This window comes from Rhineura floridana, chromosome 3 (genome assembly GCF_030035675.1).
Source record: "Rhineura floridana isolate rRhiFlo1 chromosome 3, rRhiFlo1.hap2, whole genome shotgun sequence".
Taxonomy (NCBI): domain Eukaryota; kingdom Metazoa; phylum Chordata; class Lepidosauria; order Squamata; family Rhineuridae; genus Rhineura; species Rhineura floridana.
Genome location: NC_084482.1, coordinates 46,191,663 through 46,263,751, shown reverse-complemented (window position 1 = coordinate 46,263,751; position 72,089 = coordinate 46,191,663). Strand labels below are relative to the sequence as shown.

The 72,089-nt window shown below is 41.2% G+C and overlaps 1 protein-coding gene across 2 annotated transcripts; it reads right to left on the bottom strand.

The window, feature by feature from the left end:
• Window positions 1–32,111: 32,111 nt before the first annotated feature.
• KCNJ16 (potassium inwardly rectifying channel subfamily J member 16) lies at window positions 32,112–69,425 on the bottom strand. Of its 2 annotated transcripts, none has more exons than XM_061621777.1 (2): window positions 69,342–69,425; window positions 32,112–33,890 (listed from the first exon to the last, which is right to left on the bottom strand). In XM_061621777.1, exon 2 carries the CDS (start codon window positions 33,794–33,796, stop codon window positions 32,525–32,527), a length of 1,272 nt encoding a protein of 423 aa, XP_061477761.1. In that variant the 5' UTR covers window positions 33,797–33,890; window positions 69,342–69,425; the 3' UTR covers window positions 32,112–32,524. The 2 variants fall into 2 exon arrangements, with proteins under 2 accessions (XP_061477761.1, XP_061477762.1); XM_061621778.1 differs by lacking the exon at window positions 69,342–69,425 and adding an exon at window positions 68,655–68,735.
• Window positions 69,426–72,089: the final 2,664 nt, after the last annotated feature.

Genomic DNA, 72,089 nt, shown 5'->3' with positions numbered 1-72,089 from the left:
GTAAGACACCAGAATTTAAGACAGAGAGATGACATATAGGTAGGACTGCAGGGGCAGTTGCCCTCCCTCACCCCCATCACAGACCAGATGTGATCACCCTTAACAAACACCTAGGTGGTATTCAATTACCATGTCCTGTCACTGCAAGGATTTCTGTTTGTGCAGTGGGACTTCTCCACTCCTAACCCTGCGTGTGCCTGGCACCCTCCTCAAATCTGCTCCAGAGGGTTGGGGGAAACCCTAGAACAGATTTAGGGGGTGCAGTGGGGGGGAGAAGAATGGGAGAATGTTCTGTTGTGCTAGTGGTAATCCTTCTGCTGAAAGAATGAGATTTAGCACTATCTTGAGTTCTGTCCTATATCTCTGACTACTTTGAAACTTTGTGCCCTGGTAGCATAACATATGGCAGTGTACCATCTTTAATCCAGCACTGCTTTTGAGTGCATATATCGGGAAATTACCTGCTCCAGATAACAACCACAGGATGATTATGGCCCACTCCCTTATTTGAAGCTCTTTCCTACATCTTTATGGAAACATCTGTGATGCACACACATCCATCAAAAGAGTTGGGAATGCTAGAAACGTCTGTCTTCTCAGGATTCAGAGGCTTTTGAAGGGCACCGGATTTTCCAGCCTGTTGCAGCTAAGCCAGTCACTCTTTGCAGCCCAACTGTGCCTGAGACTTCTTTACTCAGGGTAGAAGGGTGGAGGAATAGACAAAAATGGAGCCAACGAGAGACTGAAGAAAACAGCGAGGAATTGAGAGATGGAATGGGAAGAGAGCAAGGGTGCAGAGGAAAACAGAGCTGAGAAAATGAGATGCAGACAGACCTGCAAATGGGAAACAAACGGAAGTAAAGGAAATGGTGGCTGCGGAGAGGTCTATGGTGGTGCCAGGAGTATCCTGTGGAGTGCATCAGAAAAGGACATAACAGAGAAGAGGCTCCAGAGAGAACTGTGGAAGGGGAAACAAGGGGAATAATTTGGGTGCAGATCTTTAGGGAGAAAACAGAGCATGCACTGTGGGATGAGAGAGAGCACTGTGGATTGGAGACACAGCTGGAAGGATCAACAGAGAAGGACCGTGGGAAACCTGAAGTGATGCAAAGAGAGGAACTTTCTATGGTGGACAGACAAAAGGGAAGTTAACTGTTTAAGAAAAAAAAGTTTTTCCACATTTAATGTAGCAATCCAGCCCTTTTTAACATGGTCCTCCATGTTGTGAGCCCGAATCTATGAAAATCTGCAGCCCTTGGCATCAGAAAAATCTTTATTGCTGTACAAAACTTACACTAAACTTTTGCTGACATAACACTGCCCAAGATTGGACATGGGGTTCTGAAGGTCACCAGGCCTGCATGCACATTACTGTAATAATAGTAACCAGCTTTCATTTATTTACAGTTTATAGATTGTTCACACCAGATTTAATAAGTGCAATTGTGATTTTAAAGTGTATAAATATTCAATATGCTGCCCTTTTTTTTAAAAAAAACTGCCTGATCTAAAACATCTGATAAAACAATGATGCAGTGTTCTGCTAGAGGCTCTGAAGGAGCTGAAGCAAACTTGAAGGCATGTCTCTGGCTGCCATATTCATACTGTGGCCATGATGGTAATAGATAGGGGATATTATAGTTAGATACAGGGATAGACAGTCACATTTTAAGTACAATGCACAGTTGCTGCTCTTTGAAAACTGCAACATTCTTGGTGCTGGCAGGTGGGATGCTGGATCCTAGGCCACCTATTTTGTGGTGGAAAATCTAGGAAAAGATGGCTTGTGGTGGAAAAGGTCACAAATCAGAATGCCATGGATTTGGGAGATTATAATTACCAACACCATCAGTTGCTGCATTCACCCCGAACTGAAATGCTAGCCGTTCTCTCATATGGAGACCAGGTGTGAAGAGAAGATCTGCTTAATGTTTTGAAAATGTGATAAGACATGTGGGAATTAGTTCCCCATTTTTGCCCAAATAAATCAAAATGAAAAAAATAAGTTGGCTGACTCAAAATTTGTTGATCAAGGAAGGCAATCAAGTTATGAAAAAGGTAATTTTAATTTGTAAACTCTGGGAAAATTACAAACTATTAACGGGTTGATGATGTGCAAAAACATGCCATATGCATTTTACATGCCATTGTTTATATTTTCTGTAAAAATAAAATACATTCAGATATTGATCACTTTTTCAAACAAGTGAGTATATGTTTGGTTAAATCTTAATTTTTAAAGTTGGTAGGAGCATTGATTTTAGAATTAAAAATGTTTGTCTAATTAATGAAGTTGTGTGCAAGTGGCTTTGCCACAGTGGTAGCAAATTATTTAACCCATGGGCCTGTATTTTGGCAGGAGAGTATGATGTAGAGCAAGGGTTCCAAAACTGTGGTCCATGGACCACTGGTGGTTTGTGAGCTTCATTCATCTAGTCTACAGCATATAAAATAAAATTAAAATAATTGTAAAAATACAATTGAAAGTATAGCATCTAGCACAGTGCATTACAATTACAACAAGAGGCAGAAAAATAATTAAGCAGTCCACCAAAGTGGTCTATGGGGAAAAAAGTTTGGGAACCACTGATGTGGAGCTTCAGCCATACTCACATAATCAAGGCAAATATTATAATACAGTTTTGTCCAATAGATCTCATACAAATAAATGCTGAAGATCAAGTGTCTTGCAGTAACTCCTTTATGGATCTTTATGGATCGTGCGTTCAGTGATAGTTTATTCTCTGTCTTAATGGCTCCTAGTGATCTTATATTTCTAATCTTTTGCATTATTGTTTTTAAAAAGCTATTAGGATCGTAGGAAGCTGCCTTATACTGAATCAGACCACTGGTCCATCTAGCTCAGTATTGTCTACACTGACTGGTAGCAGCTCTCCAGAGTTTCAGGCAGGGGATGTTTCCAGCCCTACCTAGAGATGTTGGGGATTGAACCTGGGGTCATCTGCATGCAAAGCAGATGCTCTACCACTGAGGCATAGCCTTGCTTTGGGTCTTTCTTGATTCAATGTGTAGTACCATTCTTTTATTTTATTCCACTGGTGTTCTATTGTTTAGTTATATTTTGCATTATCTAGTATATATTATATTGGAGACTACTCTGTGGTTGCTATGTAATGAAATGCAGTCTATAAATCTAATAAATCATACATAAAGTTTTGGTCACAGGACAGGAGAGCAGGCAGGAGAGGGTTAAGGAAATAGATCTCAGAGCAAGTCCAATTTTCCGTTTGAGCCCAATAAAACATACTTGAGAGAATCCCTTATGATCTCTACCACACAGGTATCCACAGTTGGAGGGTCAGGGAGAAACCACAACTCGGTGTAACAGCACATACTTTGAATGCAGAACATCCCTTCAAGTTCAATCCCTGCCATCCTCAGTTAAAAGGATCAGGTATTTATTTATTTACACCAAGTTGGGGAACCTGTGGCTCTCCAAATGTTGTTGAGCTACACCTTCTATCATCCCTGATCATTGGCCATGCTTGCTGGGGCTGATGGGAGTTCAGTAGCATCTGGAAGGTTAAAGGTTCCCCAACACCCCTGATTTATAGCATTCATACCCCGTCCTTCAATCAAAAAAGTTCTCAGAGTGGCTTACATAAATTATTTCTGAGATGGCCCCTGCTCTCCAGCTCACAATCTAAAAAGGCATGACACAAGAAAAAAGGAATGGAAGAGGGAAAAACAAGCTCAAGCACTAATGACAGCCAATGTCAGTAATAGTTCTGACTGCCTTGCCCTGAACAGTGTCTCCCTTGAAATACTCTCCCCCCCCCTTCCCTGATCAGATCCAGGAACAGAGGTGGTGATGATGTCCAGGTGAGGACAGAGCAGCTCATGCCACACAGTTTTTCTTACACAGCTGACTTGATAGCTGCTAATCCTCACTGCAGGGGGCTTGATACCATTATCACTTGCTGGTCAGTGACAGTTCTGACTTTTTTGCCCTTCCCAGAAGCACTCTCTCCCCACCCTGATCAGATTTAAGACCAGAGCTGGTAGCAATGTTCAGACCAGGCAGCAGGTGATGGAGAAGACTTCTGTCTCAGACCCCTGACAGCCACCACCAGTTATGAGTATACAATACTGGGCTAAACAGGCTAATTCTATGCCCAACCTGGTATAAGGCAGGTTCCTATGTGTAATTGACAAAGGCCAGTTGACAAAATCCCATCAAGTTCTAGCAAGACCAAAAGTAGATAATGCAGAGAGAAGTGATCCTTAATAGGCAAGAAATCTGTTTAATACCCACCCCAATAGTGTCCTTGGTTGCACGCCTTTTGAAGCAAAGGATCACCATTCATTCAAAGAAGGAAAGGAAAGCGTTGCATGAGCGTTGCAATCCCCACCCTCCGCAGTGGCTATATTTGCATCTGTCATCATGGAGAGATTTATATCCTTCCTTTCCTGAAGGCCACTTTGAAGTTGCAGTGGCAGAAGGAGACAGGTGCAGACCCACACAGCACAAATTTGTATAAAATGTGCATATGCTCATTTCTGTGTATAAGTGCAAATTTAGGACAATTTACAAAATTGCTCTTGACTGTCAGGGCTTACTCTGAGATGTGGACTGCTAATGGGATTTTTCTGTGGCCTGTATGTGCTTTGGGCCCTCTGTCCCCCTCCTCACAGCAATCTGTTGGCAAGAACTGTAGCTTATGTACCTATTAAAAATGAAAACAAGGTTTGTCCAGCACACACAGTCACTCACTCACACACACTCCTCCTTCCCTATCCAATTCAGACATTGCATGGTCCCCTGTAAACAGTCAATATCATTCATACATGCTATCCAGCAATCAGAGACAAATATAGTCTGTGCTACAACTGGAAAGCAGGAAATTTCTCTCTGTGCAGAGCAGATATGAACATAAGCTTCACCACACATGTATGTGTATTCTATCATCATGAAGTTAAGCATGATAAAGACTTTCCAGAAAATATCTGCCCATTTGAGAGATGGCAACACAACACTTGAGCATAAGAGATGAGACATGGAATTACATCCTACAAGATTATAACACAGATAGCCGTCTCTCTTTCCAGGTGTTGGGGACACACCACAAGGGGATGCTATTGTCATTATGCTCCACTTGTAAACTTCCCAGAAACATTTTATTTATTACATTATATCCTGTCTGTTTCTCAAAGAGTTCAGGGCAGTGTTCCCAGTTTTCCCCCTGTGCTGATTTCATCACCTGCACAACCATCCTATGGAGTGGGTTTGGCTTCAAGGGAGGAACAGGCCCACAATTACCCAATAAACTTCATCACCATCACCCCCACTGCACTGCCCTCCCCGTTCCCACAGACATCCCTCCCTCCCCCCCCCACCATCCCCATCCTTTCCCAATTTTTCTTGTAGCTTTGTACTTCGTTTGCAAAGTGCAGCACTGGTGAGATGCGAGCCACCCACCATCTAAATTTGCCCAGAGTGCCTCTGGAAAAATTAAGGTCTCACTGGCACTGTGTTTTGCAGCACGCCCAGCCACCCTGCAAGCATTTTTTTTTAAAAAGGAAAGTAGTACAGAAAAGGAAAGTAGTACAATCAAGTTCTATAAATAGTTTACATTAAAAAAAAAAACCCTCATTCATTAATACAGGGTTAGGGAACCTGTGGCCTTTCATGTTGGTTTGACTCCCAACTCCCAGCCAGCACGGCCAATGGTCAGGGATAGTAGGAGTTGTAGTCCAAAAATATCTGGAGGGCCACATGTTTCCCATGCTGGAGCTTGGAGGTGGGAAATCCAGGTTGAAATCCTTGCTCAGCACATTGAAACTGACTATGTAACCTTGAGCAAGTCACTATGTCAGCAGCCTGTCTTATTGGCTTGCTGCTAGGCTTCAGGTGTTACTCTGAGCTCCTTGAAGGAAGAAGAGGATACAAAGGTAACAAGTAAGTAAAGGCTCTTGCCAATACTTTCTGTTCGTCTTCTCACAAATGCTGTGTGCGTCTTATTGCACAAGATTTACAAGCCCAAGAGGCTTCAGGACTGCAGCTTCAGATGCTAACTGTTGTTAAATGCGTAGCAAAGCCATCTGTTTGAAGACAAATGTTTCCTTAATGACCAACACACAAGGAAGTTGATGTTACATGAAAAGTTTTTTTTTGTTTTGCTTTTCTTTAAAAAAAAAAACCCTTTTCCTGTTGCATTTACTTGACTGAGAAAGCAGGGGTGAGATACAGTTGAAAAGTTAACTCTTACTGAAAGGTGAAGGTTTGTTTTCCTCCAGTTACTGGCTCCCTATCTTGTCATCCATCCATTCATGTTCTAGAAAATAGGGAGAGTGCACCCAATGTATTTTTAAAATGCCTTCTGTTTTCCTGCTGCTTTTGCTTTAAAACTCATTGTTCAATTGATCATACAGTGACAATTGCCAATTCTTGCTTTGTTCTTATCCTTTCATTTTCTATCCCAATTAATATTAGAATGTGGGGTTTACAACAAAATGTTGCAGCATGGGGCACTCCTATTTAAAGTTTTGGCTATACTCTTTTACTGGATATTCTAGACCACCACAAGCGCACGCACGCACACACGCACACACACACACACAGAGTTTTCCATGTTCTGTCCCTGGCAGTCAACATTTTGTGCTTTCTAAGTATGCTCAGTCCTCATTCAGCTTTTTTGGAGGTCCCCTCCCCCCCCCCCGACTAGTGCTATTTGTCTAATTTTTTTTTGTTTTTTTACTTCTGAAAACCTTTGAGTTTCCCCAAGCCTGCTTGATGCCTTTTTCTTGAGCATGAATGTTTCTTTAAGTACCAGCACTTGGAATTTGCTATTAGTAAATATGATGCCTTGAGAGGAAAAACACACTAAAAAATTACAGTTCTCATGAGGCAATCCTAAAGGCAGCCACAGGCCAGCTGCTGAACTGCTGGAAGCCACATAAGCGCTGCTCCACCAGTGGAGAGGGGTGCACTGGCGGTACAGGACTCATGCCACCAGAGGCTCCCCGGTGCACCTGTGGAATGCTCTGTGGTCATGGATGTTCTGCTGGTGGTGAGGCACAAAATGGGGCATCCTGGGAGGGTGATGCCAGAAGTGGACCAGAATCTGCAGGATCATAAGCTATCTCATTTTCCAGACAATGGGCCCCAAACTGTGCCAGCCCTAGAGTTGGCTTAATTAATTCCTTTCCATTGGCTGGAATGGGTTAGGAAAAGGAAACAGCAAAAAAAAGAGAGAGCAAGAAAGCCAACCCCACATCCATCTTGACTTAAGAAGTGGTGGCAGCTCTGCCATGGTGTCTCTCTCTCTCTCTCTCTCTCTCTCTCGCGCTCTCTCTCTCGCTCTCTCTCTCGCTCTCGCTCTCTCTCTCGCTCTCTCTCTCGCTCTCTCTCTGTAACTGGTTTAGATTTGTGTAATTAATTTGAATCCTAATTATGTTTTGAAATAATTTCCCAGGCTGAAGTCTTGGCTATGGGCCTTACACTCTGCATTGTGGAAGATGGCCATGATGCAACATACTTGGGTTCTAAAATGGTAGTTTTAAAAAATCAGCTCAAAGACTTGGCTATTTCTAAGTGCGGTATTTGTTGTTTCTTTAAGTGATTTCACATTTACTGAATAATATCCTCACCCACTTTTTAACGACTCGCCAAACCCATGGGTAGATTTATCTGAAGAATTCTGACTGCTCCACCTGTTCCCCTATCTGTTATTTCAGGGGTTCCCAAAATGTGGTCCATGGAGCTTCATTCAGGGGGCCGCAATGTGTCTGTAGTAAACACTCATATTGATTTTTAATTCTATTTGTGTTACTACTTTTACTTCTTATATTTCTGTGCTCCTGGGAGAAATCTTGCAAGTAGAAAAGAAAGGTAGATTTCTGGAACTCCAGGCCAATGGAAGCTTAATCTACTGGGTTTCTGCCTGCAAGATGCCCTGCTACATAAAGTCGTATAACAAACCACCACAAAGTCATTTAATTTCACAATCCAGAACCTTCACCTTGTACTACTTGAATTTCCTTGCAACATAACAGAAAACCAGACCTCTGTCAAACTGGCATATTTTCCAGAAGACCAAGTTCCAGAAAAATAAGTGGGGTAGCATCCAATGTTGCACAAGCCAGTTTCCTCCTTCCTTGTCTCTGCCCTGCAGCCCCCCAAATCTGCTCCAGAGGGCCCTTGGTAGGCATAAAGAGGGTTGTGGGGGAGGGAAATCCTATTGTGCAAGTAGAAGTCTGTTTCCATGGTCTTGCCTGTTCCCATTCCTATGTGCATGCCTTGATACCACAGACTAGATAAAGAATATTTGTTGTTGTTATGTACCTTCAAGTCGATTACAACTTATGGTGACCCTATGAATCAGTGACCCCCAAGAGCATCTGTGATGAACCACCCTGTTCAGATCTTGTAAGTTCAAGTCTGTGGCTTCCTTTATGGAATCAATCCATCTCTTGCTTGGCCTTCCTCTTTTTCTGCTCCCTTCTGTTTTTCCCAGCATTATTGTCTTTTCTAGTGAATATAAATAATATCAGTAATGTGAGAGCATGTTGATTAGTAATTTAATTAACTTGATTCTACCTACAAACCTAAGCAAACTGGGAATGTGATCAAGGTCATTGACCTTGAAGTAAACATATTTAAGCCACATGGTCAGCTTGGGCACCTCAAATAATTCCTAGTCATGCATTTCAGTCCTTTCCCTCCACCACCACCCACATTCATTGCATGTTAGCTCAATTCAGGTTAATGGTTTGATTTGTGACAGCTGATTGTGATAGTTTAGATAATTTGTTTTTTAAATTGGGGCCTTACTAGGGGTTAGTGCAGCCTTCCCTAGCCAGATGTTAATGCTTGACCTTTGGCAATGCTGGCCTGGGCTAATGGGAGATGTGGGCCAAGATATCTGAAGAGCACCAGGTTTGCAAAGGCTGGGTTAGTGATGGTAGAGTTTACCATTTTTCTATTGCTATGCCTCTGTACCTTTAACAGGGGCCTGATGCACAGAAGTGGGTATGGCTTTTCCTTGCATGGATATAGTGAAAAACTTCAGCTGCTTAATTTTTGGCTGTCAAACTGTCAATAGAAGCAAGGCCAGTAAAAAGATGGCAACCTTAAGTGAGAGGTGCTGTCTACTTTTAAATAAAAGTGTTTGCTGAGGCAGTTTGGATGGACAGTATGTCCTAATGGGTGCTAAACGCATTTTGTTCAAATGATGCTGAAAAAAAAATGATGGTGTGACTGCTTATCGATCCAGACGTACCGAAAGTCAGTGGGATGAATGCTTTTTATAACAGGAAATGATTGATTTTGTTTTGTGTGTAGTAGCAAGGGAAACCAAGTTAATGGTTAATAAAAGTTGCTGGAGTAGTGGGAACGTACCCTTCCCCCTCCCCTGGGCTGACATAAGTGAGCTGACAATTCCTGGAAGGAATAGGGTTAAGTGCCAGCAATTTACACATGACACAGTGTGTGAATGGGCTTTCATCCTCTTCCTAAAAACCCCCAGATGCTAGTTCTACTGTTCTAAGAGGTTTCTGAAAAAACGAAGATGTAGAGTGGAGGTGAACACAACTGTACTTCTCTTTTCCTAGTTTGCAAGCTTTTTGTTTGTGTAAGTTTTGAATTTGAATGCAAGAAGAGCTCTCTGCCTAAGATAAATCCACAAACTGATTGTTGAGGTTCTCAAAAGGTTGTTGAACAAAGCCACAGTTTAACAAAGAATCAGGAACTCAATTATGAGCCGCATGGAGTATGAGGAACCGTTATAACAGGAGCTGATGCTCTCCTACCAGGAAGGAACCTTGCCTGTTTGATAATAAGGTGCTGGATTTTGGCTTAAATAGCGTGAAAGCTTAAAAACAATAGGGTCTTGCCTGTTATTTAAATAAGTGCCTTTTCCTCTTCACATTCCTACCTGAAATATTCTGCACTGTCTCTCATGTAATCCTTAACATATTGAGAAAAGCACAATTTTGTTGTAGTTGTTCCCCAGCACATCTAAGAGTGATGCATAGCTTTTTCTTGACTGGTATGTTCACTGCAGGAAGCTATGATTGGCTTTGGATCCCTGTTGTGTACACTGCAGTCAAAACACCACAAGTTAAAACATTGCACATAACACTATTCTGTACTTGTTATTGCTAATCTTGTAATACATGAAGAGGTCTGACCTGCTCTACTTGCAAATGACTCTGTAGTCCTTTCCATTTGGTCTCTCAAAATCACCCTGCATTTCACCAACAATGGCACAAGGCCATATCTACATATGAGCACAAGGAAAGAGGATTTAGAAATACAGGAACATAGGAAGCTTCCGAGTCAGACCTTTGGTCCATCTAATGCAGTATTGTCTCCGCACAGACTGGTACAACAGGGGTCTCTCCGAGCCCTGCTGGAGATGCTGGGGCTAGAACCTGGGACCTTTTGAATACAGAGCATATGCTCTGCCACCAAGCCACTGCCCAGCTACCCCTCCCACCCCACGGGTTTCTTTGCTTAGAGGCAGAGGCTGGAGGGGGTAGGAAAGGTGCATTGCCTCTGAAAAGTTGAAGCAAACAAGTTAAAAAATGTGGTAGCATTCAAGCAACTAATGCTTAAATATGTCTATCTGTCTATTGGTTCATTTAGCATAGCACATTTAAAATGCCCTAACTAGTATTAGTTGACCAAAAAAAAGTCAAGGTAGACCCCCCAATTAAAAATCAGGGGTGAGGAATCAGGCCCAGGGACCAAAGGTGTCTCTTCAGGCCTCCCTATTCAGCTCTGAGGACTCTCTACATGCCACACCCTCTCAGTGGCCCCACCCTTGAGTCCCTGTGCTTGGCTAGAATGTGTTCTTGAGCTGTGATAATGCCTCTTGGTTTCCTGTGTGTGTGTGTGTGTAGAAACCTCTTGGGTTTTGCGTGGCTGGGATGTAGCCTACTGCACTAAGATAAAAGTTATATCCATTGCTCCACCCACTTTTGTCTCTGGCCACACCCACTGGCACATGGCCCCCAGAATGTGGCCCTTGGGCTGAAAAATGTTCCCCATTCCTGTCCTATACAGAGCTTAAAGCTTCATTGGGCTATATTCTCCCCTCAGCCTTGCTGTTTCAATAAGTTGGCATGAGCATTTGTGTTTCCTCATGCCATTTCACAGTTCCTGAAACATGGCCTTGAAGCCAGATGCAAGTCTTATTTTAAGAACAATGTTGTTCCTTGGAAATGAATGGCAGCCCTCCACATGCATCAGTGTTCTTCTGACAGGGCCGTTAGAACTAGAGAGCTGTTGTGACAGAAGGAACATTTATATTGCTGTAACTGCAACGAGATCTAAGAAGCCACTGCCAAGAGTCCTATTGTTCTTCAGCAGTTCCAGAATAATAGAAGGAACAGGAGAAATTGCTTCTCCTTACCTCTTGGGTTGGCACCACATTCTGGGGCATATTTGGCATAAAGGTTCAGACCTCACTCCTGTGGATGTGTACACTGTGGGGAGCAAGTTGTGTTTCTTATTGTGATTCAGTAGCAGACTCTCTTACATACTATAGAATCCATTCCAGGGATTAACTTTTCCTATGTCACTGATCATTCTTCCATCTACTGCCTCCAGCAGGCAAGAGCCAGGCATAATTTTTATAATCATTTCAATAGTTTAAAAGTCAGCTTTGATTTTCTTAATAAGTATGTTAATGCCCAAATCCTATTAGCTACTATGTGTTACAAATGTTGAAAGGGAAAAGTAATACAGGCATACCTGTACGCTTTAACGTACCGCAATGGGACCGGAGAGCGTACTTAAAGTGAAAATGTACTTAAAGTGAAGCAATTATCTTCGCTTGTACTGCATGCAATCACCACTAGATGGCAGCGGCCATCCGTTATTGCAAAGTGCGTGTACTTTAAGCGGGGTATGGTGGAGTATGGAGCATGTACTTTATAGCGAGGCTACTTTAAGTGAAGCTACTTTAAGCGGGGTATGCCTGTATGTCATCTTCAAAACAGAAATGACCAAGAACAGTCTTAGAATGGCTTGCTGTGAAAGATACTAACCCTGTCTTAACCTGTAGGCTCTGCAGCTGTAGTCATAAAGATAAAGTGTTAACGTTTCTACATCTTCTGTTGCTGCTGGCCATGGCAACTTTGAAATTAGTAACTGTGAGGTAGGGACTGAAGGAACTGTCCATTTTGGTTTTCTCAATTTCTCATTTTCCAATCTTAAATTCAGTTCTCCACATTTTGACAGCAATTTGATTTTTTTAAAAAGAATCCACATGAAAATTCATCACCATTGTAGTGTGAATGTCTCCTGAAAACACATTTTTATACAGTTTAATGTACACATTTCTGCAAGCAATTTCTTCTAATAAAATGCATTTTTGTATGTTATTTTCAGTAATATCTTCATTTGTATACATATGTTCTCCCAATATAGGCATTTTTGTAAACATTGGAGAACTGTATCACAAAATTCAGATACGTGCAAGGATGGCTGTGCCTTGGTTCTCATATTGTTTCAGAAAGTGCATATTTGATAGATTTGCCTTCAAATGAGAAATGAATGAAATTTCTCCCCCATCCCTTCTGCGAAGATACATGATTTCTTTTAAATATTTTTAGATGTTCTAAATGTTTTCAAATGTTTTTATATGGTTTTTAATTGTTTTTAAATGTTTTCAATATGATTTTATTTTATTTCAAATTGTATTATTTTAGTATTTTGATGTTTCCTTCCCTGGATCCTTTAGCAGGAAGAGCAGGATACAAAATTGTTGTTGTTGTTATTGTGGTTAGCAGATTCAGACACCAGGTTAGGCTGCAATCCGATACACACTTACCTGGGAGTAAGACCCATTAAACCAACAGAATTTGCTTCTGAATAGACATGTATTGGATTACATGCAGCCTTAATAATAGAAAGAAAATGATTCACTTTAACATTAAAAAAGCAATTTTTATTAATTCACTTTTCATGTGAAGGCAATGTAGCCAAATTGAAGCTATTGCCATTCACCTTTCACATTCAGAATTTTGAAGGGGCCCTTTTAGATCCACATAATTATTCATTAGTAGTTTGTAGTCAAGATGAATGGAAATGTGATAGGTGCCAAATAAAATTCAAGTGGCTATGAGCTGATTGATTCTCTGCAATTCTATTCCTAAGCATTATTAGTAGGGATTACTATTACTAGCTTTCCTATTGACAAAAAAACACCTCTGCTGTTCAATGTTTTAGCCTACATTTAGTCCACCAATTGCACACACTGATTCAGAACCTTTACTGCCTCCCTAGACTTGGACAGAAAGGAGTAGAACTTAATGTCATCCACATATCAATGACAACTCTGGCCCGTCATCCAAGTGACCTCCCCTGTGGCTTCATGTAAATGTTAAATACCATGGGAGAAAAGATGAACCCTGAGAGGCCCCATGGGTCAGTGAACACCAATCCCTCAGCACCACCTTTGGGATCTGCTCCCTAACACAGCTTTTTTTCAGAGTGGATTTTTCAGTACAGAAGACTCAGAGGAGAGTGTGGAATACCCTTTTATGGGTATGGCCCAGGACCAGCGTGGATTGTGTAGAGGTTTCCTGAATGAGAAGACTAAAGTAGAAAGGGTCATTCTACTGACATCAAATGGCTTTTGTTATTTCTTATATTCTATTTTATCTTGTTCTATGTGATCTACCTTTAACATCTGCTAAATAGTAGCTGAGTTTATGCAAATGCCATATCCGAATGCTGTGCTCTGCACCTTTGGTTGTGATTTCAGTGGTCTTGAGAAAGCTTAAGTCTGTGTTTGGCTATGGCCAGTATCTATAGTGTACATAAACATGAAAAATGGCAGTATAGTTCACAGTTGTGTATCAAGCATGCTCAGCACAATTATTTTTTTTTTGTGACTGATTGGGCATAGGAGTTCAGCATGCATGCTACTGAGCTGGAAATCATTGTAAAAATATTTGCTTGGCTTTGTTAAAAGGGTTGCTTAAAAGTGCTGCAACATCATTTCCCTTTTATCACAATGTGCAAATGTAAGTGGATTGGCAGCATTTAGTTTCTTGTAATAAATACTCCCTTGGTGTAACTGTGTTGTGCCACAAATAGACTGTTGCTGTCTTTGAGATGGTCCTTGAAAAATGCAACCAGTATTAACTTGCTTGTGCATTTAGCCTAGCCAAACAAACAACCCTTGACAAGCTTCTCTCTCTCTGTATGTATGTGGATGGTAACCATATCATATCAATCAAGGAATTCAAGACTTGGTATTCATAGCATCACCTACTTAGCTAAGTTTAATGTGCTATGTGTTGACACAGAGCAATGTAAAAGACGTTCAACCACACTGATTATTAAACTTTTCATCAAATTCTCTTTAGAAGTTTTCATCAAGTTGTGCTTCTCATTGCACAATTGTTATTGGTTTAATATCAATGAATGCACTTATACCAAAAATATTATAGTATTATAGTAAATATTAGACAGGCGCCATCTCTGATATCTTTCCAGTGCCTATTGAAGACCTTCCCCTTTCAACAAGCCTTTTACATAGAGACCTTATCCCAGTCTGCATCTGTTTGAATTGCTTAAGATGTTTTTAAAGATTTTTTTAAAAATATGTTTTTAAGATTTTTTTTTAGATGTTTTAAGATGTTTTTTATTGTTTTGTCCTTTGTCCACTGCTCTGGGCTCCTTCAGGAAGGAAGGGTAGAATAGAAGTTTAATGAATAAATTTGCTACATATAAAAAAGATAGGAACCATTTGCCACATATAGTCATGATTAATATTAATATTTAAATAAAATAACTACTATTCATAGTGATTGCTATTTATGGTGTGCCTTTTATAGAAGATATTTGCACCACCAGTTTGATGTACAGCAAAGATAGTGAAGCTACAGGCCTCCACATGTTTTCGGACTCCAGTTCCCATCAGCCCTGGTCTGCATGGCCAATGGTCAAGAATCAACATTTGGAGGGCCGCAGGTCCCATGCCCCTGATATACATGCTATATTAGAATACTCTGGAAATTAGTGGATTTATTTCAGTCAAATTCTAAAGTCACCTTTATGTTAGGTGAAATCCAGTGACAACTTAGAGAGATATGATCTTCCCATCCATAGAAAGCATGCAATCTCCATTAAAAAAACCACCCTACAGATCTTTTTCCCAGGCAGGACCCTCCACTAGTGGTGGGCAAACAGTTTAGTGCTTGACCTGAAAATCACTTAGTCCTTGCGTGTTCCACTGGAACGGCCCCTTTTTCCATCACATCCTGCTACCCAGTCCACCTACCCTAAGGGAAAAACCTACCTTAGGGAACAGTGATGAGTTAGCAGGCAGCAGAAGGCCTAGTCAAAGATGGGAGAATCCCACCCTGTAGATGTCCCCTTCTTCCCTAATACTCCTAACATTGTGATGCTGGCAGTATTTTTTGCCACTGCGAGATTCCTGGCGGAGAATGATGCTGAAAAAAAGGGAAATGGGCTTTTTATTTGACTGTAAATGACACTGGAGTATAGTTCAGTCCCATGATCCCCAGTGACAAAAGATGCCAGTGGTGTCACTTATTAATGGGAAGGAGGACAAGCCTGGTAGCCCCCTCCTGTCTTCAAAAGAACCTTCTGCTGCCTGCTAAACTCATCCTCCTTTCCAAGGTGAGTTTTTCCCTTGAGGAAGTGAGAATGGGTATCAGGTGGCAGAAGACAAAGGGGGATGCAAGCAAAATCAAGGTGAGCAACTTGTGCTTATCTTGATTTTGCTCACAATTAAAAAAATTATCTTAAAAAAAGGAAGGACGACTTGAAATGCAATGCAATGATTGACCCCTTTCATTGCAGGTGAATAAATGGGATATGGAATGGCACAGATTAGAGGGGGAAATTGCACATGACTTGGATGCTAAGATAAATTAACTTTTTTTTTTACAATAATTTTTATTCAAATTTTCATAAAACATAGAAAACAAAATCATAAAACATTCAAAGACAAAAAACAAAACAAAACAAAAATGATTAAACAAAAAAAAAATAAAATGTTGACTTCCCATTTGTCACATATCACGTAGAGATCAACCTCAAAAGCCTGTTTTTGTTGGGAGGACTGGATTTCATTAATTTATGAGATAAGGTCCAGCCAACAATGCCGGACGGACTTTCGAACAAGCTCTATCTGCTTAAGCGATACGTTTATCTTTTCTTTAAAGAGAGAACGGACTAACAGGCAAGCACCCTTCTTTCTATTATTTTTTTTACTTGGTTTAAATTGTTGCAGCAAAAGGAGATTTGTCAGATTGATCGGCTTTGGACAGCTTCTGGGTGAGCTATAACTCTTCTCTGTTATCCACGAAATTAACAGCTTATCTCTGTTTCTGTCGCAAAAAGCTGTCCTGGAAGTGCATTCTAAAGATATACACAGAAGAGGGATTTCTATTCCTGATTTCTATTCCAAGGAATATTATATTGTCTGGGACTATTCTCTTTTTGGTCTATTTTATTTTGACGAATCTGCTTCTTCATGACGCCACTAACTGTTTTGATGCTGGGAACTAAATTTGTTTTGCATTCTTGAACATAGAGAGATAAGGCAGGTTGCTCTGTTTATACTGTGATGTCATCAAGCCTGGAATATTAACCCAATTGTTGCTGAAATAAGAAGTGGTTTTTCTTTATTTTTGTTTTGCTTTGTTTTCGTGGTTTTAAAAATGGCAATCAAGAAAGTGGCTGAGAATCTGGAAGTAACTATGTTTCAGAAAATAATGGATGAGATTGAGATAATGAAACAAACCCTGCGACAGGGTAGTAAGGAGTTGAAAATTGAACTGAGCAAAATGACACAGGAGTTTAAAGAAATAGGGGATCCTGTGAGAGAGGAGAATGAGATCAGAGATGAGAAAAGAAAAAATAAAGGGAAGATACAAGCCCTGGAGATTGGAACAAATGTGGAATTGGAAAAAGATCTGGAGTTTATGGATTTTAGAAATAAAATCTACTGTTTGGAATTTAACGTTATCTCTGAAGAAATTAATGAAGATATTAGAGATAAAGTTATCAATGGCTTGGATAATCTTCTGGACTGGAATGATGTGATGGAGCTTGATATAGAGAAAATCTATGGAATTAACTGCAGCCATGTGACAATGGAAAAACTCTCAAGAGATGAGCCAGTGCATTTTGTAAAAAAGAAGAACACAGATATGACTTTACAACAATATTTCAGCAACTTATTCAGAATGGATGGCAAGAAAATATTTGGGATAGAGGAAATTCCCATCAGACTCTTATTATATGACTATGGCTACAACAGCAAGATTATTATGGAATACTGATAATGGAAGATTGGACACTGAAATTACTGGACTTAACAGGACTATTGAAGATGGAAGATGGAACTAATAGGGATAATGGAATAATGGCTATTGAAATTATTGGACCTAACAGATTCTGATGAGATGGATTAATCGAAATGTTTATTTGGACTATGGCTATGACAATAAGATTATTATAATTATTAACGAGATGGATTAATTGACATGTTTATTTGGAGAAAAATTGATAGATATATTTCTTAAAGAATTGAAACCTCTCTTTGACTTTTTGTGGAAAGAATAAAGTAATGTTTATGAGATTTGATGATTAATTAAGATAACTACTGGAGGAAAGTGATTTTATAATATGATTTAAGAGACAGGATTGTTATATATTGTAGAGCTAAGATAAATTAACTTAAGCGAGCTCTTGGAAAGAAAGTTTGCCATTCCCTCCTCCTTCGGCAGCCATAACTTTCCCCCTTTTCACATACATTGATGAAATTTTTCAGGTAAACGGAACCCCTCCAGATTGGATGAAGTCTGGCAAATTTCAGGCAGATCTGTCCTGAGGATTGTTGTTGCTGTTGTTTTTTTAAAGAAACTTCAGGTCTTTTAAAAAATAAAAAGCTTCTATTTTCTGCCAGAATTGGATGCAAATTGCAGGCTTGGTTGCCCCTTCTGATGGGATGAAGCCTGCCAAATGTTAGAAAGATAGGTACACCAGTTCAACGACAAGGATAGATTTTACCATTTTGGGTTGGGAAAACAGAAACCATGTTCCCTCCCACCCACCCACCCCCTCAACAATCAGTTTGAAAATGGGGGGCAGGAGAGAGGTGCCCCTGGATAAGGAACCTAATGAATGTCAGACAAATAGGTCCAAGACCTGTCATGCTAGGTTATTTTACCATTGTTATGTTTAAAAAACACAATTGAACAGTCATTTTTTTGTCTCACACCCTCACTGGAGGTACCCAGCATGAAGAAAAAAAGCTACGCTTTTTAATTGTTTGTTAGGAAAAAGAATGTTTGGAAAAGAAGCAGACCACCCCACTGCTTACACTTTACTCTCACAGCCAAAATTCTTAGAGGGGAATGATGACCCATGAGGTGAACAACTCTTGTTTATTTACTTCCACATCCCTCCTCCAAATCCTTGTGATTAGAGTAACCTCAGAAAATAATGCACTGTGATTAAAACCTTGACCTTTCAGTCAAAATGAAAGATACCTCTCCACCACTCCTTCCCCTTTCCTCCCCCCCCCCTGTCCTTGTTAGCTCTCAGAGTTACTCCAGGCAGCTTGGTTTTGCTTCTCAGAAAATAAAAGTGCAGGTGGAGGAGTGTTATGTGTTGAGGTTTTTGGAAAAACTGAAGCAACAGAGCTACTTGGAAGGCTGGAAACAACAGTTAGCCTGATCCGTCTCAACATGACCTGAGTCTGCCCCAAATCACCCTGACTAGCCTCATTATTCAGACTGCATACACAGCTGATCAGAACCCTTAGTGTATGGCACTTAGAGGTCAGCATATAAGGGTTAAGTGTTGATATCAATTAACATCTGAAATGGATCAAGATTGTGTAAACACAATGCAACTAGATTCTTGAAGAACTCCCTGTCACCCATTTGCTTTTAGAGTAGATACAGTAGCAGGATGAGGCTCTCAATGTGCTTGGGTGACAGGCCAGTCTGTATCTGTGATTCAGTATATACAGTACTCAGATAATGAGGCCATTGGGACCCTAAGGAGTAAAAACTTTCCCTGGGGTGAGAAGCAAGAATTACAGTGAGCCATTTTTTCCACTAGTAACTGCTTCCCAGCAATGCATCTCTGAATGTCTCTTCCACAAGCATAAATCAAATGCACCACACTGTTCTGCGTGCAGTGAATTCTGTGTTTTTTTAATGGCCACAAGGTGGCGGCCTGATGACCCAAAATATTCCACCACTGAGTAGTTGCAGCGGAGCCTAGGTTAGGAGAAGGGTATTTTGTTTGTTTCCATCCTGCTCTTTTGACTTGGTGGGACACCAATATGAAAATGAAGAATTGGGTTTCAGATAAAAGAAATTGTCTTAAAACGACAACAACAAACCAAGAACCACAAAATTCATGGAGCTATATAAAATATATTCCTGTGTACTGGTCCTTTGTATGAAAAAGTGAAGCTAACTCTGGAAAAATTAAGTACAAAAAGTCAGGTTGGTTTGTACTTTCCTTCAGCTTCCTCTTGAAGATTTCTTGGGGCCTTCAAGAAGCCCAGAATTCCATTGCACAACAGAATCTGGAAGAGTTTTGAGGAAGCTTCAGTTTCAGCAATGATTGTATGTGAAGCAAGGATCAAGGGGCAGTATATGAATGTACCATACATATAAATGTTTTCTGAAAGAAAAAAAAGTTACAGACTACATAATACTGACTCTCCAAGGGGCTTTAGGTTTCAGATCATCTGTCTAAAAGTTATAGTGTTGAATTTAGGGATGTGTGAAGATCCTACTGCTTGCTTCAAAAAGTATTTTGGCTCATTGAGCATTCCATTCAAACACTCAAAAACTCCTGAGGACAGAACCAGCTTGCTCAGTGGAGTGGAGTCACAACACTAGTTTCCTGGCAGCGGCATCACTGGGATGAGGGGCTGTGTGGGTGGGCGGGCACATGGTTGGAGCCAATCCAGCACTCCCATCTGTGCACCTTGCTAGCCTCAACCTCCCCAGTGCTTCACCTCTGCCCTCTGTTTCCAGTAAATGGCGGCGCTGCTGCAGCTGCTGGGAAGTTCATGTTGTAGTTTCACCCCACCAGGCAAACCATTTCTGCTTGAGGAGTGTTTTGAGCTTTTGAAAGAACAACTCCTTCAGCTGTCTCCTGGCTTGGAAGTTGAGAGAGGCCCATTCTGTCCTTCTTCACTCGCAACTATTTATAAAGTGAAGAAGACACCATTGGCATAGTGCCACAAGTGCCACTGGGGGCATCCAGACTGTTGCTGTTTTTGGATGGGATTCAAATAGATTCACTAATAGGCAAAAAACCTTGCGGTTTAAGAACGTACCTATAGCCCACAGCTATTTCTATCAAACTTTAAAAAGCAGGGAAATTGGGCAGCTATAGTGAATGCACCAGGGGAGCAGGAGACCTGACCTCCTCTCTGAGATATTGTACTGCCCTACAAAGTTGTCAAAATGCAAACACAATTTGGGTTGGTCTTTCACAGTCCGATCCGCTTCCTGTGTAGCTTGGACAGAGCTTGGAAGTAACTCGTTATTTTTAACGAGTTACTTTTAATTCGTTACAATTTTAAATAACGAGTGGGTAATTCCATTACATTTGGCAAGTAACGGAACGAATAGTAATTTCCCTACTTTTCAGCTTCAACTTTAACGTTTCCACGTTAGGTTGGACGTTACTTGGGGGCGGGAACAAGGGGAAGTCAGCTCCTGGCTGTGATTGGTTAACACAAGACATGTGCCTCACACTGATTGGACCTCTGCGCAGACTGTCTCTTCCCTCGTGATCTGTGTTAGGAGGCACGAGGGAAGAGATGAATAGGCAGGGGGAGCCTGCTAGCGTCTGACTCTGAGAGGAAAAAATGGACACCGGAGGAAAAAGCCAGGGCAAGGACAACAACGGAGGAGAAGGCTGCAGCAGAATGGCGAAGAGCTGTGGAGGTGAGTGATGATGATTTGTGTGTGTGTGTGCCCCGGTGTGTGTGTTTTCGGCTGGAGTCTCTGGTTTTGGGGGGGGCTCCAGCTCTCTGGCTCCCACCCCTTACTCTCTGGACTGTCCGCTTCAATTTTTTTTAAAAAATTAAGTTTCAAGGTGGTGTAATTCCCGAGATATACACCAAAACGTAAACCCCCCCTGCACAACTTTGTTTGTCTGCATCCTTCTTGAAGTGCAGAGACCAGAACTGGACACAGCACTCAAGATGAGGCCTAACCAGTGCTGAATAGAGGGGAACTAATACTTCACATGATTTGGAAACTATACTTCTGTTAATGCAGCCTGATATAGCATTTGCCTTTTTTGCAGCCACATCACACTGTTGGCTCATATTCAGCTTGTGATCAACAACAATTCCAAGATCCTTCTTGCATGTCGTACTGCTGAGCCAAGTATCCCCCATCTTATAACTGTGCATTTGGTTTCTTTTTCCTAAGTGTAGAACTTTTACTTCCACCCAGTTTTGTCATGCTGTGTCCCTATAAGTATCCAATTGCATACTATGGTTGTACAATACTTCCTTTACATTTTAAGTATGCCTTGGGGTAGTCATGGTTCTTCATTGTTTTCATCCTGAGGGGCAGATAGGCTGAGAAATGGTGAGTAGCCCATGGTCACCCACTACACTCTATAGCTTATTTCCATTTTGAAAAAATAATTAAAACAATTTACATGCAGGCAAAATTTATTAAGCGGATTCACACAATATGTGTAAAGCACATCCAACTCGCATTTAAAGCACATGACTTCCCCTAAAGAATTCTGGGAAGTGTCATTTCCCCCTCACAGTTATAGTTCTCACCACTCTTAACAAACTGCAGTTCCCATGATTCTGTGGTGGGATTCATGTGCTTCAAATGGGTGTTGAATGTGCTTTAAAGGAATGGTGTGGATCTGCCCTAGGTATGATGTTCATTCAAGAGTGAATTGAAAAGAACAATTTTAAAAGATACTTCTTACTCTTACTCGTTTTTCAGACCTCTTTCTGAAGTAAAGGGTCAAATCTGTAAAAACATTTGGAGCAGCCACATTAAAAGATAAGGACAGGGTATTCCAGGCAGGGGGTTGCCAACCCTGCTTGGATATGGATGTCTTTGCAGAAGAACCCTAGTCAAGGTTTACCAACAGCACAGTCCAAACTATATCTACTTAGAAGTCAGTCCTGTTGAGTTCTATGGGGCTTAATCCCTTAGTAAGTGTGTTTAGAATTGCAGCCTTCAGGAGCCTCCATCTTTACTCCCCAAAGCTCCCATCTAACATCTCCACAACACTAGGCTCCTTTGTCTCTGCTGTGGCCTTCTGGTGACTGCCCTAGCCTGAAGGCACTTAACCCTTCTTGCTGAAAGCAAGTAGGCTAGATTAAATGTTCCCTACCCAGGCTCATATATATAAAAGATAAACGGCATTTTGTCAAAAGTATTTTTGTCTACATTTTATACCTCATCCTTGGTTTTCCAAGCTTGGCATGGAATGCTTCTCATACAGAATTAATTTGAAATGCTGCATATTTATTATCATAATCATCATATTCAAAATAAAAAATATATGTACCGCCTTCAAGTTGATTCCAACTTATGGTGACCCTATGAATAGGGTTTTCATGAGGCTGAGAGGCAGTGACTGGCCCAAGGTCACTCAGTGAGCTTCATGGCTATGTGGGGATTTGAACCCTAGTCTCATTTTGTTCTCACAACAACCCTGTGAGATAGTAGGTTAGACTGGCCCAGGCAGGGTTATTTAGTGAGCAAAAATGATGCAAATAGGATCTCTTTTAATTGTGCTATCGACCTGCTTACTTCCACTCTGACTGGGGCATCTTGCAGCATGGGGAAGAGATGGGGGCACATCACAGCTGAAGTTCACCCACATAGGAGCATTATCTCTTGTTTATTACAGAGACGCCTGTTGCAGGTTTTGCTGCTGAGAGCAGCAGTCAGTTAGTGTGGCCACTTGCGTCACAGCTTGTTGATCCTGAGGAGGCAAAACTAGAAAGTGAGGTTCAGAAAGGAGGCCCTGTGCACGAGGAGGAGGAGGGCATGAAGCAGTGCCAGTTGTCCACAGCCACATCTGCAGAACAGCAAGTACCATGGTTTGGCTTTGAGAAAGCTTGTACATTTGTGAGCCAGAGTGGGAAAAATGTTGTTGTACGATGCAATTACTGCCTTCCAAGGATCAAAAATCTGAGATCAGCTGTTTCCTCCTCATCCAATGTGAAGAAACATTTTGAGGTAAGCCTTTGTCATGCTGGTCCTCAAAGAGTGTCCATTGTCTGTTTATGTTTAAATTGTGAAGTTCCTCTTCCATTTTTTCTTGGATTCATGCTTTGTTTTTCTTCCTCAGAGGGCACACCCTGAGAAGCTGAGAGCAATTGAAGAAGCAATAAAGGCAAGGAGACGTGGCCTTCCTGAACCAATGCATGACACCCCTCCTCCCAAAATGCTGAAGCAGCAGCAGACAACCCTTGAGAGGTGGGGATCTGGCAGGGATCTGCTTCTTCTGGCAGCCTGCGTACACCCTCGCTTCAAACTAGATCGGCTGGAATCGTGTCAGGCCACCACCCATACCAACAAGTAAGAACATTAGGGAAGCCCTTTGGGTGGATTACTCCAAGGGAAATGTTGTCTCAAGGGAGGCATCAGAGGGCTTAAGGTGGTAGGCAGGGGCTGGGCCTTTTCTTCCTGGGGCTCCTCGTCGCAACCTTGGGTTGCTGCAGGTAATCCTTAAGGGTCTGCTGTGCTGCCCCATGAGTGTGGTGACTTGGTCACCTTCCTACCTTCCATGTCATCATCCACAGGCTCAGGCTGGACCCTGAACCAGGGGACATGACAAGCATCAGGAAATGAAGAGCAGATGATGGTTTCCTAACATATATGTGTTAACATATCCTCTCTCTTTCTTAGATACACAATGGAAGCCTTGTTGAAAGCTGAAATAAAGATGGGTGTACTTAATGAGGACAGTGATCAGTCTTCAGATAAAGACCAGGAAGGAGATGACTTAGAAGATGACTTCTTTAACTTTCTGCCCCAGGGCAAGAAGTCAGCAGTGGACACTGCTGAGGAGGAACTGGTGAGGTACCTGAGGTCTCCCAGCAGGGAAGTGTCATCACACCATGGCTTTCCACGTGTGCTGCGGTGTTTTTTGCAGCACAACACAGGCATGCCTTCAAGCGCCGCAGTAGAACGCCTGTTTAGTACTGGTGGCAACATAATGACTGTAAAAAGACATTCCTTGTCTGACATGCTCTTTGAGCATCTTGTTCTTTTGAGACATAACAGAAACATATTATAAAAGCATTTCAAGTGTAAAATTTGATTTCAAGAGTTGGGGTATCTTCATTGCTTGGGGGGGATGTGAGATTCTGTTATGCCATTATGTTAATCTTAAGGATAATTTTTTTTATTCTACTACCCCCTGTGTGTTTATTTTTAATATTGTTTTAGGCTTCTTAGATGTGCAGCAGCCAAGGCCAGCACCTTGTAGGTGTTTTTTTTAAAGTAACTGAAATGTAATTGTCATGATTACTTTTGAGAAAAAGTAAAGTAATCAGTTACTTTCAGAGCAATTGTAATTGTAACGGTAATTACTACTTTTTTGGGCCAAGTAATTGTAACTGTAATTTATTACTTTTTAAAAGTAATCTTCCAAGCTCTGAGCTTGGAAGAATTTCAAGGGCAGGAAACAGAAAAAATGTAGCATCTTAATTATAATAAAAATGTGAGCAACTTCTAACTTAACACAATCATTCCTTAGGTCTAAAGGGCATAAGAGAAACCCTATCCTAATTACTTCCAAGATTGCATAAATTCATACCAGAGAAGGAAGAATAATAAAGATATGCATAGATATACCTTTCCTGAAGAGATGTAGCAAGACCCAAAGTTAGGAATGGAACGTCTGTATCTAGCCTGAGAGCCAAAGCTTTGCCCTTACTGTAACCTTCAGCTAAAATCTCACCCTTCCTTGGTCCATATCTTTGTGTAGCAGAGTGAAGTTCCTAGAGAGCGTTGTGTAAAACGAGGAAGTTGTTGGAGCCCTAAGAGATACTAGTGACTCTCCAAAAACCTTAGCCTTAAATGTACTTTGTATTTTGAGCTTGAACAGCTGGTGTAGCACAGTGGGGAGGAGACCCTGGCTGGGAGTCCAGAGTCTGTGAGTTCAAATCCCCGCTCATGTCTCCTGGGTGTCAAGGGCCAGCTAAAGATCACCCGCACAGTGAGTGGCTCAGGGGTTACGTGTCCTGCCACCTGTGCAGCCGTGGGCAAGCTGCATAGTCCCAAGGAGCCCAGTTTCCCCCCAGCTGGCAGTTGTGGACAAGGAAGGGGCTGGCTTGTGCAGCTGTGGCAAGCTGAGCAGGCCCTAGCCAGCTGGGGAGGACTAGCCTCAAAGGGAGGCAATGGTAACCCCCTTCTGAATACCGCTTACCATGAACACCCTATTCATAGGGTCGCTATAAGTTGGGATCGACTTGAAGGCAGTCCATTTCCATTTTCCATTTTGAGCTTACTTTGAACTGAATGTCAATTGGGAGAGGGTATGTGAATAAGAGACTGGGTTCATGAAAGGGTTTCCTGCATCCTATTGTCTACCTGTGTAAAGTTAAACTTTACCTGTAGTCTCCAGAATAATTGTATATGTGTAAACTAAAGCAACTTCTTATCTTGTGTGAGTTTTGTTGACCTAAGCCTTGACCTTTTATTGACCTTGGACATGGACTATTGTTTAGTTGAAATAATTATTTCTGAACAAACCTGGAATTTGGAACCTTCCTTTTACTTGTTAACTCGATTAATACCTGCCTTCCTGAGGTCAGCAAGCCAGTTCTGACCATCCTGTTATGTGGGATCAATGTAAGAGCTGTATCCCAGAAGCCTGTACTTTTCAGGTTCTCATGCCACAATCCATTAACATAAACCATAGAATAAAAACTCCATTTTATGCATACCTCCTTACAGGGTGAGGTGTCAGGGAGGTAGGTGTGGGTTCAGTGGCAGAAGTGCTGGCTTGGCTCTACCATGGTGCCTGCACTGTGCTGACCTTGCCACCACCTTGCACGTCCCCCTCTCAGTTACCAGCAGTGACCTCCATATTGGGAAGCCAGGTGAGCAATGTCACCCCACCTCACTCCAACCTGCCAACTGCTACTACCCTGCCCACTCTGCTTATTTATTTATTTATTTATTTATTGCACTTGCATACCGCCCCATAGCTGAAGCTCTCTGCTTCATTCTCAGTCAACTTCCGTGAGTTGCAGGGCAACCATGGAGCTGCTCTACTGGTGTAAGCTCTTACCCTGCGTGTTTTAGAAACACACAGGGAGCCTACCACAAGTAGAGCAGGCTTCTCTCTCAGTCAGCCACCCTCCAACTCTCGGAAAGTGACCGGAAACATTACAGAGGAGGTGGGAGGAACAAGTGTTCTGAGTTTCCTTGCCCTCACTTCCCACCATTGGTCATTGGCAGGGAGGAATAGCTGCACATTTAATATCATGTGTTGTTCCAGCCTAAACAACTTGAACTTAGTCTAGGATTTTTGGGGCGGCAGGGGGTGGGGGCTGATGTGGGATGGTAGGAATCTCAATATATTTCCACTCATCCCTCCCCCAGCACAGTTGGTAGGTGGGGGAGCATCTGATGAACCCATCCATCCATCTAGGAGACATTAGGTTAGGGTCAGCTGCAGATATTGTTTTGCCTGGGGTATGCCTGTAAGGAGCCAGCTTTATAGCACGCCTCCACCTTCAGTCACATCCTAGATGGCAGCTTCCCACCTGCCCCTTTTCAGCAGGAATTTCAACTGGAGCCATATAAGAATTTCCCCCCCTTTAGCTTCTGATTGGCACTGGTCTTTCCCTCCATCTACATAACACCGGCCTTCATAGGACAATACAGGACCAGAACAATTTGGGGCCCCATTGGTGGTTGCAGGCATTTCACCCTCTCCATCTAGACATGGATAGTCAGAGCTCTAGGGCCTTTCTTCTTTTTGGGGGGCAGATACAGTGTGCGATTAGGTGGAAATGGGGGTGGGCACCTGCAGGCACCTTTTGGTAGATGAAGGGGTACTTCTTCATACCTACCTATCATTGTCACATCACTCAGGGGTGGAGAATGAAGCCTTTCTTGAGGAATGGCCCACCCCCTCAATGTCTCAAGACTGGACGGGAGTGTGAGAAGCAGCCACAATTCCCTTACCACAGTTAATGAATGTGCTGGCAAGGAAGGGCTGGCAGTCTTTCTTACTTTGCACACTGTTAATATTTTACTATTGCCCATTAGTATTTAAAAACATTGTCATTCTTCTTATTATTAATTGCTATTATTTAAATTTCTATCCTGCCCTTCCTCCCAAAGGAGTCCAGGGCGGCAAAACGTCTGTCAAAAGAGACAAATCGGGAGGCATTGGTGGTTCAGCGTTTACCAAATTGGCCTCTCTTCCCCACCCCATCTCTCCCACTAGTTACTTGTAGAATCTAGGGCAAATCACTTGAACAGCCTAGGGCATGACATCAATTTTTACCTTTTGTCTTCCTTGCCCATTTGGTATGTACTGTAAAGTTTTGACGTTCATTTGAAGTCAACCATAAACGTACCATCTTATCCTTGTATGTATGCATATGCCATCTTGGCCTCGTTTTGGGAAGGTGGATTATTATTATTATTATTATTATTATTATTTGTTAGTTTATTTGTTTATTTTTGTAAGATGCTTCGAGTTTCTTGTTGGGGAAAAATGGGATATAAGTTTTCTTTTCTCTGATACTTTTCTCTTTTACCCATTATATGATAACTGGTGAATGTAGAAAATAGGGAGTTAACTATCCATATCGTCTCTAAAAGTTTACATATTAATATACTCCGCTGATTTCAATGGAACTGAGGGATACTGTACCATAAACTGCAAAGCACAAATGTACTTCAGCTTACCCAAACGTACTCATACACCGACTACCACAATGAAACCCTTCAATTAAAAGAAAAATAATCCCACACTTTGGCAAAAGGTACCACTACCCCTCATTTTCATCCTTCCTTTCACAGGAGGGACAAGGTTCAATAGATTTACAAGCATTTCATCCCATTAATTTCCAAGCAAGCGGCATCATATTTGTTCATTGCTTTAAAATCTATAAAGTATAACCAGTTGGGATAGGTACATTGCTGGGGTCAGAGCTCCTGCACAAGGCTTAAGAAACAATGAGGAGTAAACAGAAGGACAATTTTTAATATCTGCCAGTTTAATATCAGAGTTAAGGCTACATGCCCCAAGTCATTAGCAGCAGTACTACTCTCAGCCCTACTGTGTCAGAGAAGACACCCCTGTCTCCCACTGTTTAACCCATCCTGTAAGCAACAAGTCATGAGTCAACACACAGGAGGATTCCTTTAGCAATATAGTAAGGCTCAGATGCTTCATAGGACAATGCAGAACCAGGACAATTTGGGACATCTGTGGTGGTTGCAGGCATTCCACCCTCTCCATCTGGACGTGGCCTGAAAGACCAAGGAAAAGTGTGGGTGCCTAGAGAGGGTAAGCCTTAAAAAGCTTCCAATGTCCTGGCTTTGAGGAACTTAAGCCAATATGAAGATAGCTTTAACTCTGATCTTAAATAGGCAAGTTTTATGATCACCTAATTTCTGTGGTCTTTAAAAAGTGAAATATTAAGCTTTGTTAAACATGAAAGTAGCTATTTTGTAACTATTAATATTTGAATATAATTGCTAGTTGTCAATTATTTGTGCACTTCCATTCAGACACCAAACTATACACTGCACTGCAGCCTATTGCAAAGGTTACATACAACAGTTTAAAATGTAGTTCCCTGTACCACAGTATGAACTTGCACAAAGTATGGTTGAGAGTAACCTTCCTCAACCTGATGCCCTCTGGATGTTTTAAACTACGACTCCTAACAGCCCAAGCCAGTATGTTCAATGACCAGGGAGTACGGTCACATCCACACCATACATTTAAAGCACTCTTGTACCATTGTAACGCTCATGGATTCCCCCAAAGAATCCTGGGAACTGTAGTTTGTTAAGGGTGCTGGGAACTGTAGCTCTTGGAGGGGTCTCCTAATAACTCCAGCATCCTTCACAAACTATAGTTCCCAGGATTTTTGGAGGAAAGCCAAGACTGTTGGAGCCATGACCAATAATTGACAATAACCAAACTCCAGATGCCAGAAAGCAAAATCAACTCAACACTGTGTGGTAGAGACTTGTCCGGTACTGTCGGTAACCTGCTTACTTCCGAGAAACATGCATAGGATTATAGTTAATAGTAGCTGTAGTTTCAGCCTTCCATTCTTTTCATCTAAAGGTATAGTAGGTCTTATTTCAGAGTAAGGTTTGCATCAAGACACAAGTTCCCTTTACTTTCCTCCTTTCTTCTCCTCCCTTCAGTGTTCTGTCTGTGTCAAAGTCAACAGCTGCCATTTGCCACTTCTCTTGCTATGTATACATATTCTGATTTTCTATCTCATCAAGTTTTTTTTAATTAATCCAGTGTGTAATATAAACTTTGTTCCACAAAGTGGTGTGGCATAACCAGGCAGAGTACCATCCCTCCCACCCTTCTCCCTAGAACCACAACTGTGGCAGAAAGGGACCAGGTTAAAAAAAATCAAGATCCCCCCCCCCATTCTTACACAGTGTTCCAGCACTAGTCTGTACTTGCAAGATCCTTATGAGTTAGCTCTGGTACAGTACGAGTATAATAGCCCTGGGCACATTTGGAAAGTTGAGAAACTGTCACAGGCAGCACTACAAAATGGTTGTCATGGTTGGGCCTGGTTAGTCACAAAATGACTGCCATAGTGGACCAAGCTCCCCGGTTTTCCCAAATTGATTCCTGTTTAATTAAGTCTCAATCCTGCTCCCAGCAAACTCACACACCCCAATCCCTCTCCCACCTCATCCATTTCAACACCCAAGCACATATATGCACACACACATATACCCATTTAGGATTACATACCCTAAAGCTCTCTTGCTCTCTCAGGTTCAACTAAGCAATCAAGACCTCTGCTGCCATTTTTACAGTCACCCTTGCCACTAGGTAGTAGTCAGGCTCCTTACCAGTATCTGCCATGATACTAATGTAAAAGCTGTGCAGTGTTCAATCCTAGGATAATGATTCTGAAACACACACACACACAAATAAGAAATTAGCTGTGTGGCTGTAGATGTGTATGTGGTTGCAGTGTGTATATGGGTTCTATGATTGCAGGGGGTATGTGTTGTTCTGGTGGGGAAATATGGTTGTGTGGTTAGGGTGTGATGGTTATGGGATGTGTGGTTGGTTGTATGGTTATGTGGGGGTGATTGTGCAGTGTGGCGATGGTTGTGTGGTTACACAGTGTATATGGGAGTAGGTGGAGCTGTGTGGTTATGAGGTATGTCTGTGTGGTTGTATGGTTGTATTGAGTGAGTGTCGCTGTGTGGCAACCGTGTGTGGCTGAATGGTTGCAGAGGATAGGAGTAGTTATGTGTTGATTTTATGGGTTGTGTGTGTGGGTCTGATGTGTGTGGTTGAGTGATGTGTGTATGATGGTGGATGGTGGGATTGTGGGGTATGTACATAGGCATGTAGTTGTGGGTTATGTGTGTGATTGCAGGATGTATGTGCGGTTGCAGTGGGTGTAGCTGTATGGCTGTATGTTGTGTGGTTGTGGGATCTGTATGGTGTGCAGTTTCCAAGCATGCCCATGGGCCCCAAAATGTTCTTGACCCCTTGTCTAACTACTGCACCACACTATTATAGTCCATAACTAAACGAATAGGAAATGCACATAGCATCCACTAAGTGGCACCCTCTGCAAACATTGTAGTCCTGGCCATATTTTTGCTTCATATATCATTCTGTGCATGCACTGCCTTAGTAGTACTAGTTTGAGAGGTGGAAACAGTAACAAGCTTTATATGCCTCCTAAAAACATATATGTTTACCCAAGCTTTCCTGGACTCTGTCCCTTACATTATTATTATTATTATTATTATTATTATTATTATTATTATTATTATTGTGTCTTAGAATTCCCAAGCAATGCTGGGTATGAGGCTGCTAGTGTGTTATGAAGTCCCATTTTGTTTTTACTTTTATTATTTAAAATAATTAGGAGTGTTATTAGGAGACTCCTATTCTCCCGACAGAGCTCCAATGGCCAGAATAGTTTAACAGTCAGCCTCTCTTTCCAGAGAATTCTGGGAATTGGAGCTCTGTAAGGGGAATAATGGTCTCCTAACAATTCTCAGCACCCTTCACAAACTACACTTCCCAGGATTCTTTGGGGGAAGCCATGTCTGTTAAAGTGGAATACATGTCTGGTGTGGATGTGGCCTCACAACAACAGAGGTTTCCTTAGTATGAGGATTTGCCAAGTGGAAACTGAGATCCATCAACCTGCACTGCATGCAACTGGAATGAATGTCTAATTCAAAGATCCAGAAAAATTTTCTGATCTAACTGTGGACTTAAGGATGAATAACAAAGTGAAAGAAGATCCAAAATAGTGGGAAGAAATGTTTTTATATATTAATTTTTTTAAAAAATACATCAGCTATTTCATCATTATTGCTAAATTACAAATCCTTTTTTCAGATAAGCAGAACAAATTTTAAACATTTTCTGGACACAGAATGATTAGCTGAAATGAAAAGCAAATTGCTAAATGAAAATAAACCATATATTTGGGTATAATTGGCCTTACATTCTTGTAGTATTAAGCAACAATTAAATCCATAATCAACACAATGATTTTTGGCAAAGTTAGCTACTTATTTCAAACGCTGTGTGACAATTATTTTTACATATTTTATGCAGAATCCAAATTATTTTATTAGAAATTGCAAAAAAGTGATTTTTTTAAAACAATGGGAAACCTAAATCCACCAAAGAGAAGTGTAGCATTTTTACAAACAAAAATGTGAAGTAGTTCTGAAACTGAAGTTGTTTTGTTAACTTCTCTTTGTGCAGCCAGAATAGCTACTTGAATGAGATGTGGGGATAGGGTGCATTTGGCAAATAGGTTACCAAGTTATGCTGTAGCACACAAATCAATTAATTTGATATACTTTAATGTAGTGAACTGCACCTCACTCCAAAACACTCTTACCTCAAACAAATCCAAATTAATGTGCCTAAATCATAGAACAACATGGGACAAGACAATTTTAACTCAAATAATCTGACTTGGTGGTTTCAGTGGTAAGTCAACTTTGAAATTCCTGTCAGTAGATATCCTCCACCTCTAATGTCGGTACTAAGCATTGCTGAACATTTTTAAAAACTATATTATTGACATAAAAAAAGCTATAGCTTGTGTAAAGGGTAATTTTAAAGGAGATGAATAATAACATTATCAACTGAAACAAGAACACCAGCTAGACTGAAGTCTTGATGAAGTGTCAGTGAGTTTGTTCTTCCATTTTATGGTTTGAGGATAACTGGGTCCATATGGATCTAAGTAAAACGTGTGTGCTTGAAAACCGCCACAGCAGTGTGAACGCAGACAGCAGCCATTGCAACTGATTGCTAGATCTGGGATTCCATTGAGATTCTGCTTAAAGTCACTAGAGCTCTCTCATATGGCAGTTCCATAGCATTGACCTGGTTAGAAATTTTGGCTGAATCTTCAGAAATTTCAGAGTGGATAATTAAAGCTTCAGCACTAAAGGATCGGACTCTTACTCCAGATGATGATGATGTTCCAGGTTCTCCATCTGTTGCCTTTTCAAAAGTTGTGTATTCTTGCTCTTTCCTATCTAAGTGCTTGGCACTACAATAAGGAGCATAAACCTCGGTGGTTTCTTCAAATTGGAGGCAGTTGACGTTGTAATATTTTTTCTTCAATTGCAGAACATCATTGAATCTGTGCCCCCAAAGGATTTCTCGAGGCACATACGAACTCCTTGACTGATGTGATGTTCCTGTTGAATCTCCAGTGTAAACAAATGTAACCAGGATCTCAAAGTTGTCTTTAGCCAGAGCTTTCCTGTCCAGATCATACAATGGGCTGTCCTGCTTAATTTCATGGACAATGGTCACTGGGGTAGCAAGGATGATCTGGTCATTTAACAGTTTTAAGTCCTTGTATTCCATTGTCATTCTTCCCACTCTGTCTTCCACATACCGCAAGAGCTGGGCTCTTACTGTGCCTTCTACCATATGATTAGGGCGGAAATCACCTATACGCCACATCAGGCAGAGTTTGCCATCTCTTAAGCCTACTGTGGCATAATAGCTGAAGCGGATGGTTTGAGCTCGCTTCCGGGCAGTGGCCATTTTGGCCAAGGCAGCTCCAATGATGAATGTGTCAATGATGCAGCCTAGCACCGACTGTAGAACTACTATCAAGATTGCAACAGAGCACTCTTCGGTGACACAACGGGATCCATAGCCAATGGTTGTTTGGGTTTCAAGAGAAAATAAGAATGCCCCTGTGAAACTATGGACTTTGTCAACACAAGGGGTCACTCCTTCATCAGGTGATAAGTCACCATGCTGGAGTGCAATCAGCCAGAAGACCAAGCCAAAGAACAACCAGGAAAGGATGTAGGATAGCGAGAAGATCACAAACATATGGCGCCATTTGATGTCCACTAATGTGGTGAAAATGTCAGCCACATAGCTCTCCCACTCTCCAAAGATGTGCTTGAAGTACACATTGCAGCTTCCATCTTTCTGGAGAAATCTCTTCTGCATTCTTTTAATCCCAATTGAAGTTGTTTCTTGGTAACTCTGTGAATGTCTAAGTTTATTCGCTTCCATGCTTATAAGCTTATGGCTATCGCAAGGCTCGGCCATGTTTCTTTATTTTTCACTGAGTAATTAATTTAGAGGACACATTTAGAGATACCAATCACCTGCTGGTCTCACTGTTGCTCTCTTCATTTATAACCTGCAGAAGAAACCACAGAGTAAATACTTCAGATTTTAACTTTAACTCAGGGTCATATAACTCAATGGCAATGTACATGTTTAACATGCAGAAGGTTCCATATAGCCTTATACTTGGCAACTCTAGTATGAGCCCCAAAACTCCCAGAAATCCACTGAACTCTCTGGACTAAATGGATCTAACTTTCCCTCCATCTTCTGTCTTGCTGCAAAAATGTGGACCTACAGCCCCAGACTGCATGTAATGTGGGAGAACAATAATCAGATCTCACAATATTTTAGTTTTTTCCCTTAAAAGAGGTGCAGAGAGCTTCGGCTTCGATGAAAGCAGCCACGTGAAGGGTCTGGGTTTAACCCTTTCTGTTAGCTGGATACACAATCTAATTCTTCCATCCAAATAAGTTATTTATCCTGCAGCAGCAAAAAATATATACAGGTACCTGCTGTACTCTTTCTGCTGTGGAGTGAAGAGATTACGGCAATGTGTTCTACATGGGACACATTTGAGGAGTCTTTAGAAGCTGAAGTACAGGTGGAGATGGGGTGGCTAACCTGTGGCCCTCCAGATGTTGTTGGACTCAGCCCCAGCCAGCAAGGCTGCTATCATCAGGGTTAATAGGAGTTGGAGTCCAACGACATCTGGAGGGCCAGAGATCAGCCACTGTTGGTATAAAAAGACAGAGAGACCTTTTACATACATAATTGTCAGCCATGAAAATCACAGATGAAAGATCATTTTTCTCCCCAAGCTGCAAGTTATGAAGATTCCATGAAGTATAGTACATCTCATTTGGGATGTGCTAAAAGACCGAGAATCCCTCAGCCATACAAAGAATAATGCCAGCCATGCAAAGATACTTTTCCAAAACACTTAAAAGCCTAGCATACTTTCCTTCTTTTTTGGTAGAAGAACGATTGTGACATATGGTGTCGTATCCTCAGAATGTGGCCTTCATTAAAAAACACAACATTCATGCTTCCAAAAATACTTCTTGGAACACAGTTATTGGAAATATTCATATGACTTGCTGTAACTGTGGCTTTAAACATCCCTTGCCATTTTTTCACCAATTGCTCTCTCATGAACCGACATTTTAATAAACTGTCTTTGAAAAAATAAACAGCAATTGGAAACTGTTGTAATGTTTTAAGGAGCTCCACAATGAGAGGTGTGAAAAGGAAGTGAACTGCAACCAAAGGCCAGCAATCTCTCGTTTAAAATCATGCTTGGGGTTATAATTGGGTTTTTTTTTTCTTGTTGACTAGGTCAGACAAGAGTTCATGTAAAAACTGAAAACAAATGAACTGTTGGCTTGAGCCTCTGCGAAAAGGAATAATTGTTTTGGAAGAGAAGAGAGTCCCGAGCAAGACAGGCAATAATATGGAAATAAAATCTTTGAGAAAGTATTTACTATGAGCTCTTTAAGAAAGAAGAGACTGAGGGCCTCCCCAGACTGACATTTAATTGCGAGTATATTCTGCAATATGTTCTTGACACAATGATTGAACATTAGTGGTGGAATCTGTCAGTTTCAGTTTCTCTCTGTTTCTCATTTTTCCACTCTTAAGAGCATTGCTCTACATTTCCAAATCAGTTGGGGAATTTTAAAGAAACAAGCCCTGGTGAAAATTCAGCATTATTTTACTGTGAATGTCTCCTAAAATACATACACATAAAAAACATAGCAATTTTGCCTATATACACATTTTGCAAAGCAATTTTCCCTACCATAATGCATTTGTGTATGCTATTCTCATCCATATATGCATTTCTATATACACTTTACCATAGTATAAGTATTTTTGTACACGTTACTTGGCTGGAAAGCTGCACTGCAAAATTCAGAGAAGTGCATATTTCAAAGGATGGCTATTTTTCAGTGTGAATTAGGTCGGTCTGCCTATCAATGCGAAGTGAATCGAATTTCACCCCCATCCCTACTCACATCATCATCAGCTGAATATCCAATAAAAGCATTGGGTCAAGGAGCCCCCACTCCTGACTATTCACCTGTTCCTAAAAAGGGAGCACAGCCCCACCTAGAACAGGTTTTATAACCTCTTCCAGGTTGCCTGAATTCCTAATCAATAGTACCTCCATTTTAAGCACGTGTGCAGATGTTATTTGAGATCATCAAATTCTGGGATGGGGAAATCTGGTGCCCCCCAGATGTTGCTGGACTACAACTCCCATTATCCTTGGACTTGGAGTCCCAACAACATCAACATCAGGTTCCCATCTCTGATCTAGGAAAACTGAATTTTTCAAGAATCGGGTCATTAAAAAATGAAGGAAACCTAATAAAACCTATGTTCCAAAATATGTCTTTTTTGAGCATCTGATTAAATCAAAAAGAAAACAGTCTGAGACTTTGCTTGCAATTGGGGGGGTTCCCTCTATAATCTGCAAAACATGCCATAAATTCAACTCAAGCCTAGGTTTAATAGTCACATCACACTTTCCCATTAGCTATCAGTGAGGATTTGGAAAGACCTTTCATTTTTTTAATCCTTTCCCAGTGAAGTTGTGTAACTTGGGAGGCTTTCTGTTCTGAGACTAAGAAATGTGAGAGCTGGAACATTTTGAGCTGTTTTGAAATTGGTCCATCTACAAGTTACTCTGTTGTTATTCATTTTCATGAAGAAAGAAGAAGAAAAGTTTGTTTCAGCAGGCAGAATCTTAAATGAAGCCTTTTCTCTGATGGGCTATATGCTAATGCGATTTTCTGACTTCTGCAGGTGTCTATGGAACCAAAGGCTGTGATCCAAAGACTTCAGGGATCTATACATATATAAGGGGTCCCCACTCAGTTCTGTGTGTGAGAAGGTCAGCATTTGCTTGCATGGGGCCTGCTTGCATCCCCCTGAGATCAGTGGGATTTAAGAGCCAGTTCCATTACATTCCTTTTCTTTAAATAGGACACCTCTTCCTCTTGATGGTGCCCAACAACCTTAGAAGTCTGAAACGTTTCACCTAATTCATCACTGTTTACTTTTGGTGGGCTTTATAGAAGCAGGGTTTTTTTAAAAAAAAAACCTCAGTAATAGAATGACAAAATTAGAATCATAGATCTGACCTTTGTAAAATGCATTTGTTTAACAGAGCATTTGGTAGCATGGATTTAGGAGACATCGTGATTTGGGGGTTAGGGATGAATCTGATTCTATCCAAAAGACTGTATCTGTTGCTTTTTAAATCTTTTGCTCATTGCATTTGCTTTTAGTAAAGGATGCCTGGAGCTTATGGAGAACTGAAATATGCAGGTGTGGATCCCGAAATGTCTTCTGTGAGCGGAAAGGCATTTCTGCTTCCACAAGGTACTAAATTGTCCCACTTTGTCTGAAGCCCACTGTGCCCTATCACATGCCATTCCAGAAGCTCTATCAACCCTTAGGAATGGCCTGGTTTTGGCACGGAAACAGCCTTGGTCGCCCTGTATGATGACCTTTGTCAGGAGAGAGACAGGGGGAGTGTGACACTGTTGATTCTTCTTGATCTCTCAGCGGCTTTCAATACTATCGACCATGGTATCCTTCTGGGAAGACTGGCTGAGTTGGGAGTGGGAGGGACTGCATGGCGGTGGTTCTGCTCCTACTTGGCGGATCGGCTCCAGAAGGTGGTGCTTGGGGAACATTGCTCGGCACCCTGGATTCTCCAGTATGGGGTTCCGCATGGGTCAGTTCTGTCCCCCATGCTATTCTACATCTACATGAAACTGTTGGGTGCGGTCATCCAGTGCTTTGGAGTGCATTGTCATCAGTATGCTGATGACACACTGCTCTATTTCTCCTTTTCATCCTCTTCGGGTGACGCTGTCAATGTGCTGAACCGGTGTCTGGCTGCGACAATGGACTGGATGAGGGCTAATAAACTGAGGCTCAATCCAGACAAGACTGAGATGCTGCTAGTGGGTGGTTCTTCTGACCAGATGGTGGATGTCCAACCTGTCCTGGATGGGGTTGCACTCCCCCTGAAGGAGCAGGTTTGTAGCTTGGGGGTTCTCCTAGGACCATCTCTGTCACTTGAGGCTCAGGTAGCCTCGGTGGCACGGAGTGTCTTCTACCAACTTCGGTTGGTGGCCCAGCTATGGCCCTATCTGGACATGGATAACCTGGCTTCAGTCGTCCATGGTCTGGTAACCTCCAAGTTAGATTACTGCAATGACTCTATGTGGGGCTGCTTTTGAAGACGGTTCGGAAACTGCAGCTTGTGCAAAATGCAGCAGCCAGATTGGTAACAGGGACCAGACGGTCCAAACATATAAAACTGATTCTGGCCCGCTTGCATTGGTTGCCTGTATGTTTCCGAGCTTGATTCAAGGTGCTGGTTTTAACCTATAAAGCCTTACATGGCTTGGGACCACAATACCTGATGGAACGCCTCTCCCGATATGAACCCACCCATACACTATGCTCAACATCTAAGGTACTCCTCAGGGTGCCTACTCTGAGGGAAGCTTGGAGGGTAGTAACAAGGGAGAGGGCCTTCTCAGTGGTGGCCCCCAAGTTATGGAATGATATTGCTGATGACGTGTGCCTGGCGCCATCACTGTTATCTTTTTGGTGCCAGGTCAATACTTTCCTCTTCTCCCAGAAATTTTAGCATGTTTTTTTTAAATTTTTTAAAGTGTGTTTTAAATTGTCTTTAAAATATGTGTTTTAAACTTTTATGTTTGTTTTTAATGTTTTTCGTTACTGTAAACCACCCAGAGAGCTTCGGCTATGGGGCGGTATACAAATATAATAAATAAATAAATACTCTACCTTAGCTATCTTCTCCTGCCCCAAAGCTAAAAAGTCCCCAAACAGTTTAGCAACCTTTTCTCCTAGGGAAGGAGCTCCGACTTCTTGGTTATTTTAGTTTCCGTTATTTCTAATTTCCCCACTTCTATGGTACCTTATTGAGCTGGGCTGTATTCAGTATACTGTCTCTACACTATGAAATTGCATAGTGACATTACATTTGCAAGTTGTTCCTTCCCTATTTATTTCAAACAATGGATTATTTGCCCTTTTTACTGCTGTAGCATGCCGAACAGATATTTTCCCCTTTTCGTGCTAAGATATTGTTCCTGAGTAATCACAGCCATTTTGAACCTCATCAGCTTAAAACATCTGGCACATTTCAGTATGACTTAGGAGCTGTTTTTATAGTTCAGTGTTATGCATTTTGGCACTAGCAGCAGCTTATGCTACCACAGTCAATGTAGAATCTGCTTCCTGTAAGTAAAATATCTCTTTATATTTCCATAGCACCTGCACTATCCCCTTGCAGTGAAAAGAATCCTAGCATGATAGGCAATGCTCTGTCTCCTCCCATCCTCTCCCATCATCACCATGCATGCCCTCTGATGGCACAGCAGTAGCAAGAAGACACATTCAGATGCAAGACTAGAGGCAATCTAATGCGCTGTAGCTATTATAATGGAAGGGACATTGTACTTCTGAGACTGTAGAGCCATTGTGCTGGACGGATTATAAAATGCATCAGATAAATGAAACTAAAATGGATCTTAGGTGGTTTGCTTTCCAAAGGAAGGTGGGTGCACAGTCATTTTGACACTTGTAGTATAGTATTAAGATAAGGAAAGAAACCCACGCAAGAAAGCGAGTGTTTGCAGGAAGCAAGAATTTACAAAAGTATAAATTCAAGATTTTGGGGGTATAGATAAAAGCAATGCTTTTTTGTGTGATGAAACTCGCCAGTACAGAGTACTGGCACCCCCCTACCCATGGCAACCATTTTGCACTGGCATTCACAGCACTTTTCTCAAAGTATGAGTACTGGCACCCCATTTTTTTACAAAGATGAAGAAAAAGAAGCACTGGATAAGAGTACACCCTGAAATAAAATACTTAAAAGGTAGTGGAATGTACCCTATATCCTTCTTATGTTCCCATGTGCCTACTTTACATCTTTCTTGAATACAGATATTTCTCATTGTTCTTCTCTTCATACATGTATGGACCCAGCTGTGTAATTTTATTCTGCTTAATGAGGCTACAATGTGTAAAGGTGACAACAACCCCAAGAGCAGGTGGAAGATTTGGGGAAAGAGATAAGTAAACTTAGACCTACTGAAATAAATAGACCTAAGTTAAGCAGGTCCATTAACTTCAATGGATCTACCTTGAGTAGAACTAGCATTGGATATAAGTTTGTTTTGAAAGTTTGCTTCATTCTTCTGTGCTTTAAAAAGCGATCAAAGTAAAATACAATAGTTTAAACTTGGAAATATAAATATGCTTGGAATGAGCTGGGATCTTTGTTTGGTAAGGGTGAAATACTACTTGGATTGGTCTCAATAAAGAGCGACACCTTAATATGTCAATATAAAAGTATTTATTAAAAATGTGAAAGCAGATATAAATAGCACAGATCAGGAGGCTGTTATGCAGACTTGAATGTCATGCAACGGTGCTGTCACCCACGCTGGAACAGCCTCCCGTGACATTTAATTCATCTAACTGAAACCAGATCTTACAATAACAAAAGAAGAGGAGGTACTTAGCCACTGAGGGTTTACAGAAGGACAGAGGGAAGCCATGAAAGTTGTCTGGAGCTAGTTCCTTTGGAGGATAGATTCATGGCTTCCAAAGGCAAAGGGGACCATTGCTCTCACCTGACTGACCTCCTAAATTAGATGAAAATGTAGCTACTAACATATGCACTGAGGTCAGAAATGGAGACTGACAGCATACGATCCTAAGCATATTTACTTAGAAAATCCCACTGAATTAAATGGAGCTTGCTCCCTAGTAAGTACATGTAGGATTGCAGCCCAATATTGATTTGAATAAAAAGACTTGCGCTGTCTCAGATCTGCATCCATTAAAAAAAAAAAGTTAAGGATGTCTTCCATCACTAAAAAATACACAGATTTCTCTCTCTCTGTAGAAAAATATCAGCATCATTAGAGTATGTGTCTTGCCCTTCCTTTAAGGAGCTAGAGAGATTTCACTGTTAAGTTCAGTATTTTAATGATGTTTTTTCTTACTCCGTTATTTATTCCTGGGGCCATTTATGTTGTCTATTTTTAAAACCTTTTAAGGGACATGGGCCTTTATTTACAAATAAATTGCTGTTAGTTGCCCCAATCCCCTGGAGCAGAGCAAGATATAAATCAAAACTGTTCCATACACAATCCATTTTATCTTCACAATCACCGCATGAAGTCAGCTACCTTAAGAAACTGACCCAAGGTCATCCAGGGAACTTCATGGCTGAAGTCCCTCTCCACCATACTTTAGATAGATAGATAGATAGATAGATAGATAGATAGATAGATAGATAGATAGATAGATAGATAGATAGATAGATAGATAGATAGATAGATAGATAGATAGATAGATCTTTGCTCAAATTGCTAATCATGATTATCTCAGGATTTAGGCAGAAGCATTTTCCTCCCCAAAAGATTATCCTGTTTTATTTGTGTGACTAACTCTCATCCCACACCAGCCGCAGGCCTTATCAGCCCATAATCTGGCTATGGATTCATAAGAACGTAAGAAGAGTCAATGGCCCATCTAGTCTAGCATCCTGTTTTTACAGTGGCCAACCAATTGTCCATGGAAAACCCACAAGCAAGACCTGAGTGCAAAGAGCACTCTCTCCTCCTGCAGTTTCGAACAACTGGTATTTGGAAGCAAACTGCCGCCACCTACAGAGCCATATGAAGACAACCCTTATTACCTTATGCCTGGTTGTTGGAACCTATTCTCACTTTATGGTGAAATCTTCCCCATAAACAGGAGGAAAGCTCACTTGTGATTATCTCAACCATTATATAAATCAGGGCTAGCACAGATTGGCGTGCCTGAAAGGCCCCTTTTGTCCAAGCTTTGCCTTTACCTGCCCCATACCCAATGTCATAGATGATATCATGTGTAAGGCAGATGGATGTGGCTTGGCTGAAACAGCCTCACAGGCCAAATGGGGAGACTAAATGGGGCCTTACTAAGCTTGCAGGCCAGGATTTTCATCTGCCTGGATGCCCACCATGCCTGGATGCCAACCATGTACCAGCGTTGACCAGCTATTGAGCCTGTCAGAGGCTTCCGAGCACATGGGAAGATGACACAAGGGACCACCCCCAGCCAGGCTAGCTTTATCTCTTCTTCTCCAAGGCCTCCAACAGGTCGGGCAGGCCACTGCACTACTAGGTCTCTCTGTGCAAGTCTAGAGTGGATAGTAGAATTCATTCTGGATGCCTAAGTCCCATTCTGGAGTTTTGGAAGAACTGAATGAATTCATTCTCCCTGCCAAAACTTTGGGGAGCAGAACCTAATCATTCTATTCATCCTTAGTTTTTTAATCGATAAATGTTCACTTTCATCTGTTTGCCAGAATTAGGGAGCTTGACTGCATCTCTCCAGTTTTCTTCTCTCGAGGAGCGTTGCATGCAGTTTTTGGAACACAGAAAACACCAATCCTCACGTCCAATTCTTGCTGGCAGAGAAGAGTAGATGAGTTTCTTGCAGCTCTACATAAGACATGATGTAATCTAATAATGCATTCAATAATAAGTAAAAGGCTGGTCACCAACAATGACAGGATCAGGTTAGACCACTTTCTTTTAATGGGGTTTAAACTCTCTACTTTTAGTAGAGGCATTTGTTTGAAAATGTGATGTATAACCAAAACCCATGATCTGTCATATTAAGACTTCTTTTGTTACAAGTTAGAGAATGCATACATTGGATTTTAGTTATACAGAACGTGCATATAATATGCACTTAATTGTTCGGAACAGAAAGCAACTGCTACAGGAAAATTGCTCCTAAGAGGATTGCTCCTGTTCAGGGCCCCAGCCGGTCTTAAACAGGTCTTTTTTCAGGCCTTTTGTGCGAGGCTTTTTTCAGGAGGAAGGGAAGGGCCAGGTGAGAAGCAGTTCCAGGTGAGAGGTCCTCTGCTTGGGGACCCCAGAGAGATGTTACCATTCAAAGTATACTGTACTGGGCCAATAGACAAATGGTCTGGCAAAGCAGAACATTTAACAGCTTTATTGTGGGGAAAAGGTGTCCTGTTCCCTTTCCTTCCTCCTGAAGCAGCCCTGTTTAGTGTACGATGGGCAGTTTGGAAAGGAGGGGCAATCACATAACACCTATCCTCCAATCCTCTTCTCCCTCTTCCAGGATACTTGTGTTAAGCTTTTCGGGGTTCAAGAGAGCCAGTGTGGCACGGCAGGAGCCAGCCTCCCAGCAATGCCATCATTGCCACTTACTGGGGGAGGAGAGCAGCAAGACTGGGATGGTGTGAACATAGTGGAAGAGCTAATCTAGTGCTCCTGACAGTGCACCTGTGCTGCCTTGACCTAGCTGCCACCTGCTCTACCAGTATATCATCCTGATAAGTACAGTCGATCCCAGCTGATTGGTACCGACAGCAAGCCTCTCTTGCCAAGGAACAATTGGCACTGCCCTTGAAGGATCCCTATTGTTTGTTGGCGACCACATCTCTACCTACCTCACACCTGACATGACATCAGGTGTGAGTTGGGGGGGCATGGTTTGGGGACAGTGGCCTCTTCTGGCACTTTGTCATCTTTGCAAGAATTTAGAAAAGCCTGCCACAATGATGAACAGGGCACCAGGCAGGGCAACTAAGAAAAGACATTTATCAAAAAATGTAGGCTATACATGAAATATTTAAGCAAAAATTCTCAAGTTAATGCTCCTGATTGAATATGCTTGTAAAAAATCCAGTGGATATTCTCCTAATTTCTTTCTTTTTAAAAACATATTTCCAAATATGGATCTTGTTGGACAATCTGGGGTACGGGAAATATAGACTGAAATTTTTTTAAATTGGGTTTAACAAAAATGAGTTGTTTTTTAAAAAAAAAACACTAATAAAATCAGATTTTATTTAGAACATATTCTAAAGTGTTTAAAATTGCATTAAAAATTTTAAATGCTGCCAGGTTTATACAAAATTTAATTTCAGCACAGGCATTGATGTGATTTCAGAATGTATTTCTGGAAAGAAAATAGATGCTGAGGAGGCTATAATCCTGATTATGTAATTAAGGAATGGTGAGGCTATGGAATCAGACAAACAGGGATATGTGCAATGGAAGTGAAAATGTTACATCTGTGGGGTTTTTTTTAAAGTAAAACCTCTTTGATATCCAATTTGTGGTGTCATCTGCTGAATCAAGACCACACACACACATACAGCCACTTAACGGCTGATTGCTGCTCTCAGTAGTGACAATGCAAGTTGAGAAGTAGAAGGGCATATTCTACACACCACCACTAAGTGATATAAAACTAGGAGCATTGACCACTTGTTAGGTGGGGCAATTCTTGCACAAAACAGCAAGTAGTTCAGGCCCTATTTATTCTGAAAGCTGATTCTGCAGTGCATGTTAAAAAGAATGAGGGACATTTTGTAAAGTATGCAACATGTGCCAACCCTAGAATTCTCTCATACCTAGAAGCAATAGGAAATCACAGACAAACGGTGAAGAACCCTGAAGATAATCTAGTTCAACCTTCATCCCAAGGTGGGATCCTGCATGCACTAGCTCATAACAGCACTGGAAAATGACCCTCTCTTTCAGATGAATTCTTGTCACCCGGACGTAGGTATGTTCCAGAGGCATGGGCAGAAGCAAACAAGGTACCGCACACTGGCAAGTTAGAGTATAGTTTAATAAACAACTCAGAGCAAATAAGCCAAGCCACATGCTGCAGGAGGAGGCAACACAAAAAACTTCAGGACTGCTAGATAATTTGAACAAAAGGAAAATCAATGGTGGAGCTCCAGAAATGTCAACATTCCTATTTTAACATATGCCAGTAAGGTATATGACATATAAAATATATGTGCCACATTATACACATTATTCCATTTTTAATGCTAGAAAACCCTTCATTATATATGCAATATGCAACTTATATAACTCTTGAAGCTTGTTCCTCCCACCACCTTATTTTTTTATATGAGCATGTAGTTATGTGATCTTTTGCCAGGTTAGAGGTGAGGGAAATTTAATAGAGTTCCTCTAAGATGCATAAGAGCATGAGATCTAAAGTCGGAATGAATGTGGATCCTATTTTCCTCCTCTTATTACTAAAATGTCAGTAGTCATCAGTTACATGTTTGGGAAATTCCACTGCAATTAGTTCTTCCCAGAGCTCACATCTGAATTCTTTTTCCCCCTCTTCCAATTGTCTTCACTTTCAAGATTATGGACATAGTGCCCTGATTCAGAGATCTGTGTTTGTGGCAGTGAGCTATGTATGTGTGCAAGTCTGAAAGCCCTCATGGTGAGAGAAACAAAACTTTTTTTTAATCCAAACAGTAATTGAAAATGCTATGGAACATCACTGTATTATGACGTCGTAAGAATTACCTTGGAGAAAAGCACTAATGAAGTGTTGAATCATGGGTGCAAGTCACTCACAGTATTTCCTGGAAGAAGCAATCATGCAAAATTTAGCCAACAGAGTTGTAATGTGAGCCTGTGAGCTAAAATGTTCATCAGACCAAGAAGCATAATGTCATGTAATTGGGGCAACGAATGTCCCCTTCTAGCAAGGATAGCTCAGCTGAGCTGAGGTGTCTGGATAGAGAAGGTAAAATGAAAATCACAGGTCAAATAGCAGGCTGAGGACAGCATCCAGTGAAGACATGCAGGCAGCTATGAAAGAAAACAGACAGGAGGGCAGGCGACGTTGGGAAGCCAAGGAGAGACTTGGAGGACTGAGGAGTGGAAACAGATGAGAGCAGGAAAGTCAAGGCAGAGTCTGTAAGCTGGCTTGTTGCACAACAAGGCAACTGGAGGTGACACAGGGAAAGGAGGGAGTAGGGCTCAGTCATGGAGACTGGGTGGTGCAGAATAGAGCAAGGAGAGGAACCAGTGAAGCACCTTGGCCCCAAGAGAATTACAAAGCCCAGCAGAAGAGCAGTGGCACAATGGGCAAAGTTTAAAGTCCACTCTCAGAAGGTCCAAGATTCTGCCCACAAGCACAACGCACCCCTTGTCATCAGCTTGTATTGTATTGTATTGTTTAATATGGTCATAGACCAAACAACCTTGCTATATTTCCTCAACTGCTACACTTCGCCCTCCTTCCACAATGGCATTTCTTATGCCTGCGCACCACTGCTGCTCTTCTTAAACCTTTCCAGTCAAGATTTCCTCTTCCTGCTCCGTTTACCAGCCTATGATCCCGAAAAACCCAATGTTGTTGTGCTTCTGTGCACCAGGTTCTTTCCAATACCATATTCTCCTCTCTGAAGCACCTACAGCTGGAGAGTGGTGAGAAAGGGGAGCAATCCTGGCACAACATTGAAATGTCCTTTCAGCTCAGGTGCCATCCCTCAAATAACTCAGGAGCAGCACATGGCTTCAAGCCACAATTTAGCTGCCCCCACTCTTATTATGCACAAAATGAATGTATCATCCGGTGTACACAGTGTAGATTTCTTGTCATTTGCAGTGGATCGTCTTAAAATACACACACACAATCATAATTTTATTTTTCATCAGCCTCTGATTACTGTGGGAGAGTGGGAAGTATTTGCCAATTCTCATCAGGGCAAAATCTACAAAGGGGTCTAAAATCCTAATTCAGCCCAGCTATGACGCCCGCCCTTTCAATGCAGCCTCTTATGTCTTTAGCTCTGGGGGTCCCCAATGCACTCACCAGTTAGTTGGCCAAGAGGGCAGCTGCATCTACCAGCACAAGCAAGAGCTTGCTAGCTAGAGCCACAGCAATTACTGATGTGGAACAAAAACTGTGTTCTTCTTAATTTTCTTATTTATGTCCACACCACACCCCAGAAAGCTACAGTTCAGTTAGGCTTTCTGTCTTGAGGTCTCAATTCTATGGGGTGCTAAGCAACCTTGGCTCCAACAGCTCACTGAGCATTTAGGACAAACTGGCACTTCACAATAACCCTGGCAGTCTTTCAGACTTGTGCTTCCGCATTACGTGTTAGATACTTCCAAAAAAAAAAAAGAAACACAACCAGGGAGAGAGAGAGAGAGAGAGAGAGAGAGAGAGAGAGAGAGAGAGAGAGAGTTGCATTTAAAAGATCAGTTAGACTCTGAATCATTGTTGCGGCTTCGCTAAATCCTCCTAACTGTTTCTGAAAATGGGATCTTATCCCTAAATTTGCTTCTGACGTTCTGGTTGATTTGTATGTTTTAACTTTTACTGGTATTTCAGCTTCAGTTTTTAAGGTTGTATATGCTTTATACATATTTTTTTAAAGGAATTAAGTTTTAATTGATTTTGTGGCTATGTATTTTGGGCAACACTTCAACCATCCGTAAGAGAGAGGATGTGACATGCAAGTGTTCGGAATAAATAAATAAATTTGATGCTCTAAAAATATACAGCATGCCAGTCTTTTAGGAGGCAGACAATTAAAATAATCTGTGTTTGTTTTGTGTCAGGCTATGCTTAAACATGTGACCCTCCCAAAGGAAAGTTTCAGAGTTTCTACTGCTTCTGATTAAAACTGCCCTAGAACTCACTTAAAACTCTTGTTACACCACAAGAGATGAAATAGGACCTCACCACGGCTGAGCTGAAACCAAAATGCAATTGGTGCATGTATGTGGAGTTTTCCGAATGCAAAAACTCACACAAACACATGTCCAGTTTCAGTGATAATTTGAAAGAGGGGTGGGTGACACTGGTCAAAAATGTATTTCCATTCAGAGTGAAGACAGGAAGCAATGCTTTCACTCTGATTTGGCTTTGTGATAGCATCACACAGTCAAATTTAAGCAGCCACATGGGCCTGTGACATCATCACGCTGGCATGGTCCCTAATTAGTTGGATTACATACCCAGCAAGAAGATCTCTCTTGAGGGTGTGAGAGATAAGCCAAGGTGGCACTGAACAGCAATTAACAGCAGCATGAAAAAAGGCAGGGCTTTCTTTCTTTTTTAAGGAAGGCTTTCAGAGAACATTTAGGGAGGAAGATTCCCCTTTCCCCACCAAAAACATTCTGCCGTGAAAATTTGGCAGAACCCCAGACTGTACATCCTTTTGGTCTGAATGCTAACCCAGTCATGGCTTTGCTGCATCAACACTTTTTCCTCTTCCCTTGCAAGACACAACTGTGCTGTCCAAGGAGGCATATTACAACTGGATCAAAGGCCCACAATTCCCTTTTTCCCAGGCTATGGTCTGAAGGCACATGAGGCCACCACCTTGCTGAAGCTAAGTAGGTCTGGGTCTGGTCAATGCCTGGATGGGAGACTGCCTTGGGTTCCATGGTGAAAGAAAGGCAGGTATAAATGTAATAAATAAATTATAAATAAAATAAATAAACTGGATCATGGGGCTTTATGACAGCTCTCTGCTCTATATCCCATTGAGCTTTAATCAACTTAGAGGCATGGAACAGAGGTGCACTGCAAATGTGCACTGATGCTGTTTATAATAATCATGGCCTTACAGCAAATTGTAAAGGGCAAGATGTCTTTCTTTCTGCCCTACTATCAAGAACAGGATGCAGGTTTAGCTTTCATGGTACAAGTGAAGCTGCTGTTCATGCTGTGGCCACTGAAGCTAATCTTGGGGCCAAACAACTCATTTCATTATTCATACATTTTAAAAAGTGTGCATTAACTGGACACTTTTATTTAAAAGAAAAAGGGAATTGTGGGGCTTTGATCTGGAAAGTGTTCCTGATGTGAATCAGGGCTCCATGCCAGTTTGCTACTGAAAATCAAGCCCTCTGCTGCCAGCTGCTTCTGTTCCATTAGTCGTAGATTTATGCATGTCACCTCTGGCTGTGGGGCAATTTATTCCCCCCCACAGACAATTCTTTGCTGAGAGAGGCACCTGCCTGTATCCTGCTGTTGGATCAGCTAGTCTGCTACCTGACCCAGGAGGAGAGAGGTGCAAGACAATCCAAAAGCAGTGCCCAAGAGACTGCTTTTTATGCACCCAGTGGGCACTCCTCTTGCTGGGCTGTAGGGATAACTCCCAGAGACTTCTGTAAAGATGCAGAGGTTGCTGCAGTGATCTCCCATATTGTAACTACATGTCTGGGGAGACACCATTTTATCCTCCTTTGTAATTGTCTGGCCTTGTTTCTTATGCAAAATCACTCAGGAAGTGGGATTCACTGTGCCAAAAGCCATCCTGGGCTCCTGCTGGAAGGAAGGGTGGGATATAAATCAAATAATAAATCAAATAAATAAATAAAAGCACCTTCTGAGGTGCCACTTTTCACCTGACAGATGTGTTCCCTCTGCCTCCTGGAAACATGGAATTAGAGGTCATCTGAAGAGAGTCCTGCAAGAGGGAGTGGTCCTGCAAGAGAGAGATAGCACCTTGCAGGTCTTTCCTGTCACAGGGATTGGGTGAAGGAGGATCCAAAAAGGGGCTGTGACCATGGACTGCCAATTGACTATCTCTCAGCTAGATGATTGTGGTGCAGGAAGTCAGAGAGGAGGTGGAGATCTCAGGCATAGCAGTTTTTATTTGGGAAGAGGGCTGATAAAAATCAAAAGGTTTAAGCCAAAGTGTAAGCTACAGAAATAGTATGCATAACACTTATACTGATACTGGTATACTGTTTATATACTATGCTAGGAGTATATTTATCAATTTATTTAAAGCATTTCTTCAATTATATATATTGTGCAGTTTCCAGCTGGGTTATCCCATTCATAAATTGCTGGAACATCTCAGCATGAATGTATCCAGCCCACCCCATCTGTATTCTAATGACTTGCGGCCTTCCATCCTGTCCATTCTGTTCTGCTGACATTTCTTCCTGAGTGCCTTGCTGAGTGCCACTGTCCTCACCCAAAGCTGTCACAATGAATGCAGTGTTCCATTTGGGTTCTTTTAGCACAGTGCATGCAATGCACTTTCTTCCAAGACATGGAACTCAGATTTCCCAGGCAGGAAAGAAGTGTAACATTTAAGGAGAAGCTTTCACAATGGGGAAAAGCTTAACAACTTGTCCTGAACTGACGTTTTCCTTATCTGACTCTTCATTCATCTGTCATCTTAATATTCCTGAACGCATTTACAACACCTTCTGATGAATGCATTTCTACTGAAAGGATCCTGCATTTCTTTGTAATGCAATATTCAGAGAAACCAAACAGTGTTTTAATAAGTTTTAGCTAGATTCTATTTTGTTTTTTTCATATACAAAATATACACAGGTATACCCATGCATACCTCTGTAAACTCACTGTAATGTGTGGAGATTGCATGTGCCTATTTTACCACATCAGATGCTAGGATCATACTGCCATAGCAGACACACGCACAGCCTTAATATATGACACTGAATGCAGTGTTAATACATGACATGTGTATGCACCACCACCATCACAAGGGCCATGTACAGAAATGAAACCCTCATTCTGCTGAAACACATCAGATTTATCCATTGGCTAATGTATATAACTGAAACTTATCCCAGCTCACAAAATTAAATGTGAATAATAACTTTTCTATAAAAATGGTAACCTACAGTAATTCAAAGAATAATGTCTCCCCAGTGCTGCAGGATTCTACAGAATGCCTTACCCATGGGAGACTTACCAGCAGCATTGGTATGAGAAGTGACGCATGCAGCAGTGGCCTGTGTCACACCCAAGCAGGAACAAAAGAACCTCTAGCCTGATGGAATATGATCAGCCTGGCTCTGCAGAGCTGCTCTGCTGTTTGCACCTCAGTTCAGTATACCTGAGGCAAAACCATCCTAAGGTATAAAACAGGACTGGGGAACTTTTGGCCTTCCAGATGTTGGAATTCATCTCCCATCAGTCTCAGTCAGCATGGTCAATGATCAGGGATGAGGAGAGTTGAAGCCCAACAACATGTGGAGGGCCGCACATGTTCCCCATCCTTGTTATGATGGCATAGGTACTGATGATGGCATAAGTACTGCGGCAAAGATTACAGTGGTGCTATCTCCCACTTTGGATGCGACTTATGGAACATTGTTGACATGTCCACCACTGACTTAAAAGTTTCCATTCTCTATTAAAAGTTTTCATTCTCTATTAAAATATTGAATGAAGTAGATTCAGGCTGTAACCCTAAATACATGTACTAGCTCCCTGGCAAACACAGAGGAACTTACTTCCATGTAAACATGCATAGGATAATGATGTTAGTTATTTAGTCAAGGTATGGGACATTCAAATCACTTTGGCAATCAAACATTGAGGGTTTTTTTAATAAAAAGGTTAATTGGCATGGTTTCAATGATTTCAGATATAGAAAAAGTTTAATCAAGTTTAGAACGACACAAGGTTCTTCACAAAGGTATGTTGCACTATTCTTCTGCATGGCTGACATAGTCTAGAGAGAGCTTCAAAGTTTCACAGACAAACCTACTTAGATCTGTGTATTATCTTCACTCCCATCTTCCTATTTTTTCTGATGTCTCAAGTGCACATTGCAGCCATGTTTGCATCTTTCTTTGTTTAAAAGATCAGTTCAAGGATTTTGAGGGGAAGTAAGGAGGAGCTTACTAATGTTATGAGGTGCATCAAATGAGCTCTGATCTGTGAAAGTGTATACCAGTGTAAATTTGTTAAACTTTATTTAAGGTGTTTAAGGGATTCTTTGTTCACATGGGATAAATGTACTTAAATTATATGGGAACAACTCAACCAGGGTGGGGGGAGTCCCCTTTTTGGCAACATCCATGTACTGACTAATATATGGTTTGACTATCCACTCATCCTTTGAGATAAGAGAAGGAAAGAAAAGTGAGTCTTTTATCAATTATATAGCTATGGTAAGCAAAATAATAACCAAGGGTTGACTTTTATATTTCTTAAGCAATATATACAAATTGCTGCATGTGATATTAAAAGAATTTGCTCCAAAGTTTCATCTCTTAATCCCCAATGGCAAAATTGAACATTTTACATTAATTCACATAGCAGAGCCTGGAGCCTCAAGTATACACAAACATTTCACAGTCTGAAATGCCATAAACCTTTTCCCCACTCATCAAACACTGTGCAGCTGAAGGTTTGTTCAAAATCCTAAGCTGTTTTCATTCTTCATTTGCAAATATGCAAGCCAAATGCTCTCAAAGTTCCATGGTTAAAGATCAGGTTCTGTTCTCTTTGATTCTTGTTTCACGTGGTGAGTATTCATAATATTTCCCATAGAGCGTGATGTCAGTGGTGTTATGTCTGTACTCACTACTATGTGGAACTACAGGTGATACACTGGGTTTTGTGGGTAATACACAATAGAGTTCAATCATAACTACCACAGCTTCACTAACCATTTCAAAAATATAGCTTTTTCTGCAAAGGATTATAAATGGTATACTAATGACTGTTGTTATATGCCTTCAAGTCAATTACGACTTATGGCGACCCTATAAATCAGCAACCTCCAATAGCATCTGTTATAAACCACTCTGTTCAGATCTTGTAAGTTCAGGTCTGTTCCTTTATGGAATCAATCCATCTCTTGTTTGGTCTTCCTCTTTTTCTACTCCCTTCTGTTTTTCCCAGTATTATTGTCTTTTCTAGTGAATCATGTCTTCTCATGATGTGTCCAAAGTATGATAACCTCAGTTTCATCATTTTAGCTTCTAGTGATAGTTCTGGTTTAATTTGTTCTAACACCCAATTATTTGTCTTTTTCGCAGTCCATGGTATCAGCAAAGGTCTCCTCCAACACCAGAACCGGAAGAACTATGGACTGAAGTCAGAGACATTATGAGGGAAGAATCCAAAAAGAATATACCTCTAGTTAAAAAGAGAGAAAGACCTCAATGGATGACTGAAGAAACTCTTTAAATGGTTAAAGAGAGAAGGAAAGCAAAAGCAAAAGGAGAGAGAAACACGGTCAGAACCCTAAATGCAACAATACAACAACTAGTACGTAGGGACAAAGAGAACTATTACAATAGTTATTATATAGAAATGGAAGAGGACAACAAAAAGGGTAGAACAAAAGCCCTATTCCAAAAGATTAGAGAAATGAAAGGGAAATTTAAACCAAGAGTAGGGATGTTGAATAATCAACAGGGGAACACACTGACTGACTGAGATGAAATAAAAGGAAGATGGAAGCAATACACTGAAGAACTCTATAAAAGAGATGACGGGATGACAGATTCATTCATGGAGGAACCATATGATGAAGAACCAGAAATTTTAGAATGTGAGGTAAAAGCTGCTCTTAAAATACTTGGAAGAAACAAATCACCAGGAACAGATGGCATACCAATAGAGTTGCTACAAGCTACTGAGACTGAATCTGTCCAAATTTTGACTAAAATCTGTCAAGAAATATGGAAAACTAAACAATGGCCCACAGACTGGAAGCATTCAATATACATCCCAATTCCAAAGAAAGGGGACCCCAGTAATTATCGAACCATTGCCTTAATATCCCATGCAAGTAAAGTAATGCTCAAGATTCTACAACAAAGGCTCTTACCATATATGGAGTGAGAAATGCCAGACGTCCAAACCGGATTTAGAAAGGGAAGAGGCACCAGAGGTCATATTGCAAAGATACGTTGGATAATGGAACGGACCAAGAAATTTCAGAAGAAAATCACCCTGTGCTTTATAGATTACAACAAAGCCTTTGACTGTGTAGATCATGAAAAATTATGGAATGCTTTAAAAGAAATGGGGGTGCCACAGCATCTGATTGTCCTGATGTGCAACCTATACTCTGGACAAGAGGCTACTGTAAGGACAGAATACAGAGAAACTGATTGGTTCCCAATAGAAAAGGGTGTGAGGGGTGTATTTTATCACCCTATTTGTTTAATCTGTACACAGAACATATCATACAGAAAGCGGGATTGGACCAAGATGAAGGAGGTGTGAAAATTGGAGGGAGAAATATCAGTAATTTAAGATATTCAGAAACCATACTACTAGCAGAAACCAGTAATGATTTGAAACGAATGCTGCTGAAAGTTAAAGAGGAAATGCACAAAAGCAGGACTACAGCTGAACATCAAAAAGACTAAAGTAATGACAACAGATTTATTTAACTTTAAAGTTGACAATGAGGATATTGAATTTGTCAAGGATATCAATACCTCGGCACAGTCATTAACCAAAATGGAGATGATAGTCAAGAAATCAGAAGAAGGCTAGGACTGGGGAGGGCAGCTATGAGAGAACTAGAAAAGGTCCTCAAATGTAAAGATGTATCGCTGAACACCAAAGTCAGGATCATTCAGACCATGGTATTCCCGATCTCTATGTATGGATGTGAAAGTTGGACAGTGAAAAAGGCGGATAAGTGAAAAATGAACTCATTTGAAATGTAGTGCTAGAGGAGAGCTTCACACATACCATGGACTGCGAAAAAGACAAATAATTGGGTGTTAGAACAAATTAAACCAGAACTGTCACTAGAATCTAAAATGATGAAACTGAGGTTATCCTACTTTGGACACATCATGAGAAGACATGATTCATTAGAAAAGACAATAATGCTGGGGAAAACAGAAGGGAGTAGAAAAAGAGGAAGGCCAAAGAAGAGATGGATTGATTCCATAAAGGAAGCCACAGACCTGAACTTACAAGATCTGAACAGGGTGGTTCATGACAGATGCTCTTGGAGGTCACTGATTCATAGGGTCGCCATAAGTCGTAATAAACTTGAAGGCACATAACAACAACAATGTCAAAAGCTAACAATCTCTTTTCTGAGCCTTGTGGTGTATAATTGTTGGTTTTGTAGTGAAGAAATAAGAGGTTTACATGCCTCTAAGTTTGTCACCAAGTCAGCTGCTCCACCCCTAATTAATTTTGGTTTGGAATAGGTTTGCTTTACTGTGTTATGTCAAGTCAGAGACTCTTTTTATTCCTCCAAGGCAAACATAATGAAATGAATGAGCAGATCTTATCACAAAAGACTTTAACTGGGATATCTAAATAAAGCATTAGAAATAACAACAAGCACAAGAAAAATCAGCCTCAACTGGCCTTGAAGTGGTTTTATTGCCATTAAGCAACTCCTGAAGAATGTTTTGGGAAACAAAGCTTTTTTGGCCTTCCTTATAGATACAGTTGACCTTTGAGCTGTTAATGTGTTACAGTCTAATGTTTTATAGTCTATACCATTTATTACAGATTAACAGATTTAAAGTGTTTTTCTGGAACAAGTCTCACAGAAGTGAGAGAAATTTATGCCAGGAAATCACCTTTAAGAATCAAAGTGTAACTCTCCAGTGCTACCTAAGAAAAGAAGAACCTCTGATCTGTTCAACATCAAATTCTTAAAATGGTACTCCCTTTTCTTTAGAAGGCTTGGCCTGCAAAAATCCAATACACCCTCGGAATGGTATGTTGAGATTATTATGTTATTCACTCACTTTGAATGGATTAGACACCAAGTCATAAAATGGTCATTCCAAGTGTAGTCAGGTATCCAGCTCAACAGCCTAACCCAGGTATCCAACAGCCAGATCACAAAAATGATTAGGGCAGACAGCTTCCACTTGATCTATTCTGACTGTCCCTGGGTACAGGGATTATCTTGGGCTGCAAACCTTGGTTTCTTTTCATTATGATAACGCCCCTGATGGCAGAGGTTAAGCATTTGCTAGGACTCTATAAGACCAGCAAAGGGCCCATTCCCCCAAAGGCCCACCACCACTCTCACTTGGCATAAAGAACCCAAGATAGTCAGAAGCAGAAGTTAGGTTAATGGGACACACTGAGGGCACTTTGTTTGAAGGCCCTCCAAATCTTGGGTCTGGAACTCCTCAATGGTCCCAGACTATGCCTCATTCCTATTACTTTTGATCAGATTGAGGCTTAGATCAGAAGCTGTCTGTGTCTCAGCTAATGAAGGTAACCATAGCCATCCTAAAATTCTGCACTTGGTCTCTTTGCTGCTTCTGTCTTGTGCCTAAATGTGTACTCCTAAATAGTGCTATTTAAAAGATTTTACCAGAAACTTGGGGAGGGGGTGGCAAGGAAGTGAGGAACATCATATTTTGCCTCCTGACAATACCTCTGAAATGATATGTAACATAACAACATTCTACCCAATAAATTATGGAGGAACAACATGCCTCCTGGCTGCTGATTGCAGCAGTGGCACACTATTTGAAGAGGAAGGAAAGCATTAAAGTGGGAGGAGGGGTGGAAGAGATGCTACCTTGCTATTTTGACCTGAAAGTCCACCCCCCCTGGAAAACTTATAGACCTTTTTAATGTCCTCAGAAAATCACCCTAAATGCCCTCCCGGTTTTTTTTTTTTTTGCATCCTGCTGATGTGACTGTGAAAGTGGGCATTCTTCATAATAAGCCACCAAATACACTTTCCTGCTGCCTTCTTGGGTATTGTTATAGTCTGTGAATATATTTGAAGTAAATGCCTTGCCCAGGCAAAGTGTTCTACATAATTCAACACAAAAGGCCCAGTATTTCATCTACGTAAGTGTCATCATTCTGACACTGAGATAACCAAGTATCCCCCCCCATGATTTGCTGTAATCTCAATGTTGTGGGAGGGAGCCACTGGTGAGCAGCTTCCCAAGATTTCCCTAGGTAGGAAAATTTGCAACTTTGAGAAGATATGGTGTCTCTGTTATATCCACTTGGAAATCGAAATGGACTGCCTTCAAGTTGATCCCAACTTATGGCTACCCTATGAATAAAGTTTTCATGGTAAGTGGTATTCAGAGGGGGTTTACCATTGCCTCCCTCTCAGGCTAGTCCTCCCCAGCTGGCTAGGGCCTCCTCAGCTTGCCACAGCTGCACAAGCCAGCCTCTTTCTTGTCCGCAACTGGCAACTGGGCCCCTTGGGACTATGCAGCTTGCCCACGGCTGCACAGGTGGCAGGGCACGTAACCCCTGAGCCACTCACTGTGGGAGTGATCTTTGGCTGGCCCTTGACACCCAGAAGACACAAAAAGGGATTTGAACTCACAGACTCTGGACTCCCAGCCAGGCTGTCCTGAAATAAATGACCACTTTTGATTAAATAAATGTTTAGGTAATCATTGGAACAAACATGGCTTGTGGGTGTAGTTTGTCTGGCAAGCTAAACTGGATACCATTGGCAGATTCGAAAAGGCTGCAATGTTCTTCAGACACAGAGTATGTCAAGTGTATCAAGTGGTCTATTCCCAGGGAAGTAGAGAATACAAGAAGTGCTTATGGCACTTGCATCTCTCTGCTGCAGAGAACAACTGTCATATTTATTGGAGTTTGCACTCGGTGCAGGAAGGACAGATAATAAAAAACTATTTGGAAGGGTGCCAGCAATGGTATAAGAAGTGAAAAACAAGCTGCAGGCAGTGACGTCACAAAGCATCCTGAGGAAAGCAGAAAAGAAGAATCTTCACTCCCAGCAAATACTAAATGGATGAAGTTATCTTGTAACTCATTGTTAGCAAACATTCCTTAAGAGCACAAACATCCCGATGTTTCTTTGCAGGCTAACTTGCAAAGTGTAGCAGAACAAGAGAGCAACGCCATGATGCTATTTATTCTTGACCCAATGACAGTCACTGAATCTTTCCATGTTTTTCAAATGAGAAACTCACATCTCTTTCTTCTTACCCACAGAACTCCATTCTGAGGACATTCTTCCCATCACACACCCAGAACTGTTTATGAAGTCTCTACTAAATTCCAAGTATACTTCCCATTCAAGAAGAAGGGGGGGGAGCCAATTGTCTAGCTCAGTTGTGCTTTTTCTTAATGGTAGAAATAACCCAAAAGAGGACAGATTCCTGGGCAGGGCTGAAGCTTTATTACAAGGAAACTCTCCTGTCCACCAAAAAGGGATGATACATCCTATAGAGGCATGTAGAAATCAAATAAGCTGGCTTTAAAGTAAGAAAGAAGCTTAATTGTTACTAGTTGAAAGTGACATTTTTTTAGCAACTAGAGCAATGGTTTCTTTAGACCAAATAAGATGTAAGTCAATCTAATTAGCTTTATTCTTTGTCCTGCACTCTGATAAAGGCCTGGTTTGGATGTAATGCAAAACTAGCGTGTGGGCACACTGGTCACTTCAAAAGCAGTGAGAATGTTTTTTCTGGCTGCCTTTTGAAGCAGCTGTGCCATGCCTGGGCACACCTCCCTTCCCCATTGCTGACTTCAGACCTTGTAGGACTGCTCACACCAAAGCGTTGGGCCAATCACTGTCTCTGCTTGAACCTACAGCAAAGCATTTCCATGGCCACGACTTGAGCTGATCTGACCTGACCAGGGTTTTGAGTAAAAAGATATGGAGTTTGACTAGCGCCATGGGCCCCCATTTTCAGAAAAGAGAGGTAGACATGCACTGGAACTGGCACAACAATAAGTGTGTCTCTACCCTTAGTGTACAACCTCAGCCAGCATGGTCAGTGGTCAGGGATAAAGGAAGCTGTAGTCCAACTATGACTGGAGGGCCACAGGTTTGTCATCCTCTGATGTAAAGTGTTAGCATCACTCAGCACAGGGGATCCAGCCGTTCATATGATGCGTTCTAGGGACATGCTTTGGGTCTGTTGTAGATGTTTGAGAGGGTCTTGCATGTCTGGCAGGTCTGACTGTTGTCTCACCACCACCACCACCACCTGGCTGTAGTGGGCTCCTACTGGGAGTAAGGGCAGGAGATTAGATTAGGGGGGAGGGAGAGAGAGAGAGAGACAGAGAGAATAGGCTGAATCCCTAAAGCCCCAGATTCAGGGCAAGCTGTGGGATTGATTTCTGACACACTATAGAATTGGGCACTCAGTGAATCAAAGCTCCTTAATTCAGTTTTCCTAAACATTGGTTGAAATTCCATTGGTGTTATCCATAGCTCCAGCTATAAGTATTCTGGCCTGATTTAAAACAAAACCAAAAAGGAGTAATTCGGTATAAATTATTTTACCAAACAGTTTAAGTTCCATTAAGAATTGACACCATTGCAGAAATAGCATTGCCTCAGTCAGGAGAGACACTATAAATCACAGGCATGGCTGCTACGGAAATGCCATTTTTCATACTAACTAAAATACTTAGAGCTGTTGCAACACCTGTAGAACTGCATTCCACAGGTTGCTCAAAGGGTTCTGATTCCATTTTAGATTATTGCTTTGGCAACCACACAACGCTTTTGGACCCACATAAATAAAATCAGAGACAGTCCATACACTGCAATGAAAAGAACATTTATTCCTGAGTTGTCTGGAGGAAGGAGGAATGACTAGAGAACAGCTGCCTGGTATCCTTTCAAATAACACAATAAATATTGAGGACCCTCTTACATTAACATAAAGGAAGTCTAAAACAAACGGATGGAATATTGTTTTCATACATGTCACATTGATCTGTGAAACAACTTATCATGGAATAAATGGATGGGCCATAAGAAAGCTTGGTTTTAAAAAGAACTAGATAGATCATGAAATAGCAGAAAAGTAAGTCTAGTTTTCGTTGAGAATGAAAGTGAAGTGTTGCCCAGGTGGAAGCGGAATAGTTTCTCTGTTACAGGCATCATGTAAGTCACGGAATGATTGAATATATGATGCCTTGTAACAGCTAGACAAACATCAGATGTTTGATTGTATCTTTATTTCAAACAACCAGTACAGACCAGCTGAGTTACAGGAGGTCCTAGTGCTGATGTTGTGATGCCAAAATTCACCTTGCAACAATATCTGGGTACTGAAAAATTGAATGTGTATTTGTTTCCATCTTCTGGGCCTGATGAAATAGCTAAATGCCATAATAAATTTGTTCATCTTTAAGATGCAACAGGACAATGTTTGATTGTTAATCCACGTAAAGCAGCTACCCCTCTGGCATTTACAACTGATGAATACCTCTTCCATTTATCTATCCATTAATAGGCAAAAGGGTTCAAATCCCCACACAGCCATGAAGCTCCCTGGGTGACCTTGGGCCAGTCGCTGCTGCTCAGTCTCAGAGGAAGGCAATGGTAAAACCACCTCTGAATACCGCTCACTATGAAAACCCTATTCATAGGGTCGCCATAAGTTGGGATCGACTTGAAGGCAGTACATTCACATTTAATAGGCAAAAAACCCTTGTGGTTTAAGAACATACCTATAGCCAACAGATATTTTTATCAAACTTTAAAAAGCAGGGAAATTGGGCAGCTATAGTGAATGCACCAGGAGAGCAGGAGACCTGACCTCCTCTCTGAGATATTGTACTGCCCTACACATTTGTCAAAATGTAAACAATTTGGGTTGGTCTTTCAGTCCAATCCACTTTCTCTGTAGCTTAGAAGAATGTGGTAACATGTGTCTCTGGAAGAACGAAGAGGGGAGGGGAGAAGAAGGAGAGAGGGGGAAGGAGAGGAGAGAGGGGGAGGGGAAAGGCAGGTGTGATCATTTGCCTGCTTATGAGTTCAATGGGATTTACTGTCATGCAACCATGCTTAGGATAGGTAAAACTGACCATGGGGGAGGAGGAGAAGGGGGAGGGGAGAGGAGGAGAAGGGAGAGGGGAGAGGAGAGAATAGGGAAGGGGGAGGGGAGCGGATAGGAGGGAGGAATGGAGGGCAGGTTTGATCATTTACATGCCTTTTGAGTTCAATGGGATTTACTCCCCTACAATAATGCTTAGGATACGTGAAACTGACCTGCGGGAGAGACAGGGAGGAGGAAGGGGGAGAGAAGGGCAGGAAGGGGAGGGGGAGGGGAGGAGATTGGGTGGGTGGGCACTGGGCAGAGGGAAAGCCCCTCTGCTTTCCAAAAGGAAAACGTTGTGAACAGTAGCATTCTTTTTCAGGGTTTCCCCCAACTTTTTATTCTACAGCAAGCTCATGTAGCCTCCCACCCAAATTTAAACCAAAGCTGTCCCTGGCCATATCCACACCAGACCTTTATTTCACTTTTGATGGTCATGACTTCTCCCAGAGAATCCTGGGAAGTGTAGTTAATGAAGGGTGCTGAGAGGTGCTAGGAGATGTCCTGTTCCCCTCAGAGAGCATCAATCAGAGCAGCTTACTGTTAAAACACTCTGCCACTGGAGCTCTGTCAGGGGAATAAGAGTCTCCTCTCAGCACCCTTCACAAACTACACTTCCCAGGATTCTTTGAGGGACGCCATGGCTGTCTAAAGTGAAATCAAGGTCTGGCATGGGTGTGGTCCCGATTAACCAAGCCCAAAAGCTGGGAGTCTGGATTTTAGAACACTGATGGCTGGTTCTTAACTGAGCATACCAGATGTTATGATACACTTCAATGATAAATTTATTAATTAAAAAGCAGCCAGGCATTTTTTTTAACTTTTAAACTGCAGAAGATGATGGTCAGAGTATGGGCAAGGTCAGTAATAGGATTACAGGCACTCTGTGAACATGGCCGATTTTTAATTTATTTCAACAAATTATGAGACCACTGACAGAAAAAAATCCAACAGGGGTCTGGATTTCCCCCCCTCTTATTTTAGACTTTGAACTCTCAGTTCTGTCTGACTGTTTTGTGTATCATCACAAAAACTTAGAAGGTTGTTAAGCAAGCATTTCTGAGTTCAGGACTATACATTTTGTAAGGTTTTGTTTGAAATGAGCTTATGGGAGGAATCAGAATGGCATGGGGGTATTTTCAGTTTAACGTTGCAGAATGCGAAAAATCCATGCTGGTTATAGTATAACAACCACTCTTGTAACTGTATAATTTACACATTGTGCAAATTTATAAGAAATCACTATATAGGTCACAAGACAAATAAGAGTGCTAGGTATACCGCGTGAGAAAAACCAAGAAGAGAGGGCAATGTTGAATGAGATTTTAAACCCATGCACGGCCTTGTGGAAATGCTCTCTAGAACACCACTAGATATAGCAGGAAGCAGCTTTTTGGTGTCAGGTAACTCACAACTATACCCTCAAACTGTAAGCAATCAAAATATATTTTAGGAGAGGTACACATATGTTTTACTTCTGCTCAACAACAGGTTAAACAACACAGAGTACAAACTAGATATCAGGGGATATCATTTAGTAATCCACTTTAAGCTATACAGATTTGTTCAGAAAACTGGTTTTCGCATCACAGACAGCTAATTCTTCCTATATCCTACAGAGAGAAACTCAGTTTACCAGCAATTTAATTTGCATTTGTTTCTTTTGCATAGGTTTTATGTAATAGCTAAATGTCACAATAAATATGTTAGTTTTTAAAGTGCCACATGACTCTTTTTAAAAAACAGGCGAAAATGACTACCTCTCTGGAATTTGCAACTGATGAATACCTCTCCCAGCTATTTATCTATTTACATATTATATCAATTCTTTAAAAAAATTACAGTGTAGATTATTTATGTCTTTTTAGCTTCTCTTTTCTAACAGCACTCTGAGTAAGTATCTATAGGAAATACAGTGATAACACAGTCTTTCCAGATTGTAAAATTAGAATCCAAAATAACCTTTCATTTGCAAAGAGTAAGTATTTAACACCAACACAAATGAAGTAATTGCATATTCAAATATTTTTGAAGCCGCAGTTGCTGTATTTACAGAAACAAGAAAAAAAAAGATTCGGAACAGAAACTGAATGTTACCTGATGTAGCAAGGGTATAGAAATTTGTAACACTGGTCTCTGGCATGATAAACACAGGCTGATTTTTTTCCCTTGTATTTTGCTGTTAGGCACAGTCCCTCCCTCTTTCATATTGTTAAACAAACATCACATGCTTGGAAACACTCAGAAACTATTCATGTAAAAATGATCTGTTCTAGTAGTAGAGTTGAAGAGCACCAGTGTGGTTAGCAGGTTAACCTTCCAGCTAGATTCAAATTCCTGAGGAATTATAGCCATGAGGAAGACAGCCTAATTCTTCCTTCTGTACAATGGAAGTAATATAGCAATCTCTAGTCTCACAAAATGCAAAAAAAATTAAGAGACCTATGTGACCTTAAAAATTAACAAGTTTATTGGAGTGCAAAATTTCGTGTTTATTGGGTGCTGCAATGTCATGTAGCTGAATGCTAGAAGGAATATCATCCACTCCGTTACATAAAAGGTGCTACATAAATGCCAACTCTGAAGGAAAACAGGTGTGGAATGTTTTAAAACAAGGAAATTATATCAGAAAAAAATGTCAGATTACTGCTTTTATTATTATTGTTGTTGTTGTTGTTGTTGTTGTTATTATAGACATTGTCTAAGCAACAACCTAGAAGTCTGTCTTTTGCCCCCTCATTCTGCTGCCAGTGTCCATACCATGAAGAATAATAAGATAAGAAGCCATCTGTAGTAGAAGAGCTCCACTTCCCAATAGAGTTTTGAGCCCTATCAAGCAACAGCAGACATTTGGTATTTGTTCTACCCGGAGGTACGGAGAAAAGGGCAGTGCCATAGACTAACCACTATGTTGAATGCCACTTCTGCTTAATATTTTGCATTTCACTTTATGGCTGACACAGCAGTCCATTGGTTTCAATGGGTAAGTTACAGAGAGTATAGTTAACATTGGATACCATTCATAATTACATATCCTTGAAGATCACTTTTGTAAATTACTTTATACCAAGACTAAGGATGGAGGCAACATTCAGTGCATTTCAAGGTGAGCCTACTTAATCTACACTTTCTGAAACAATACATAAACCGAAACATTTACACTTCTCCAATTTTTGCAATATAGTTCTTCTGTCAAATAATGTGTAAAAAATGCATATACTATGGTGATGAGCACATTAAAATTTATATATTAGTGAAAATAAGATGCAGAAATGCATTATATTAGGGAAATTTGGTTTGCAAAAATGTGTGTATCAGGAGAAATTTATACTAAAACACTGATGAATTTTCATGAGGACTTCCTAAACAAAAAAAATTTACAAACTGACATGAAAGTGTGGAAAATTGGCCATAAGATTGGAAAACTGAAAAACTGAGAGGAACCACTGACTGATTCACCCATCTCTAATCAAGCCCGAGATCATGCATCTCTTCAGTCCTTAGGAAAAGTAGGACTTTAGATATACATAATTCATTAAAGCATTATTTAGAGCTTCTGCACTGATAGCTCTACTGGCAGATTAACCTCTTAAACCCAACAAAGGTTTGACATCTTGGGACTGGCATGCTTTCTAATTTTAAAACCAGAAATGTCAGCAGGAGCAACACTTTTCATCACCTGAAACACAATTCTTTCAGAGATCAGTTCACATATCCAGTTGTCATAAGGAGTAAATTCATCAAGCATGTCATGATTTCTATGAAATTTCACACCACAATTCACTGCTACCACCACCTCTTTTCCTTCTTTTCCTCCTCCGCTTCCTTCTTTATATTATATAAATGCTTTCCTGAGATGTGTTTCTACGGAATACACTGAATGTAGCCTAATGTCAGTCTGTTCATGGATGTTATGAACATTTGTATAGATATTAGCAGAGATTGTCAATGGTCTGAGATGCATGTGTGCCACTGTGTGTGTTTACCTAAGTGGCAGTTTACTCTGCATTTAGATCACTGAGACTTAAGACTTAGTAAAATAAGAAAAGCTATTTTATTTATAGAAATACATAGTAGATAGGAAAGGCATACCTAGTTCTAACTAACTAACTAAGTTGGCGGCACAATGCCCAGGTTTGGGAGTTGCCCTCATGGCTCAGGAGGGAGAGAACAGAGACAAAGGTGTCTCCTCTCTCTTGGACTGTCAAAGAAGAGAAGAGGAAAGGGCGGCAGGAGGAGGGGCAGATAAGCTTCCCTAAGCATATCAGTCTAATGATGGAAGGAAGTCAGTCAGAGCATCACAGGTAAAGGTAGTCAAGCCTAGCCATCTGGACGACCCTATCTCCCTTCTGGAACATAAACAAAAGAACAAAACAGGAGTTGCTCTTGCCCCACTTCCAACAATGAAGAGCTCAAATACTGGCAGGCATCTATCTATGACAGTCATACCCAAAGCCATGAAAGTAAAAACCACTAGGATTTATGATGCATAGCTCTCAATAATTCTGAGATAATGTGGAATGGGCTATTCAAGTAGCTAAAAACAGAACTGATCCCATTTCACTTTCCACAAACAAGGGAAAACTATTTTAAGGGGGAGCAAGGGTTGTGATGTTTAACTGATTATTCGGTTTGATTAACTGATTAACAGAACAATCCTAAGAGGGTAAGTAGGTGAATGTTCTGTGTCAGAGAAACTGTCACTATCTCAATCCTCCTGGTTTGTGCCAGCCAGGAAAGATGGTAAGAGGACATTCTCCATCCCCTTTTGGACTTTTTTATTTTTCTTCCCGTTAACACAAATGGAAGGCTAACTAAGTACACTAGCATCAGGATTGGTATACGTTGCGGGAGCATGCCAGGGAACAAGGGGACTTTGGATTCTGTTCCCAACACCCCTCCCCAGGAACAGCCAATTTCTAACCCAATTGTTCTCAGAGGGCTGCCAATGGCAGCAGAGCTTTCCACCCCCACACTGGGGAGGTCCATGCATCATTTGGCCCCTCAGTTGCCCTCTGAGGAAGCATAGGATTGCCCTCTAAAAAATTAATTAGGCTGAAATCCTCCAGAAATCCAGACAGGAAGCCCCATTGAACAGAGTGGAACTTAATTCTGGGTAAATGGCACTGTTGGTCAATTAAAAAGTTTCCCCCACTTAATTGAGAATATCAAGCACAATCTTAAAAGAATGAAAAACAAAAACCAGAACTATTACTTTTACCCCTATGCAAATTTATTTGATTAATCAATAAATAAAGTAAACCTCATACAGTTCATAACTATGATTTGTTTAACTGGATAACGGTCCCAAAATCTGAAGCGACTTGGGGCAAGGAAGGAACACAATCAGTTTTAATGGCCTGTTCTTTAATGCTGAACTTTGCTCCTCCATCCCCACTTTAATTCTTGTTAAAAGCAACTTGAAAAGAAAAATATAGGGCGATTTAACATTTTTCAATAAACATTTTGTCTGGGAATGGAACAACAAACCTGAACTATTTGTTCATCGCAGTTCACATTTGCTCACAGCTTTCATTCTTCCTTCTTCCTCAACCCTCCTTGTGAAACAAACTGTTTGCATAGCTTTTCACAAGCTTCACCATAAACCCACCCAATGGAACATGCTGTCCATATAATCTCCTGTAAATGCAAGATTCTCAAGGGATGCAAGAGAGATGCATTACATGACAAGAACTGAACAAGATTCAGACAATGCTGAAGCAAAATGAAACAGCAGGAGCTGTAGGGGAGGGAAAGGGTTCAGAAATAGGGAAGAAGGGAAGGGAAGAAGCCCCTCCCTTCAAAGTAAGGCAGAAGATGGTGCTGAAGAGGAGATTGCTCCCTGAAGTTTGTCTTCACCTTCAATGTCCAAAAACCTTCTTCAGAAATCTCTTGGTTCCCCACCACCACCACCTTCATGATATGTTGTATCCAGACGCGGGGAAATCAATTATGCATTTTTCCTATAGGGACAGTCCAGCCTCCAGACATCTTCCTTCCTCTCTGTTCTTAACCACCTCTGTTGCAGGCTCACATTAAAAAGCCCTGTCAGGGTCCTATATATACATCTGTGTAATAAGCAAGCAACTGTATCCTTTTTCAGACATTCTAGCCCCATCTGCACAATACATTTAAATCAGTATCATACCTCTTTAAACATTCATGGTTTCTCCCAAATGATCCTGGGAACTGTTATTTGTTAAGGGTGCTAAGAGTTGTCAGAAGATCCCTAGTGACCTCGCAGAGCTACAATTCTCAGAATGGATTAATAGTCAAACCCTCTTCCCAGGGAACTCTGGGACGTGTAGCTCTGTGAGGGGGAAAGGGTTCTCCTCTGACCACCCTTAACAAATTGTATTTAGGGAAAGCCAGGACTTTTTAAAGTGGTGAGATACTGCTTTAAATGTATAGAACAAATAAGGGCCCTGCTTACTCATCTGAAAACAATAATGCAAAGGAGACTGGGGGCATGCTTACTTTTGCTATTTTGCAGCCTTCCATGAGTTAGAAGGCAAAGTTCTGAAGGAGAAAACTTCTTAGTGTTTTCTACAATCCTGGAAAATCAGAGCTCTACCATACCTGGGGAGGTGCCACGAGTAAAGGGAGCAATTTGCTTCAGATGGTAATCTTCCAACTTGTGGAGGGCGGTAAACACAGCACAGCTGATGTGCTGAAGGGGACCCTGCTCTCCTTCGCATGGCGATCTTCACATGAGTAAACAGAATGCCCAAATAGGTAGTGTGTGGAGCCTGAATACAGTACAGGGTTTAATAGACAACGTGTATGTATAACGTTTTCTTCAATCAACTTGCTGACTCCACCTCTCCTTCCCCTACTCTCTCCACCTTCTAACACTCATGGTTGGCCTACACATGCAGCAGAATAAGATGATAGATTTCTGAGATGATAGCATTGACTGGGAAAGGCTATAGCTCAATGGCAGAGCACATGGTTTTCATGCATAAAGGTCCCAGGTTCAGTCCCTGGCATCTCCAGAGCTGGCAGTGTCTCCTGTCTGAAACTGCCAGTGTTTGCTCCACTGGTGCATTGCTAGTGCCAACCTTCCCACTGCCTTGACCCTCCCACTCTCCCTCGCAGTAAGCAGAAGCAAACCCATTGCTGGGAGGTTAGGTAATTGCCACTGCCTCACCCTACTGTCCCGTACTGGAAGGGGCTATTGATTATTTATGATTAATCTCTAGGGATGGGGAAGTAATTTGTCCTGTTCACATTTTAAGGCAAATTTTACTGTATTTGCATGTTGTAAACCAATATGCAAACTTAAACACAACTATCCTTCAAAATTTGTACTTTGTGATGCAGATCTCTTTTTACACAAGAAATGTGTAAAAAATGTATGTATTAGAGGAAGGCGTGCACAAAAATGTATATATTAATTAGAATAGTCTACCAAAATTCATTATCTTGGGGGAAATTGCTTTAAAATGCATGTTATTAATCAAAATTATGTACAGAAGTGTGCATATTAGAAATGTACGCAAAATACCTATGAATTTTCATGAGGTCCATTTAAAAAAAATAAACTGATGTAGAAACTTAATTTAAAAGTAGGAAAATGAAGAAAGAGAAACTTAAACTGACAGATTCATCCATCCCTAGTCAATTTTACAGATGCACATAAAACTAAATTTACTTTGTATTTTTTTTTTTAAAAAAAATACAAAATCCATATAAAAACCTACCAGACAGGAGCAATGCAAATATATCACACAGTAGTAGTTCAGAAAAAAGTTAACAAAATTTACATAGTAAACATTCAAACCCTAATATATATTATAAATGTTTATGAAAACAACACTGAAATAGAAAGCAGCCTGAGTAAAATAAGTAATAAAACTGGCAGTAAGAAGTCGATAAAACAGCAGCCATAAAACCGTAACAGTGAATAATATGACAATCTTAATAGAAACAAACCAATGTCCAGTAACATCATCAACACTACTGACTGCATGTCCTCATGCATATAATCTGTGCACCCTTCTCACCACAGATATGTCAGGGCACTCTGGTTTGAATCAATGATACTCTGGATTGAATACTTATGTCATAAAGATATGCATAGCTGAAATGGTGCTCAGCATGGAATGCACAGGAGTTTCTACGGCGGCAGCAGCTTGGTGAGAAGTGGAACAGATCCATTTTGTTATGCTGCATCCCCTTGCCAATCCCATAATTCCTTCTAATGCTGAACTCGGGACAACCCACAAACAGAAGGGACAGAGAAATATGCACAGGGTCAAAAATAGAGCCAGATCCCCTCAAAGGATGAACAATTATAATAACAATACCCCCAAATAGGGTTAGAAGAGAACTATGCACATGATTCACCCAACTCGGTTACTGTGTATTCTGTGCTGATCATGACCCACCATGAGACAGGATTTCAAAGCCACTGCACTGACTCTTGCCTGTGTGCAAGGAGGAGGAGGTAAATGAAAGAAGGTAGAAGCAGGAAGTAGGAAGAAAGGGGGGAGGGGAAAAAGTAAATGAAGAAACATGAGAGCCCAAGGGGAGGGGAGGTGCAACGTAGACCGATGAAGAGGAAGCCAGAAACAGATGGGGGAAAGGGAAGGGAAGTGAGACACAAAGAAGTAAGGGGATTGTGGGGCATACTGTGATGACACAGTGCAACAGTTTGTTGAAGATCCCACTTGTGGTTACCATCCATTCCAATTTACCTTTTTTATTTTTCACATTTATATTTCTCCCTTCTTCCAAAGAGCTTTGGTAGCATGCAAGCTTTCACCCTCATATTATCGTCACAACAACACTATGATGTAGGTTAGGGCACAATCCAAACCACCAAGGAGACTTTACAGAGTGGTGGAATTACTGTGACATCTGCAATCCAGCCACTCATGGCAGCTGAGACAGAATGGGGGGGGTAGTAAGAATGTTGTGCCAGCCTGGAGCTGGTGCAGGGGATCATGCCCGGATTGGGCCTCACATAGTCATGTTATGGTAGTGATACCAGCTAAGAATCCAAGGCTAAGATATTTAGGCAAGTGGGAATGTGTTTAGGAATGTATAGGCAAGTCCACTTAATTACTTCATACCTGAAGGCTTGCCTGGTGCCTACATTAATGTCCTTTTGGTGCAAGGCAATTTTCTTTATTATTCCAGACCTTGAAAAAAAAATTAAAAAGCATATTAGGTATGGCCACACCTAAATTGTGGAGCACCTTGTCCTTTGAGGTTTGATGGCCGTTTCTCTTGCCATTTTTCATTGGTCAGTGAAGATCTTTCTATACCAGCAGGCTTTTGCTGTACTGCTTTAGGTGAGGAGCTGTGATTAGTGTCATGAACTTGCAATTTTGTTAACCGGGTTTACTTGTAACATGGCTCAGATGCAGGGAATTGTAGGAGTTACATCTTGGGAGGAGACGGGCCTCTGTGAGAGGAAAATTTTAAGTTTCATTTCAGCTGGAAGTAATTGGGAGGCCTGAACAGAAACACCTGTTTATCTCTGCTATCTGCTGGGAGCCTTGTACTTAAGGCCATGCGAGCCTGAGAAGGTTGTGATTAGAGAAGGAAGGGGGGCCTGCAAGTTGCAAAAGAGTGAAGAAGTTTTGGGAATTTGATTGCATCAGAAACCCCCTGATTGGCTGATTGATCCTGAACTGTTGCTGGGTTTTTTTCCTGAAATATAGGGGATGAGACCCATAGCCTTTGTTTCCTTGGATGTTCCTTGAGTGTTCCACTGGATTCCATCTGGAAGGGTGGTTGTCCATGTGGGGTTCCACTTCCTTTTTACTATCCTGCTGTCTCTCAGAGGAGAGAGGTGATTTACCAACAACTACCTCTTCAGTAAGTAGTATAGGCTAGCTAGTTTATTATTTTCTGGTTGTGTTTGAACTCTCTTGTGTTATACCTAAACCCCTGGTTTGGTGTGGTTTTGAGGAACTGTTTTGCTGCTATTAATTGTGCACTTATATTTTATTAATAAAGCTATTTCTTATTATCCTTGTGTATTCATTGAGTGAGACTAATTTGGTTCTGAATCCAGCACCTTAACCACTGACCATAACTACCAAGAGTGTAATTTGGCTTTACCAAAGGCTTCTGGACAAGGAGTGCTTGTTTGGCTCTTGTATTTAGGAATCCTTGGTTTACCTAGGCTCTGGGTTTCCTCTAACTCAGAGTGGAACCAGTTGAAGGAGTGGTGGCAGCCTATCTTCTACCTTGCAGGGTTGGTGTTAATTGCATAACCTTGGCAAGGGGGGTATTGGGTTCCAGATCAATTGCCCAGGTGGGGAATTGGGTCTGAAGTATGCATTTGGTGCCTGCTGGGGTCAAAAGCATGACAATTAGAATTGTTTTTATCTGTCATGCCCATCTTTCTTGTAGTTTATTGATACAATTTATAGTCATCATGATTTAATTTTATGTAAGCTGCATTGAATGGGGTATATGCCTCAGAGAGGCATAGTGAAAATATTCTTCTAAATGAAGTTGCTAAAAACATAAGTGAATATCATTTTAATATTTGATTCTGCTGACTAGGGATGGGGGTAGAATTCTATCAGTTTGCACTTACAGCAGAATTTGTCAAATTCACACTTTCAAAAACAGTGCGAGAACTGAAAAGACATCCATCCTTTGAAATTTTGTGATGTGGTTCTCTAACCAAGCAATGTTTACAAAAATGCATATATTTGGGGAAAGTGTAAATAAAAATAATAAAATATTAGTGAAGATAACATACTAAAATGCATTAGGAGAAATTGCTTGCAAAAATATGAACATTAGTCAACAATACATGCTAATACGTACAAATTCACACTCAAATGCTGAAGAATTTTCATTAGGATTTAATAACAAAAAAACACGAATTGCTGCAGAAATCTAAGACTGGAAAAATGAGAAACGAAGAAAACTGAAATTTACATATCCTCCCATCCCTACTACTGTCTGAGGGTTTGGTTTTAGCTCCTTCCAGGTGGTTTTAGCTATTTTTATGTGTTAAATGTGGTGTTGTCATGGGTAGCGTTTGTTTGGTCCTTTGAAGGTGACTTTTCAGTCAGATTTTTTTTTGCTTATTTTGTTATTAAACTTCCTCCCAGAAGGAAGCCAGTGCAGCAAATAAAGAACAAAACACTAAAAACATCTCAAAATCAGAACATATTTTAAAATTTTTAGAAATAAAATATCTTAAAATATCTTAAAAACATATTTTTAAAAATCTTTAAAAACATCTGAAAAAGCAATTCCAAAACAGATGCATACTGGATAAGGTCTCTACTTAAAAGGCTTGTTGAAAGAGGAATCTAACAGAGATGGTGCCTGTTTTATATTTAAGGGGAAGGAATCCCAACACTAAAGGCCCGCTTCCTATGTTGTGTGGAATGCACTTCCTGCTAAGATGATATCTGCAGAAGGCCCTCATCTGTAGAGCGTGGTGATTGACTGGGTATATAAGGGGTAAGAAAATCTTTTGGGTATCATAGTCCCAAGCTGTATAGGGCTTTGTACACCAAAACCAGTACCATGAACTTGTAGCAGCCAGTGTCATGGGACAAAACTGTCACACTGGCATCACTACAGCTAACCTGGACAGGGGGATGGGGTAGGCAAAGTGGCAGTGGCATCAGGGCTGCACGGACACACTGTGAGAGTGCCAGATTGGCATCACCCATGCATCCATGCAGCCCTGAGCTCGCCACTACCCTTCCTCAGCCCCATCCAGGTAAGCAGTGTCAAGACAACAGCTCCACAATTCTACCCCACCATATTGGTGGTTTCCATCACTATTGACTTCCAAGAGGAATTTGAAAACATTCCTGTTTACCTAGGCATTGGATGGT

Excerpts from the sequence above, each read along its gene's own strand:
- KCNJ16 (XM_061621777.1), bottom strand. The coding sequence starts at position 33,796 with ATGGCCGAGCCTTGCGATAGCCATAAGCTTATAAGCATGGAAGCGAAT.